Consider the following 72,089-nt stretch of genomic DNA (forward strand, 5'->3'; position numbering starts at 1 on the left):
ACTCTTTCCATCTTCCCATCACACTACTGGCACCTGTCAATAGACTTCCATCCCTATCCTTAATCACCCTAACCTGCTGCACGTCCTTCCCATCTCTGTCTCTCTGTCTTGCCAACCAGTCTCTCCCTCCTTACTGTCCAACCTAGCATACAAGTCATCATAAGCTTCTTGTTTGGCCTTTGCTACCTCTACCTTCACCTTACGCTGCATCTCCCTGTACTCCTGTCTACTTTCCTCAGTCCTCTCAGTGTCCCACTTCTTCTTAGCTAACCTCTTTCTCTGTATACACTCCTGTACCTCCTCATTCCACCACCAAGTGTCCTTATCTACTTTCCTTCCAGATGACACACAAAGTACTCTCCTACTGTCTCCCTGATTACATTAGCTGTAGCTACAATTAATACAGTGACATACAGTACTATGTGGCACTGATAATATATAAAGTTTTTTTGAAATTTCCCAAACAAAACTGGTATTTTAAGGATTTAAAAAAATAAAAGGAATTTATGTTTTATGGTTATGAAAAGAACTGATGTTACTTAAAAGCTTTACGCAGTAAAGGCAGCTAAAAGGTCAAAAGGAAAAAAAGAATTTAGTCTTTGTTAGTAGGCATTCACCGCCCCTCGTTTCAAACGTGAACCTTGTGTTATAAAGACTGGTGTGGACTGTAGATTATTTTGAAGGTGTGAACAGGAAGTGGAGTCAGTCGCGTTGATTGTTCCAGTGTGTGTGTGTGTGTGTGTGTGTGTGTGTGTGTGTGTGTGTGTGTGTGTGTGTGTGTGTGTGTGTGTGTGTGTGTGTGTGTGTGTGTGTGTGTGTGTGTGTGTGTGTGTGTGTGTGTAACATCGGAGCAGTGTTTATCTGGTGCTCCAGCCGGACAGATGCTCCCTCTGACCGGTTAGTCCACAATGAGCCTCACGGAGGAGCAGCCCGTCATCCGGCGGAGCCCCGGCAGCAGCCAGTGGGACCTGCCCGGGGATGCGTTCACCGGACAGGTGGAGGACAGAGCCCCGCTGGGTCTGGACCGGCACCTCCCGCTGGAGGACATGATGCTGGGCCTGGGTGGGGACGGATTCCCGGACTCATCCTACCTGTCCATCGAGTCCAGCTACGCTGAAAGTGACGGGGACGCCGCCTGCAGGAAGCGCGTTCGCTCCAACAGCTCCAGACACCGCGGGGAGGTGGTCACCGAGCTGGGACCGGAGGAGGTCCGCTGGTTCTACAGAGAGGACAAGCGGACGTGGAAGCCGTTTGTCGGACATGATTCTCTGAAGATCGAAATGCAGTACCGGAGGTTCTGCGAGCAGCATCCCGACAGCATCAACCAGCGTTCAGACCCCGCCTGGCCCGACGGGAGAGAAGCCAACACACCCGCTGACATCCGCCCCGAGAACGGGACGCTGGACGGGGGACATGTCGGGGCGGAGCCGGCGATGGAGCGGCGATCGGGGGCAGAGGAGGCGGACGACTCGGTCACCACGGAGACAGTGTGTGTCCGAGGGGGGCTGTACGAGGTGGACATCCGGGAGAAGGAGTGCTACCCGGTCTACTGGAACCGTGAGCTGCCGATGGTCACGATACCATCACGATAGTGTTAGACTACGATACCATCACGATAGTGTTAGACTACGATACCATCACGATAGTGTTAGACTACGATACCATCACGATAGTGTTAGACTACGATACCATCACGATAGTTTTACTCTACGATACCATCACGATAGCGTTAGACTACGATACCATCACGATAGTTTTACTCTACGATACCATCACGATAGTGTTAGACTACGATACCATCACGATAGTTTTACTCTACGATACCATCACGATAGTGTTAGACTACGATACCATCACGATAGTTTTACTCTACGATACCATCACGATAGTGTTAGACTACGATACCATCACGATAGTGTTAGACTACGATACCATCACGATAGTGTTAGACTACGATACCATCACAATAATTTTACTCTACGATACCATCACGATAGTGTTAGACTACGATACCATCACGATAGTGTTAGACTACGATACCATCACGATAGTTTTACTCTACGATACCATCACGATAGTGTTAGACTACGATACCATCACGATAGTGTTAGACTACGATACCATCACGATAGTGTTAGACTACGATACCATCACAATAGTTTTACTCTACGATACCATCACGGTAGCGTTAGACTACGATACCATCACGATAGTGTTAGACTACGATACCATCACGATAGTGTTAGACTACGATACCATCACGATAGTGTTAGACTACGATACCATCACGGTAGCGTTAGACTACGATACCATCACGATAGTGTTAGACTACTATACCATCACGATAGTGTTAGACTACGATACCATCACGATAGTTTTACTCTACGATACCATCACGATAGCGTTAGACTACGATACCATCACGATAGTTTTACTCTACGATACCATCACGATAGCGTTAGACGACGATACCATCACGATAGTGTTAGACTACGATACCATCACGATAGTGTTAGACTACGATACCATCACGATCGTGTTAGACTACGATACCATCACGATAGTGTTAGACTACGATACCATCACGATAGTTTTACTCTACGATACCATCACTATAGTGTTAGACTACGATACCATCACGATAGTGTTAGACTACGATACCATCACGATAGTGTTAGACTACGATACCATCACGATATTGTTAGACTACGATACCATCACGATAGTGTTAGACTACGATACCATCACGATAGTTTTACTCTACGATACCATCACGATAGCGTTAGACTACGATACCATCACGATAGCGTTAGACTACGATACCATCACGATAGCGTTAGACTACGATACCATCACGATAGCGTTAGACTACGATACCATCACGATAGTGTTATACTACGATACCATCACGATAGTGTTAGACTACGATACCATCACGATAGTGTTAGACTACGATACCATCACGATAGCGTTAGACTACGATACAATCACGATAGCGTTACACTACGATACCATCACGATAGCGTGAGACTACGATACCATCACGATAGCGTTAGACTACGATACCATCACAATAGTGTTAGACTACTATACCATCACGATAGTGTTAGACTACGATACCATCACGATAGTGTTAGACTACGATACCATCACAATAGTGTTAGACTACGATACCATCACAATAGTTTTACTCTATGATACCATCACGATAGTGTTAGACTACGATACCATCACGATAGTGTTAGACTACGATACCATCGAGATAGCGTTAGACTACGATACAATCACGATAGCGTTAGACTACGATACCATCACGATAGCGTTAGACTACGATACCATCACGATAGCGTTAGACTACGATACCATCACAATAGTGTTAGACTACGATACCATCACGATAGTGTTAGACTACGATGCCATCACGATAGTGTTAGACTACGATACCATCACAATAGTGTTAGACTACGATACCATCACAATAGTTTTACTCTATGATACCATCATGATAGTGTTAGACTACGATACCATCATGATAGTTTTACTCTACGATACCATCACGATAGTGTTAGACTACGATACCATCACGATAGTTTTAGACTACGATACCATCAGGATAGCGTTAGACTGCGATACCATCACGATAGTGTTAGACTACGATACCATCACGATAGTTTTACTCTATGATACCATCACGATCGTTTTACTCTACGATACCATCACGATAGTTTTAGACTACGATACCATCACGGTAGCGTTAGACTACGATACCATCACGATAGTGTTAGACTACGATACCATCACGATAGTTTTACTCTACGATACCATCACAATAGTGTTAGACTACGATACCATCACGATAGTTTTACTCTACGATACCATCACGATAGCGTTAGACTACGATACCATCACGATAGTGTTAGACTACGATACCATCACGATAGTGTTAGACTACGATACCATCACGATAGTTTACTCTACGATACCATCACGATAGCGTTAGACTACGATTCCATCCCGATAGTGTTAGACTACGATACCATCACGATAGTGTTAGACTACGATACCATCACGATAGTGTTAGACTACGATACCATCACGGTAGTGTTGGACTACGATACCATCACGATAGCGTTAGACTATGATACCATCACGATAGTGTTAGACTACGATACCATCACGATAGTGTTAGACTACGATACCATCACGGTAGCGTTGGACTACGATACCATCACGATAGCGTTAGACTATGATACCATCACGATAGCGTTAGACTACGATACCATCACGATAGTTTTACTCTACGATACCATCACGATAGCGTTAGACTACGATACCATCACGGTAGCGTTAGACTACGATACCATCACGATAGTGTTAGACTACGATACCATCACGATAGTGTTAGACTACGATACCATCACGATAGTGTTAGACTACGATACCATCACGATAGTTTTACTCTACGATACCTTCACGATAGTGTTAGACTACGATACCATCACGATAGTTTTACTCTACGATACCATCACGATAGCGTTAGACTACGATACCATCACGGTAGCGTTAGACTACGATACCATCACGATAGTGTTAGACTACGATACCATCACGATAGTGTTAGACTACGATACCATCACGATAGTGTTAGACTACGATACCATCACGATAGTGTTAGACTACGATACCATCACGATAGTTTTACTCTACGATACCATCACGATACCGTTAGACTACGATACCATCACGATAGTGTTAGACTACGATACCATCACGATAGTTTTACTCTACGATACCATCACGATAGTGTTAGACTACGATACCATCACGATAGTGTTAGACTACGATACCATCACGATAGTGTTAGACTACGATACCATCACAATAGTTTTACTCTACGATACCATCACGATAGTGTTAGACTACGATACCATCACGATAGTGTTAGACTACGATACCATCACGATAGTTTTACTCTACGATACCATCACGATAGTGTTAGACTACGATACCATCACGATAGTGTTAGACTACGATACCATCACGATAGTGTTAGACTACGATACCATCACAATAGTTTTACTCTACGATACCATCACGGTAGCGTTAGACTACGATACCATCACGATAGTGTTAGACTACGATACCATCACGATAGTGTTAGACTACGATACCATCACGATAGTGTTAGACTACGATACCATCACGGTAGCGTTAGACTACGATACCATCACGATAGTGTTAGACTACGATACCATCACGATAGTGTTAGACTACGATACCATCACGATAGTTTTACTCTACGATACCATCACGATAGCGTTAGACTACGATACCATCACGATAGTTTTACTCTACGATACCATCACGATAGCGTTAGACGACGATACCATCACGATAGTGTTAGACTACGATACCATCACGATAGTGTTAGACTACGATACCATCACGATAGCGTTAGACTACGATACCATCACGATAGTGTTAGACTACGATACCATCACGATAGTGTTAGACTACGATACCATCACGATAGTGTTAGACTACGATACCATCACGATAGTGTTAGACTACGATACCATCACGATAGTTTTACTCTACGATACCATCACTATAGTGTTAGGCTACGATACCATCACGATAGTGTTAGACTACGATACCATCACGATAGTGTTAGACTACGATACCATCACGATATTGTTAGACTACGATACCATCACGATAGTGTTAGACTACGATACCATCACGATAGTTTTACTCTACGATACCATCACGATAGCGTTAGACTACGATACCATCACGATAGCGTTAGACTACGATACCATCACGATAGCGTTAGACTACGATACCATCACGATAGTGTTAGACTACGATACCATCACGATAGTGTTATACTACGATACCATCACGATAGTGTTAGACTACGATACCATCACGATAGTGTTAGACTACGATACCATCACGATAGCGTTAGACTACGATACAATCACGATAGCGTTACACTACGATACCATCACGATAGCGTGAGACTACGATACCATCACGATAGCGTTAGACTACGATACCATCACAATAGTGTTAGACTACGATACCATCACGATAGTGTTAGACTACGATACCATCACGATAGTGTTAGACTACGATACCATCACAATAGTGTTAGACTACGATACCATCACAATAGTTTTACTCTATGATACCATCACGATAGTGTTAGACTACGATACCATCACGATAGAGTTAGACTACGATACCATCACGATAGCGTTAGACTACGATACCATCACGATAGTGTTAGACTACGATACCATCACGATAGTGTTAGACTACGATACCATCACGATAGTGTTAGACTACGATACCATCACGATAGTGTTAGACTACGATACCATCACGATAGTTTTACTCTACGATACCATCACTATAGTGTTAGACTACGATACCATCACGATAGTGTTAGACTACGATACCATCACGATAGTGTTAGACTACGATACCATCACGATATTGTTAGACTACGATACCATCACGATAGTGTTAGACTACGATACCATCACGATAGTTTTACTCTACGATACCATCACGATAGCGTTAGACTACGATACCATCACGATAGCGTTAGACTACGATACCATCACGATAGCGTTAGACTACGATACCATCACGATAGCGTTAGACTACGATACCATCACGATAGTGTTAGACTACGATACCATCACGATAGTGTTAGACTACGATACCATCACGATAGCGTTAGACTACGATACAATCACGATAGCGTTACACTACGATACCATCACGATAGCGTGAGACTACGATACCATCACGATAGCGTTAGACTACGATACCATCACAATAGTGTTAGACTACTATACCATCACGATAGTGTTAGACTACGATACCATCACGATAGTGTTAGACTACGATACCATCACAATAGTGTTAGACTACGATACCATCACAATAGTTTTACTCGATGATACCATCACGATAGTGTTAGACTACGATACCATCACGATAGTGTTAGACTACGATACCATCACGATAGCGTTAGACTACGATACAATCACGATAGCGTTAGACTACGATACCATCACGATAGCGTTAGACTACGATACCATCACGATAGCGTTAGACTACGATACCATCACAATAGTGTTAGACTACGATACCATCACGATAGTGTTAGACTACGATGCCATCACGATAGTGTTAGACTACGATACCATCACAATAGTGTTAGACTACGATACCATCACAATAGTTTTACTCTATGATACCATCACGATAGTGTTAGACTACGATACCATCACGATAGTGTTAGACTACGATACCATCACGATAGTTTTACTCTACGATACCATCACTATAGTGTTAGACTACGATACCATCACGATAGTGTTAGACTACGATACCATCACGATAGTGTTAGACTACGATACCATCACGATATTGTTAGACTACGATACCATCACGATAGTGTTAGACTACGATACCATCACGATAGTTTTACTCTACGATACCATCACGATAGCGTTAGACTACGATACCATCACGATAGCGTTAGACTACGATACCATCACGATAGCGTTAGACTACGATACCATCACGATAGTGTTAGACTACGATACCATCACGATAGTGTTATACTACGATACCATCACGATAGTGTTAGACTACGATACCATCACGATAGTGTTAGACTACGATACCATCACAATAGCGTTAGACTACGATACAATCATGATAGCGTTACACTACGATACCATCACGATAGCGTGAGACTACGATACCATCACGATAGCGTTAGACTACTATACCATCACAATAGTGTTAGACTACGATACCATCACGATAGTGTTAGACTACGATACCATCACGATAGTTTTACTCTACGATACCATCACGATAGCGTTAGACTACGATACCATCACGATAGCGTTAGACTACGATACCATCACGATAGCGTTAGACTACGATACCATCACGATAGTGTTAGACTACGATACCATCACGATAGTGTTATACTACGATACCATCACGATAGTGTTAGACTACGATACCATCACGATAGTGTTAGACTACGATACCATCACGATAGCGTTAGACTACGATACAATCATGATAGCGTTACACTACGATACCATCACGATAGCGTGAGACTACGATACCATCACGATAGCGTTAGACTACGATACCATCACAATAGTGTTAGACTACGATACCATCACGATAGTGTTAGACTACGATACCATCACGATAGTGTTAGACTACGATACCATCACAATAGTGTTAGACTACGATACCATCACAATAGTTTTACTCTATGATACCATCACGATAGTGTTAGACTACGATACCATCACGATAGTGTTAGACTACGATACCATCACGATAGCGTTAGACTACGATACCATCACGATAGTGTTAGACTACGATACCATCACGATAGTGTTAGACTACGATACCATCACGATAGTTTTACTCTACGATACCATCACGATAGCGTTAGACTACGATACCATCACGATAGCGTTAGACTACGATACCATCACGATAGCGTTAGACTACGATACCATCACGATAGTGTTAGACTACGATACCATCACGATAGTGTTATACTACGATACCATCACGATAGTGTTAGACTACGATACCATCACGATAGTGTTAGACTACGATACCATCACGATAGCGTTAGACTACGATACAATCATGATAGCGTTACACTACGATACCATCACGATAGCGTGAGACTACGATACCATCACGATAGCGTTAGACTACGATACCATCACAATAGTGTTAGACTACGATACCATCACGATAGTGTTAGACTACGATACCATCACGATAGTGTTAGACTACGATACCATCACAATAGTGTTAGACTACGATACCATCACAATAGTTTTACTCTATGATACCATCACGATAGTGTTAGACTACGATACCATCACGATAGTGTTAGACTACGATACCATCACGATAGCGTTAGACTACGATACCATCACGATAGTGTTAGACTACGATACCATCACGATAGTGTTAGACTACGATACCATCACGATCGTGTTAGACTACGATACCATCACGATAGTGTTAGACTACGATACCATCACGATAGTTTTACTCTACGATACCATCACTATAGTGTTAGACTACGATACCATCACGATAGTGTTAGACTACGATACCATCACGATAGTGTTAGACTACGATACCATCACGATATTGTTAGACTACGATACCATCACGATAGTGTTAGACTACGATACCATCACGATAGTTTTACTCTACGATACCATCACGATAGCGTTAGACTACGATACCATCACGATAGCGTTAGACTACGATACCATCACGATAGCGTTAGACTACGATACCATCACGATAGCGTTAGACTACGATACCATCACGATAGTGTTATACTACGATACCATCACGATAGTGTTAGACTACGATACCATCACGATAGTGTTAGACTACGATACCATCACGATAGCGTTAGACTACGATACAATCACGATAGCGTTACACTACGATACCATCACGATAGCGTGAGACTACGATACCATCACGATAGCGTTAGACTACGATACCATCACAATAGTGTTAGACTACTATACCATCACGATAGTGTTAGACTACGATACCATCACGATAGTGTTAGACTACGATACCATCACAATAGTGTTAGACTACGATACCATCACAATAGTTTTACTCTATGATACCATCACGATAGTGTTAGACTACGATACCATCACGATAGTGTTAGACTACGATACCATCACGATAGCGTTAGACTACGATACAATCACGATAGCGTTAGACTACGATACCATCACGATAGCGTTAGACTACGATACCATCACGATAGCGTTAGACTACGATACCATCACAATAGTGTTAGACTACGATACCATCACGATAGTGTTAGACTACGATGCCATCACGATAGTGTTAGACTACGATACCATCACGATAGTGTTAGACTACGATACCATCACGATAGCGTTAGACTACGATACAATCATGATAGCGTTACACTACGATACCATCACGATAGCGTGAGACTACGATACCATCACGATAGCGTTAGACTACGATACCATCACAATAGTGTTAGACTACGATACCATCACGATAGTGTTAGACTACGATACCATCACGATAGTGTTAGACTACGATACCATCACAATAGTGTTAGACTACGATACCATCACAATAGTTTTACTCTATGATACCATCACGATAGTGTTAGACTACGATACCATCACGATAGTGTTAGACTACGATACCATCACGATAGCGTTAGACTACGATACCATCACGATAGTGTTAGACTACGATACCATCACGATAGTGTTAGACTACGATACCATCACGATCGTGTTAGACTACGATACCATCACGATAGTGTTAGACTACGATACCATCACGATAGTTTTACTCTACGATACCATCACTATAGTGTTAGACTACGATACCATCACGATAGTGTTAGACTACGATACCATCACGATAGTGTTAGACTACGATACCATCACGATATTGTTAGACTACGATACCATCACGATAGTGTTAGACTACGATACCATCACGATAGTTTTACTCTACGATACCATCACGATAGCGTTAGACTACGATACCATCACGATAGCGTTAGACTACGATACCATCACGATAGCGTTAGACTACGATACCATCACGATAGCGTTAGACTACGATACCATCACGATAGTGTTATACTACGATACCATCACGATAGTGTTAGACTACGATACCATCACGATAGTGTTAGACTACGATACCATCACGATAGCGTTAGACTACGATACAATCACGATAGCGTTACACTACGATACCATCACGATAGCGTGAGACTACGATACCATCACGATAGCGTTAGACTACGATACCATCACAATAGTGTTAGACTACTATACCATCACGATAGTGTTAGACTACGATACCATCACGATAGTGTTAGACTACGATACCATCACAATAGTGTTAGACTACGATACCATCACAATAGTTTTACTCTATGATACCATCACGATAGTGTTAGACTACGATACCATCACGATAGTGTTAGACTACGATACCATCACGATAGCGTTAGACTACGATACAATCACGATAGCGTTAGACTACGATACCATCACGATAGCGTTAGACTACGATACCATCACGATAGCGTTAGACTACGATACCATCACAATAGTGTTAGACTACGATACCATCACGATAGTGTTAGACTACGATGCCATCACGATAGTGTTAGACTACGATACCATCACAATAGTGTTAGACTACGATACCATCACAATAGTTTTACTCTATGATACCATCATGATAGTGTTAGACTACGATACCATCATGATAGTTTTACTCTACGATACCATCACGATAGTGTTAGACTACGATACCATCACGATAGTTTTAGACTACGATACCATCAGGATAGCGTTAGACTGCGATACCATCACGATAGTGTTAGACTACGATACCATCACGATAGTTTTACTCTATGATACCATCACGATCGTTTTACTCTACGATACCATCACGATAGTTTTAGACTACGATACCATCACGGTAGCGTTAGACTACGATACCATCACGATAGTGTTAGACTACGATACCATCACGATAGTTTTACTCTACGATACCATCACAATAGTGTTAGACTACGATACCATCACGATAGTTTTACTCTACGATACCATCACGATAGCGTTAGACTACGATACCATCACGATAGTGTTAGACTACGATACCATCACGATAGTGTTAGACTACGATACCATCACGATAGTTTACTCTACGATACCATCACGATAGCGTTAGACTACGATTCCATCCCGATAGTGTTAGACTACGATACCATCACGATAGTGTTAGACTACGATACCATCACGATAGTGTTAGACTACGATACCATCACGGTAGTGTTGGACTACGATACCATCACGATAGCGTTAGACTATGATACCATCACGATAGCGTTAGACTACGATACCATCACGATAGTGTTAGACTACGATACCATCACGGTAGCGTTGGACTACGATACCATCACGATAGCGTTAGACTATGATACCATCACGATAGCGTTAGACTACGATACCATCACGATAGTTTTACTCTACGATACCATCACGATAGCGTTAGACTACGATACCATCACGGTAGCGTTAGACTACGATACCATCACGATAGTGTTAGACTACGATACCATCACGATAGTGTTAGACTACGATACCATCACGATAGTGTTAGACTACGATACCATCACGATAGTTTTACTCTACGATACCTTCACGATAGTGTTAGACTACGATACCATCACGATAGTTTTACTCTACGATACCATCACGATAGCGTTAGACTACGATACCATCACGGTAGCGTTAGACTACGATACCATCACGATAGTGTTAGACTACGATACCATCACGATAGTGTTAGACTACGATACCATCACGATAGTGTTAGACTACGATACCATCACGATAGTGTTAGACTACGATACCATCACGATAGTTTTACTCTACGATACCATCACGATACCGTTAGACTACGATACCATCACGATAGTGTTAGACTACGATACCATCACGATAGTTTTACTCTACGATACCATCACGATAGTGTTAGACTACGATACCATCACGATAGTGTTAGACTACGATACCATCACGATAGTGTTAGACTACGATACCATCACAATAGTTTTACTCTACGATACCATCACGATAGTGTTAGACTACGATACCATCACGATAGTGTTAGACTACGATACCATCACGATAGTTTTACTCTACGATACCATCACGATAGTGTTAGACTACGATACCATCACGATAGTGTTAGACTACGATACCATCACGATAGTGTTAGACTACGATACCATCACAATAGTTTTACTCTACGATACCATCACGGTAGCGTTAGACTACGATACCATCACGATAGTGTTAGACTACGATACCATCACGATAGTGTTAGACTACGATACCATCACGATAGTGTTAGACTACGATACCATCACGGTAGCGTTAGACTACGATACCATCACGATAGTGTTAGACTACGATACCATCACGATAGTGTTAGACTACGATACCATCACGATAGTTTTACTCTACGATACCATCACGATAGCGTTAGACTACGATACCATCACGATAGTTTTACTCTACGATACCATCACGATAGCGTTAGACGACGATACCATCACGATAGTGTTAGACTACGATACCATCACGATAGTGTTAGACTACGATACCATCACGATAGCGTTAGACTACGATACCATCACGATAGTGTTAGACTACGATACCATCACGATAGTGTTAGACTACGATACCATCACGATAGTGTTAGACTACGATACCATCACGATAGTGTTAGACTACGATACCATCACGATAGTTTTACTCTACGATACCATCACTATAGTGTTAGGCTACGATACCATCACGATAGTGTTAGACTACGATACCATCACGATAGTGTTAGACTACGATACCATCACGATATTGTTAGACTACGATACCATCACGATAGTGTTAGACTACGATACCATCACGATAGTTTTACTCTACGATACCATCACGATAGCGTTAGACTACGATACCATCACGATAGCGTTAGACTACGATACCATCACGATAGCGTTAGACTACGATACCATCACGATAGTGTTAGACTACGATACCATCACGATAGTGTTAGACTACGATACCATCACGATAGTGTTAGACTACGATACCATCACGATAGTTTTACTCTACGATACCATCACGATACCGTTAGACTACGATACCATCACGATAGTGTTAGACTACGATACCATCACGATAGTTTTACTCTACGATACCATCACGATAGTGTTAGACTACGATACCATCACGATAGTGTTAGACTACGATACCATCACGATAGTGTTAGACTACGATACCATCACAATAGTTTTACTCTACGATACCATCACGATAGTGTTAGACTACGATACCATCACGATAGTGTTAGACTACGATACCATCACGATAGTTTTACTCTACGATACCATCACGATAGTGTTAGACTACGATACCATCACGATAGTGTTAGACTACGATACCATCACGATAGTGTTAGACTACGATACCATCACAATAGTTTTACTCTACGATACCATCACGGTAGCGTTAGACTACGATACCATCACGATAGTGTTAGACTACGATACCATCACGATAGTGTTAGACTACGATACCATCACGATAGTGTTAGACTACGATACCATCACGGTAGCGTTAGACTACGATACCATCACGATAGTGTTAGACTACGATACCATCACGATAGTGTTAGACTACGATACCATCACGATAGTTTTACTCTACGATACCATCACGATAGCGTTAGACTACGATACCATCACGATAGTTTTACTCTACGATACCATCACGATAGCGTTAGACGACGATACCATCACGATAGTGTTAGACTACGATACCATCACGATAGTGTTAGACTACGATACCATCACGATAGCGTTAGACTACGATACCATCACGATAGTGTTAGACTACGATACCATCACGATAGTGTTAGACTACGATACCATCACGATAGTGTTAGACTACGATACCATCACGATAGTGTTAGACTACGATACCATCACGATAGTTTTACTCTACGATACCATCACTATAGTGTTAGGCTACGATACCATCACGATAGTGTTAGACTACGATACCATCACGATAGTGTTAGACTACGATACCATCACGATATTGTTAGACTACGATACCATCACGATAGTGTTAGACTACGATACCATCACGATAGTTTTACTCTACGATACCATCACGATAGCGTTAGACTACGATACCATCACGATAGCGTTAGACTACGATACCATCACGATAGCGTTAGACTACGATACCATCACGATAGTGTTAGACTACGATACCATCACGATAGTGTTATACTACGATACCATCACGATAGTGTTAGACTACGATACCATCACGATAGTGTTAGACTACGATACCATCACGATAGCGTTAGACTACGATACAATCACGATAGCGTTACACTACGATACCATCACGATAGCGTGAGACTACGATACCATCACGATAGCGTTAGACTACGATACCATCACAATAGTGTTAGACTACGATACCATCACGATAGTGTTAGACTACGATACCATCACGATAGTGTTAGACTACGATACCATCACAATAGTGTTAGACTACGATACCATCACAATAGTTTTACTCTATGATACCATCACGATAGTGTTAGACTACGATACCATCACGATAGTGTTAGACTACGATACCATCACGATAGCGTTAGACTACGATACCATCACGATAGTGTTAGACTACGATACCATCACGATAGTGTTAGACTACGATACCATCACGATAGTGTTAGACTACGATACCATCACGATAGTGTTAGACTACGATACCATCACGATAGTTTTACTCTACGATACCATCACTATAGTGTTAGACTACGATACCATCACGATAGTGTTAGACTACGATACCATCACGATAGTGTTAGACTACGATACCATCACGATATTGTTAGACTACGATACCATCACGATAGTGTTAGACTACGATACCATCACGATAGTTTTACTCTACGATACCATCACGATAGCGTTAGACTACGATACCATCACGATAGCGTTAGACTACGATACCATCACGATAGCGTTAGACTACGATACCATCACGATAGCGTTAGACTACGATACCATCACGATAGTGTTATACTACGATACCATCACGATAGTGTTAGACTACGATACCATCACGATAGTGTTAGACTACGATACCATCACGATAGCGTTAGACTACGATACAATCACGATAGCGTTACACTACGATACCATCACGATAGCGTGAGACTACGATACCATCACGATAGCGTTAGACTACGATACCATCACAATAGTGTTAGACTACTATACCATCACGATAGTGTTAGACTACGATACCATCACGATAGTGTTAGACTACGATACCATCACAATAGTGTTAGACTACGATACCATCACAATAGTTTTACTCGATGATACCATCACGATAGTGTTAGACTACGATACCATCACGATAGTGTTAGACTACGATACCATCACGATAGCGTTAGACTACGATACAATCACGATAGCGTTAGACTACGATACCATCACGATAGCGTTAGACTACGATACCATCACGATAGCGTTAGACTACGATACCATCACAATAGTGTTAGACTACGATACCATCACGATAGTGTTAGACTACGATGCCATCACGATAGTGTTAGACTACGATACCATCACAATAGTGTTAGACTACGATACCATCACAATAGTTTTACTCTATGATACCATCACGATAGTGTTAGACTACGATACCATCACGATAGTGTTAGACTACGATACCATCACGATAGTTTTACTCTACGATACCATCACTATAGTGTTAGACTACGATACCATCACGATAGTGTTAGACTACGATACCATCACGATAGTGTTAGACTACGATACCATCACGATATTGTTAGACTACGATACCATCACGATAGTGTTAGACTACGATACCATCACGATAGTTTTACTCTACGATACCATCACGATAGCGTTAGACTACGATACCATCACGATAGCGTTAGACTACGATACCATCACGATAGCGTTAGACTACGATACCATCACGATAGTGTTAGACTACGATACCATCACGATAGTGTTATACTACGATACCATCACGATAGTGTTAGACTACGATACCATCACGATAGTGTTAGACTACGATACCATCACAATAGCGTTAGACTACGATACAATCATGATAGCGTTACACTACGATACCATCACGATAGCGTGAGACTACGATACCATCACGATAGCGTTAGACTACTATACCATCACAATAGTGTTAGACTACGATACCATCACGATAGTGTTAGACTACGATACCATCACGATAGTTTTACTCTACGATACCATCACGATAGCGTTAGACTACGATACCATCACGATAGCGTTAGACTACGATACCATCACGATAGCGTTAGACTACGATACCATCACGATAGTGTTAGACTACGATACCATCACGATAGTGTTATACTACGATACCATCACGATAGTGTTAGACTACGATACCATCACGATAGTGTTAGACTACGATACCATCACGATAGCGTTAGACTACGATACAATCATGATAGCGTTACACTACGATACCATCACGATAGCGTGAGACTACGATACCATCACGATAGCGTTAGACTACGATACCATCACAATAGTGTTAGACTACGATACCATCACGATAGTGTTAGACTACGATACCATCACGATAGTGTTAGACTACGATACCATCACAATAGTGTTAGACTACGATACCATCACAATAGTTTTACTCTATGATACCATCACGATAGTGTTAGACTACGATACCATCACGATAGTGTTAGACTACGATACCATCACGATAGCGTTAGACTACGATACCATCACGATAGTGTTAGACTACGATACCATCACGATAGTGTTAGACTACGATACCATCACGATCGTGTTAGACTACGATACCATCACGATAGTGTTAGACTACGATACCATCACGATAGTTTTACTCTACGATACCATCACTATAGTGTTAGACTACGATACCATCACGATAGTGTTAGACTACGATACCATCACGATAGTGTTAGACTACGATACCATCACGATATTGTTAGACTACGATACCATCACGATAGTGTTAGACTACGATACCATCACGATAGTTTTACTCTACGATACCATCACGATAGCGTTAGACTACGATACCATCACGATAGCGTTAGACTACGATACCATCACGATAGCGTTAGACTACGATACCATCACGATAGCGTTAGACTACGATACCATCACGATAGTGTTATACTACGATACCATCACGATAGTGTTAGACTACGATACCATCACGATAGTGTTAGACTACGATACCATCACGATAGCGTTAGACTACGATACAATCACGATAGCGTTACACTACGATACCATCACGATAGCGTGAGACTACGATACCATCACGATAGCGTTAGACTACGATACCATCACAATAGTGTTAGACTACTATACCATCACGATAGTGTTAGACTACGATACCATCACGATAGTGTTAGACTACGATACCATCACAATAGTGTTAGACTACGATACCATCACAATAGTTTTACTCTATGATACCATCACGATAGTGTTAGACTACGATACCATCACGATAGTGTTAGACTACGATACCATCACGATAGCGTTAGACTACGATACAATCACGATAGCGTTAGACTACGATACCATCACGATAGCGTTAGACTACGATACCATCACGATAGCGTTAGACTACGATACCATCACAATAGTGTTAGACTACGATACCATCACGATAGTGTTAGACTACGATGCCATCACGATAGTGTTAGACTACGATACCATCACAATAGTGTTAGACTACGATACCATCACAATAGTTTTACTCTATGATACCATCATGATAGTGTTAGACTACGATACCATCATGATAGTTTTACTCTACGATACCATCACGATAGTGTTAGACTACGATACCATCACGATAGTTTTAGACTACGATACCATCAGGATAGCGTTAGACTGCGATACCATCACGATAGTGTTAGACTACGATACCATCACGATAGTTTTACTCTATGATACCATCACGATCGTTTTACTCTACGATACCATCACGATAGTTTTAGTCTACGATACCATCACGATAGCGTTAGACTACGATACCATCACGATAGTGTTAGACTACGATACCATCACGATAGTTTTACTCTACGATACCATCACAATAGTGTTAGACTACGATACCATCACGATAGTTTTACTCTACGATACCATCACGATAGCGTTAGACTACGATACCATCACGATAGTGTTAGACTACGATACCATCACGATAGTGTTAGACTACGATACCATCACGATAGTTTACTCTACGATACCATCACGATAGCGTTAGACTACGATTCCATCCCGATAGTGTTAGACTACGATACCATCACGATAGTGTTAGACTACGATACCATCACGATAGTGTTAGACTACGATACCATCACGGTAGTGTTGGACTACGATACCATCACGATAGCGTTAGACTATGATACCATCACGATAGCGTTAGACTACGATACCATCACGATAGTGTTAGACTACGATACCATCACGGTAGCGTTGGACTACGATACCATCACGATAGCGTTAGACTATGATACCATCACGATAGCGTTAGACTACGATACCATCACGATAGTTTTACTCTACGATACCATCACGATAGCGTTAGACTACGATACCATCACGGTAGCGTTAGACTACGATACCATCACGATAGTGTTAGACTACGATACCATCACGATAGTGTTAGACTACGATACCATCACGATAGTGTTAGACTACGATACCATCACGATAGTTTTACTCTACGATACCTTCACGATAGTGTTAGACTACGATACCATCACGATAGTTTTACTCTACGATACCATCACGATAGCGTTAGACTACGATACCATCACGGTAGCGTTAGACTACGATACCATCACGATAGTGTTAGACTACGATACCATCACGATAGTGTTAGACTACGATACCATCACGATAGTGTTAGACTACGATACCATCACGATAGTTTTACTCTACGATACCATCACGATAGCGTTAGACTACGATACCATCACGGTAGCGTTAGACTACGATACCATCACGATAGTGTTAGACTACGATACCATCACGATAGTGTTAGACTACGATACCATCACGATAGTGTTAGACTACGATACCATCACGATAGTGTTAGACTATGATACCATCACGATAGTTTTGCTCTACGATACCATCACGATAGCATTAGACTACGATACCATCACAATAGTGTTAGACTACGATACCATCACGATAGCGTTAGACTACGATACCATCACGATAGTGTTAGACTACGATACCATCACGATAGTGTTAGACTACGATACCATCACGATAGTGTTAGACTACGATACCATCACGATAGTGTTAGACTACGATACCATCACGATAGTTTTACTCTACGATACCATCACTATAGTGTTAGACTACGATACCATCACGATAGTGTTAGACTACGATACCATCACGATAGTGTTAGACTACGATACCATCACGATAGTGTTAGACTACGATACCATCACGATAGTGTTAGACTACGATACCATCACGATAGTTTTACTCTACGATACCATCACGATAACGTTAGACTACGATACCATCACGATAGCGTTAGACTACGATACCATCACGATAGCGTTAGACTACGATACCATCACGATAGCGTTAGGCTACGATACCATCACGATAGTGTTAGACTACGATACCATCACGATAGTGTTATACTACGATACCATCACGATAGTGTTAGACTACGATACCATCACGATAGTGTTAGACTACGATACCATCACGATAACGTTAGACTACGATACAATCACGATAGCGTTAGACTACGATACCATCACGATAGCGTTAGACTACGATACCATCACAATAGTGTTAGACTACGATACCATCACGATAGTGTTAGACTACGATACCATCACGATAGTGTTAGACTACGATACCATCACGATAGTGTTAGACTACGATGCCATCACGATAGTGTTAGACTACGATACCATCACGATAGTGTTAGACTACGATACCATCACAATAGTTTTACTCTATGATACCATCACGATAGTGTTAGACTACGATACCATCATGATAGTTTTACTCTACGATACCATCACGATAGTGTTAGACGACGATACCATCACGATAGTTTTAGACTACGATACCATCACGATAGCGTTAGACTGCGATACCATCACGATAGTGTTAGACTACGATACCATCACGATAGTTTTACTCTACGATACCATCACGATCGTTTTACTCTACGATACCATCACGATAGTGTTAGACTACGATACCATCACGATAGTGTTAGACTACGATACCATCACGATAGTGTTAGACTACGATACCATCACGATAGTTTTACTCTACGGTACCATCACAATAGTGTTAGACTACGATACCATCACGATAGTTTTACTCTACGATACCATCACGATAGCGTTAGACTACGATACCATCACGATAGTGTTAGACTACGATACCATCACGATAGTGTTAGACTACGATACCATCACGATAGTTTACTCTACGATACCATCACGATAGCGTTAGACTACGATACCATCCCGATAGTGTTAGACTACGATACCATCACAATAGTGTTAGACTACGATACCATCACGATAGTGTTAGACTACGATACCATCACGGTAGCGTTGGACCACGATACCATCACGATAGCGTTAGACTATGATACCATCACGATAGCGTTAGACTACGATACCATCACGATAGTGTTAGACTACGATACCATCACGGTAGCGTTGGACTACGATACCATCACGATAGCGTTAGACTATGATACCATCACGATAGCGTTAGACTACGATACCATCACGGTAGTTTTACTCTACGATACCATCATGATAGCGTTAGACTACGATACCATCATGATAGTGTTAGACTACGATACCATCACGATAGTGTTAGACTACGATACCATCACGATAGTGTTAGACTACGATACCATCACGATAGTTTTACTCTACGATACCATCACGATAGTGTTAGACTACGATACCATCACGATAGTTTTACTCTACGATACCATCACGATAGTGTTAGACTACGATACCATCACGATAGTGTTAGACTACGATACCATCACGATAGTGTTAGACTACGATACCATCACGATAGTGTTAGACTACGATACCATCACGATAGTTTTACTCTACGATACCATCACGATAGCGTTAGACTACGATACCATCACGATAGCGTTAGACTACGATACCATCATGATAGCGTTAGACTACGATACCATCACGATAGTGTTAGACTACGGTACCATCACGATAGTGTTAGACTACGATACCATCACGATAGTGTTAGACTTCGATACCATCACGATAGCGTTAGACTACGATACCATCACGATAGCGTTAGACTACGATACCATCACGATAGCGTTAGACTACGATACCATCACGATAGCGTTAGACTACGATACCATCATGATAGCGTTAGACTACGATACCATCACGATAGCGTTAGACTACGATACCATCACGATAGTGTTAGACTACGATACCATCACGATAGTTTTAGACTACGATACCATCACGGTAGCGTTGGACTATGATACCATCACGATAGCGTTAGACTACTATACCATCATGATAGCGTTAGACCACGATACCATCACGATAGTGTTAGACTACGATACCATCACGATAGCGTTAGACTACGATACCATCATGATAGCATTAGACTATGTCACCACCATCATGATACCGTTAGACTACGATACCATCACGATAGCGTTGGACTATGATACCATCACGATAGCGTTAGACTACGATACCATCACCATAGCATTAGACTATGACACCACCATCACGATAGTGTTAGACTATGATACCATCACGATAGTGTTAGACTATGATACCATCATGATAGTGTTAGACTACGATACCATCACGATAGCGTTAGACTACGATACCATCACGATAGCGTTAGACTACGATACCATCATGATAGCGTTAGACTACGATACCATCACGATAGCGTTAGACTACGATACCATCACGATAGTGTTAGACTACGATACCATCACGATAGTTTTAGACTACGATACCATCACGGTAGCGTTGGACTATGATACCATCACGATAGCGTTAGACTACTATACCATCATGATAGCGTTAGACCACGATACCATCACGATAGTGTTAGACTACGATACCATCACGATAGCGTTAGACTACGATACCATCATGATAGCATTAGACTATGTCACCACCATCATGATACCGTTAGACTACGATACCATCACGATAGCGTTGGACTATGATACCATCACGATAGCGTTAGACTACGATACCATCACCATAGCATTAGACTATGACACCACCATCACGATAGTGTTAGACTATGATACCATCACGATAGTGTTAGACTATGATACCATCATGATAGCGTTAGACTACGATACCATCACGATAGTTTTACTCTACGATACCATCACGATAGCGTTAGACTACGATACCATCACGATAGTTTTACTCTACGATACCAACAAAATAGAAGGAATTAGACTATGAGGTGATCACAATAGTATCCATTACTATCTTACTGCTATCAAAATACCACCTGCTGTCCTATGAGCACAATATTCCCTACTACTGAACTACTGTTAAAATAATGACTACTCTACTCCTATCATAATAAGGCTTTCTGTTTTATTAGTACAATTGGTGCACAACTAGCAAAATATATATCATTTAATAAATAATTACTCACACACACGCACGCACGCACGCACGCACACACACACACACACACACACACACACACACACACACACACACCTCCCTACTGCACAATGCTATGTGCAGATAGTTTCAATAAGATAAATATAATCTATGCTGTTATTGTTGCAGCAACTTTTCGTCCATCTCCTATTATTATACGTACTACTAGTTGCCAATGACATAGTAGATGTTGCCAAACTAAGTTATGCTATTTTTTTCACTTTCTATATTTAGAGAGTATAGAGTATAGAGTATAACTTTATTAATCCCTTGAAGGGGTTTTGTCAGGGAAATTAACAATTTCTGTCTATCTATTTATCTATCTATTTATTTATTTATTTAAAAATGAACGATTTATTTGTGTGCATACATATTCCTGAGACCAACTTAATCTTTTAAATTGTGTGAAAAGTTATGTGGTTTTCTACAGAGCAAGACCGTATTCCTGTGATGAGGGGTCAGTGGTTTATTGATGGAACGTGGTTTCCCCTGGAGGAGGATGAGAGTGACCTCATCGAGATGGAGCACCTTAATCGTTTCTGGGGGCACCAGATGAAGGACACCTATGACATAGAGGTGGTTCCTACCACGGTGGACTGCAAGGATGGTAAGGGATGGAAAGCAGAGTGTAGATAACAGGAAGAGTGTGTGTACAACAAATGTAATTTTTTCCCCAAGAATGTCCCAACAAGTGGGATGTATTTGTGAGTTAGCAGAACTAAGTTGTGATCAGATCTGCCTGGGGGAGGAAGGGCTGTGGTGCTGTTTGCATCCCTGGTGTTTGCATACAGCAGGTCCAAAGATTTTTCTGGTGGAACAGTCAACATACTGGTGGAAGGTGGGCAACAGGTGGTCCAGGGAAACATGATCAAAGTCACCAGTAACCACTGCAAAGGCATTTGGGTGCTGGGTCTGGACGCTGGCAAATACGGAGGGGATGACATCTCAGGCAGTCAGTGTGTCAGCTGACATGGGTATGTCGATCACCATCAGAACTCCTGAAGCAGGTAATATGGTGGTATTCCACAGTAAACAGTTCAGTGTCCGGGCTACAGTGATGTTCTCTCACATGCACGTGTCTGGGATCGACCACCTCCCACTGCCAAACAGTGTAATCCCTCCTCCCTTCCTCTTACCGCTGCGAACAACGTCTCTGTCCCACGAACAACATTGGAGCCTGTTACGCTTTTTTCCGGGACGTGGGACTGCAGCCATGTCTCAGTGAAATACATCACGCTACACTCACGATATTCCCTCTGGGTTTTAATCAGAGCGGCGAGCTGGTCTTCCTCACCAGGGACCTAACCTTCCCTTGATGGTAGCTGGTACCGCTGGGTGGAACCTCTTCTTCTTCCCCCTCAGCCCGGCCCCAGCTCTGCGCCCCCGGTGCCTCGTCCGCTTTGCTCTAGGCTGCAGCACAGATCTACACAGCGCCATCATCTGGCATCAACAATGCACTCACCGTGGTGCCTGTGCCCCTTGGTCACCATGGGTTCAAAAGTACAAAAAGTGTAGAAAAGACATGCAGAAAAATTTAAACAAGAGAAAAAGTTATCTTATGTGATTTGGCAACAACGGGTAGAAACACATAGATGACAGTACAGATATGAAAGAGAAAGGTTACAAAAACAAAGAAAACACAAAGCTACCGCAACAGACGCCACCTAGAACGGCGCCATTAGTAGAGGGCCTCAAGGGATTTCCTGCACCTCATCCACAACTTCCTGGTCATCGATATACAAGTAATGTCCTCCAACCCACTCCCCTGTGTATTGGAGACATGCTTTTCAGTCACCTAAGTCAAACCCATATCTGGCTAAGGGTAATACTTAAGCTAGCAATAGCATTATCACCTTTACTGAAGGTGATATGAAGTTTGGTATTTTGGCCGTTGGCATTTACCCTTGCTTGTTGGGTTGTTTCATCACTAAGCCTGCATACCCTGTCATCCTAATCCTGCCACCATCATATCTTACACATAGTTAACGTACGGCAGGTTTGACTGACATTAAATATCAAGCTGACATTTTATCCAAAGTGGTTCAGCAGTGCTTCAGAATGAGGTTACATTAAGTCAAATAAACAATTATTAACATAGTGTTACTAAGTAATACATTGAGAGTTATTTAATATCAAGTAATAGTTGTTATTTTACATTACATTGAGCTACATTTAGTTAAATTTATTAGTTACATCTGGCTCTTGGAGGACAACCATTATGATGATGTGGCCCTCAGTGAAAATTAGTTTGACAACCCCGATGTAGAGGGTTACATTTGTCTCATCTACAAGAAAATGGTTGGATGGATGGATGGATGAATGCCATCTTCCTCAGGGAGCATGTGAGGACAGTCTGCATCTCTCAAACCCTATTTTTTCATATTGATCAAATCAATACGTGTGATGTCACTGAAGTTCACTGTGATTACTGTGAATTTTTCTCCCAGCAATCCACAGCCTGAAGCTGAGCAGGAATCATGTGGACTGGCACAGTGTGGACGAGGTTTACCTGTATAGTGATGCCACCACCTCCAAGATTGCTCGCACAGTCACTCAGAAACTCGGCTTCTCCAAAGGTAATAAACCACCTTCATGATGTTGTGGTGAACCCACACGTTTTCTTAACGGCATGAAGATTTGGTCTTAAAATATTCTTAGTAATAGGTCTTACATTGAATCATATTTATTTATACAGCACTCCATAAAACATAGTCTTTTTTAATATTTTTTTGCCACCTTTGTAATGGAAGCTAAGGACAGTATTTGTAGGAAAGTACATACATGTACTTTAAAAAGCACAAAAACAATAGCAAGTTTTTTTTTTCTTTTCAAATACAAAGCATGACAAAACAAATACAAAATTAAAATATATTAAAATATCTGAAAAAAACAAAGACAAGAAAACGTCTTTAAAATCTGTTTGGAAAAAAGTGTTTTTAAAGAGGTTACTGTTTTTTGTCCAAAGAAGAACAATTTCTGAAAGCAATGCTGTTGAGCAATACTTGTTTAATGAATGGTGTGAAATCTGTAGCGCTGCGTCCAACAGACAACTTGAACTCCTAGCTTTAAGTATACATAAGCACACAACAAGCCTTATTTTTATTAATTATCAAATGGTGACATATTTAAAGTGCAGAAATCTTCTTCATGTTGATGCTGCTGTACCTTCAGCCCCACCAGGACCTCAGCACCCACCATACAGGTTGTGGGTTTTTTTCCATCAGGTCTCAATAATACAATAAAAAAAAATCTTCAAGGAGTGTCTGATAACATTTCTAATGGTTCATTAAGCAAACAAACAACTTGTGTCAGCAGCTGTAACAACCCATAATGGTGCTCTTGACTCCACTCAAAATCACCTTCGCTGTCATTGATCTGACAGGAATTTTAGAACCTCAATTTCCCAACCAGTCAGTCAGAACCTAGAAAGGCTCTTGGTGAAGAACTGTCCATCCCCAACCAGGAGTTAAACTGTTCCACTATTCAGGGATTGAAAGTCATGTTTGCCACAAAAGGTTTAAAAGGGTCAGCAGCAGCTCAGTCCACTAAGTCTGGGGCAGTGCTGTAGCCATGTTCATCTGCTGTCCTCAGCCTCCAGCAGTGGGACACGCCTCCATCGGGGGTATGTAGAAGAAGCTGCGCCTGAGGATAGCCCTCCTGAAACCACCCATATCGTGTTTGTGGTGCATGGAATTGGCCAGAAGATGGATCAGGGTCGCATCATCAGGAACACCAGCATGTGAGAGGGTTTCTCAGTGTGTTACACCATCCTAGAGAATGAATGACATTACTGTACTGAGAGGTCTTGTGTTGGCAGGATGAGAGATGCTGCCAGGAAGATGGAGGAGAAGCACTTCTCTGATCGCTCCACAGAGCATGTGGAGTTCCTGCCTGTGGAATGGAGGTCAAAGCTGGCTTTGGATGGAGGTACGCTGCACCTCAAGGCACAGAGAAATGATGCTGTTATTATACCAGCCAATTCTATTTTCATGTTCAGAACTGTGTGTGTAACTCACTTGTAGTTCCATCCCGCTTCAAAGCGGTGATGTATTATAATTGTCAGTGTTCGTGTGTTCGTCCTTCCACTAAATATCTCCATAACCGTTGCAGATAGAAATATGAAATGAAAAGCACATTACTCGGGCAGCAAAGGGGATGAAAATGAGATGAAGACCTTGACCTTGAGAAAACTAGGTTAAGGTAAAACTTAAACTTTTGTACATTTTTTTGAACATATTTCAGGAAGCGGATAAGATAGAAAGACAAAACAAAAGCCGTTATATTCAGGGAGGCAAGGGAATGAAAATTAGATCACAACCTTGAAAAGAAGGTCAAATTTTCACTTTTATACCTTTTTAGGTACACATCTCTGAAACCTGGTAAGATATGATCACAAAACAAAAACAACATTTTCAGGAAGCTAGAGGCACAAAAATGTGTAGGTCAGGGTAAAATGTTGAATTCAGGAGTGTCACGGGATGTTGTAATCTCTGACTACCATGTTACTGTTTTCAACTGAACAAACATGTTACATTTAAAATTGTAGAGAAATCGTAACAATGTTTTAATGTTTTTTTCCTGAAATAGCAAAACAGCATTGAATATCAACATGAGCAACCATATATATACTATAATATATGGTATATAATAACAATATAATATGAATTTCAATTTTACCATCGTATATTTTATATATAAAATGTTTTATTGGCATAATACAGTGTAATTGCAAGAAGCAATGAAAGTAAATTCTTCTGACACACAAAGGCAGCTCCAGTACTTTGACAGAAGGATTGTTGAAGGAAGGCTGAAGGCCTGCTGGATGAAGACCGACTACATCCCTGTCAGACCTCCATTCATCTTGATGTCTGTAATATAACATGTAATATAACATTTAATATAACAATATAACATGTAATATAACAATATAATATGTAATATAACATGAGCCTGGTGGTTTAGGTAATGTGATGGGCTTCCCTACAGAGGACATGTTGGTTGCTGGAAGGTTCTCCTTTGTTTAGTGGTTTTCTGTATAATCAAGTGAATCCTTCAAGGCTTATGAGACACAGTACAGACAGTGATCACACAGTGATAAAGTTAATGGTTAATGAATATGTAATCCTTTACTCTGGTGGTCTCTGAACCAGGCTAACTGCAGAGCGCTGGGGGTCAGTGTCTTTACAAATGGAATGTGCAAATATATATCGGGTTCTTAAATGAAATAATACAGCCTGCTGTCACTCTCCGTTGGAATAAGTGATGTGTTTTGACCTGTGTGTATGGAGCAGAGTATAAAAGGAATGTCCTGCCTGGAGATTAAAACAGTGTAATAAGTAAATAAATATTACTGTTCTGGACTCTGTGGTGAGACCAGCGATGTTGTTTGGTCTAGAGCAGTGGTTCTTAACCTTTTTGGACCTACCGGACCCCACCAGTTTCATATGCGCATTCACCGAACCCTATTTTACTGTAAAATAAAATATCATTCTTTTCAAAGTCAAGACATAGTTTTCTACTGGTACACAAAATGAACTCACAACAAATTACATACCTGCAATCAGTGTGACTTCTGCTGTTGCCTTTGAGACACCAGTTCAGATATGCATGGCTTCACCTTGGCAAGGGCTACTCTGATGTCATGTTCACAGCAAAGTCTGTTTCTTTTCTTTTTTTTTATATCCAACATCCTCGAAAAGGATTGCTCTCAAAGATATGTCAAATGGTATAAAAAACCAGTGTGTTACTCTCTGTGTGTTACTGTCAAATGGTATAAAAAAACTCCAGGGCTTTCTTGGCGATAACTGGATACTTTTCCATGTGTTGACACCAAAACGTTGAGAGCGTTGATGTTCTGAAGAGTTGCTGTTGAACCTGGCTCTGCTGAATTTCAATGATTTCGTCGAGGTATTCATCATTGACTTCTGCTGTCTCAACATCAAATGTGAACAGCTGTCTCACCCATGCCGGATATGAGTCTCGTGCAGAGAAGTATCCGTCGAGAGACTTTGCAGGCTCATCTAAGTGTGTGGCAATTGCGTGGCAATTGCAGTTCCATGGGTACAGAAATGTCACCAATTCCAGACACATCTTCAATCTTACCTACACAGTTGTCAAGAAAGGGAAAGTTTGCAAAGTTATTGTTCTCTGTTCGTTGTTTCCATAATAGTAGCTTTTTCTGAAAAGCCTTCAGGTGTTCTTCTTCCTCCATGATGTTGACTCCACCCCCCTGCATCTGCTGATTAAGGTGATTGAGAGCTGCAAATATATCAGCCATGTAGCTAAAATGAGAATGAACTCAAATTTTTTGAAGCAATCTACATGACAATGTTGGTGCTCTTCCAAAAACAAGGCTAATTCCACAAGCAAGGCAAAAACACGAGTCAGCACCTGTCCCCGGGATAACCACCGAACATTAGAATGGTACAGAAGTACCTCGAATTCAGCGCCCATTTCTTTACACAGCTCACTGAAGATACGATGCCTCACAGCACTATTTCGCACATAGTTCACACATTCCACTACAGTTTTTAATACTTCTACCATTTTTGGAGGCAAGGTTTTTGTTGCCAACGCATACCTGTGCAGAATGCAATGCGTAACAATGATTTGTGGTGCATTGGCTTAGATTAGCGACGTCTGTGGTCTCATCAAGTTGAAGGCTGAATTTTGCTGGGCTTGAAATCAGATCTGCGACTACTGTACTTGAGCCAAGATGTCTTTACTCATGTCCTCTACTCTGTCACTGATGGTGTCATTTGAAAGAGGAACTTTGGATAATTTACCTTCGGCCGCTGTTCCGAGTATCAGATTTGCCATCTTTAACGCAGCTGGTTTTACAAGTGTTTCACCAAGAGTGTGTGGCTTGTCCCGCTTTGCGATCATGTACGCAACTTCGTATGATGCTGTGAAGATTGGTTTGTTAATGGGTACAAATCTAAGAGCAGACAGAGTGGCCTTATCATCGAATCTAGCTCTCTTCACTTGAATTCAGCAGGAGTTGTGTTCTTATATTTCTCATTTCCATGCAACTTCTCGAAGTGTTCCTTTAGCTTTGCCGGTGCGAGGCTCGAGTTACTCAATTTAGCATTGCATATCATACAGATAGGACGCTGACTGCCATCACGTTCCGTGATACATGATAATCCATATTATACATATTCGTCAGACCGCTTTATTTTTTTGCTTGACATATTTAGTATGGATTAAATTTTAATCACTGACATGTGAAGAAAGTAATTACACGTAATAATCACTCCTGAGTGCACTAAATTCCTCGCAGCACTGATTGGCCAAGCAATGTCACGTGATCACCTGCAGCTAATAATGGCCAAGTGGGGCATGTCAGACATGTATAGACATGATGAGTCGGTGTGTCTTTACCTCCGTGGCAGAGGCTCCACCGAACCCCTGAGACCAACCCACCGAACCCAGGTTAAGAACTACTGGTCTAGAGACAGTGTCACTGAGGAAAAGACAGGAGACAGAGCTGGAGGTAGCAGAGATGAAGATGCTGAGGTTCTCTCTGGGAGTGACCAGGATGGATAGGATCAGGAATGAGTACATCAGAGGGACAGCACATGTTAGAGGTTCTGGAGATAAAGTCAGAGAGGCCAGACTGAGATGGTTTGGACATGTCCAGAGGAGAGATAGTGAATATATTGGTAGAAGGATGCTGAGTTTTGAACTGCCAGGCAGGAGACCTAGAGGAAGACCAAAGAGGAGGTTTATGGATGTAGTGAAAGAGGACATAAAGGTAGTTGGTGTGAGAGAAGAGGATGAGAAGACAGGGTTAGATGGAGGACACTGATTGGCTGTGGAGACCCCTGAAGGGAGAAGCCTGAAGGAGGAGAAGAGTTCTGAACTCACCATAAGATCAGACAGCTGAGACAACGGGTCAGTGCTGCTGTGGCTCCATCCACCGCAGAGGAGGACCTACCTACCTACCTACCTACCTACCTACCTACCTACCTACCTACCTACCTACCTACCTACCTACCTACCTACCTGTTACAATAATGAAGGCTGTGTGTCTTTTATTTTATTTTATCTATCATATTTTTGTCTGGTCCTGCAGACACAGTGGACTCCATCACCCCTGATAAGGTGCGTGGTCTCAGAGACCTTCTGAACAGCAGTGCCATGGACATCATGTATTACACCAGCCCTCTGTACAGAGACGAGGTGGGACTGGAACCAATACCCTACATGAATCCCATTTAGCATGTTCAGCCTAATTGTGTCTCCTCAGAGCTTTATTGTGAAGGCAATGTGGGGGGTGGGGGGGTTCATTCATTCATTTAAACACCCCCCCAACAGACACAACCACCTGTGTTTCATCCACTGTCCCTTCATGACGCTGTGTTACTGTTTGTGTGTTACTGTCTGTGTGTTACCGTCTGTGTGTTACTGTGTCTGTGTTACTGTGTCTGTGTTACTGTCTGTGTGTTACCGTCTGCTGTGTTACTGTCTGTGTGTTACTGTGCTGTGTTACTGTCTGTGTGTTACTGTCTGTGTGTTACTGTCTGTGTGTTACTGTCTGCTGTGTTACTTCCTGTGTGTTACTGTCTGTGTGTTACTGTCTGCTGTGTTACTTCCTGTGTGTTACTGCCTGTGTGTTACTGTCTTTGTGTTACTGCCTGTGTGTTACTGTCTGTGTGTTACTGTCTGCTGTGTTACTGTCTGCTGTGTTACTTCCTGTGTGTTACTGCCTGTGTGTTACTGTCTGTGTGTTACTGTCTGCTGTGTTACTGCCTGTGTGTTACTGTCTGTGTGTTACTGTCTGTGTGTTACTGTCTGCTGTGTTACTTCCTGTGTGTTACTGCCTGTGTGTTACTGTCTGTGTGTTACTGTCTGCTGTGTTACTGCCTGTGTGTTACTGTCTGCTGTGTTACTGCCTGTGTGTTACTGCCTGTGTGTTACTGTCTGCTGTGTTACTTCCTGTGTGTTACTGCCTGTGTGTTACTGTCTGCTGTGTTACCGTTTGCTGTGTTACTGTCTCTGTGTTACCGTCTGCTGTGTTACTGTCTGTGTGTTACTGTCTGTGTGTTACTGTCTGTGTGTTACTGTCTGTGTGTTACTGTCTGCTGTGTTACTGCCTGTGTGTTACTGCCTGTGTGTTACTGTCTGCTGTGTTACTTCCTGTGTGTTACTGCCTGTGTGTTACTGTCTGCTGTGTTACCGTTTGCTGTGTTACTGTCTCTGTGTTACCGTCTGCTGTGTTACTGTCTGTGTGTTACTGTCTGTGTGTTACTGTCTGTGTGTTACTGTCTGTGTGTTACTGTCTGCTGTGTTACTGCCTGTGTGTTACTGCCTGTGTGTTACTGTCTGCTGTGTTACTTCCTGTGTGTTACTGCCTGTGTGTTACTGTCTGCTGTGTTACCGTTTGCTGTGTTACTGTCTCTGTGTTACCGTCTGCTGTGTTACTGTCTGTGTGTTACTGTCTGTGTGTTACTGTCTGTGTGTTACTGTCTGTGTGTTACTGTCTGCTGTGTTACCGTTTGCTGTGTTACTGTCTCTGTGTTACCGTATGCTGTGTTACTGTCTGTGTGTTACTGTCTGTGTGTTACTGTCTGTGTGTTACTGTCTGCTGTGTTACTGTCTGTGTGTTACTGTCTCTGTGTTACCGTCTGCTGTGTTACTGTCTGCTGTGTTACTGCCTGTGTGTTAATTTTTAATTTTTTTAAATTTTATATACTGGTTTGATCCCCGAAGGGAAATTAAGACAGCACACTCTAGCTACTGATTACAAACGCATGCATACATGTGAGTACAGGCCCCTGTATCACACACACACACACACACACAAGGGGGCCTGTAGGCATGCAGGGGAGGTAGAGTGGCAGGCAGTTCCTTCTTGGTGCGCCTCAAATGAGCAATTTTTTTTGTAAAGGGGACGGCACCTTGCTCAAGGGTGCCTCGGCAGTGCACACTGCCTGTGTGTTACTGCCTGTGTGTTACTGTCTGTGTGTTACTGCCTGTGTGTTACTACCTGTGTGTTACTGCCTGTGTGTTACTGTCTGTGTGTTACTGCCTGTGTGTTACTACCTGTGTGTTACTGCCTGTGTGTTACTGCCTGTGTGTTACTGCCTGTGTGTTACTGTCTCTGTGTTACTGTCTGTGTGTTACTGTCTGCTGTGTTACTGCCTGTGTGTTACTGCCTGTGTGTTACTGTATGCTGTGTTACTACCTGTGGGTTACTGTCTGCTCTGTTACTGCCTGTTGGGTTACCGTCCGTGTCTCCACAGATCACCAGGGGTCTGACACTGGAGCTCAACCGTCTGTACTCACTGTTCTGCTCACGGAACCCAGACTTTGAGAAGAACGGGAAGGTTTCCATTGTCTCCCACTCGCTGGGCTGCGTCATCACCTTCGACATCATGACAGGCTGGGATCCTGTTCGCTTCCATCACCAAGAAGCACCAGACCCAGAGGAGTCCAGGATGCTCTGGCCAAATGAAGAGGAGCGCCACCTACAGGAGCAGCTGAGACTCACCTGCCTCAGGTGCTGAGTTCTTCTGTTGTGTTGTACAAGTAGTCACCTCATAGTAGCAGTGCTTTATTAAACTTTCTACCATGTACTTTGGTCTAGTGTTTAGTTCGTAACGAGAAAGAAGGGAGTCATTTGAGTGAAGGTGTACACTAGGTGGTAGCACTAGTCAAGAAGCCAGTTTTCATTGTTTAGGGGACATCATCATCATCATCATCCTCATCATCATCATCATCATCATCATCATCATCATTTTCATCATCATCATCATCATCATCATCATCATCACCCCTGTTAAAATAATATGAGACTCAGTAATAACTGACAGACTGCAGTAACGTCTCTGCTTTAGCTGTCATTCTCACAAATGGGTCATAGATAGAAAGATACATGTATATATACTTTACCTATCCCCAGAGAACCTTCTGCTCTTAAACAAACAGTACATACATACATTCCACATGTCATCACAACAACGAAGAAACATAGAAATATACTACAAGGAACATATTTAAAAGAAAATGTAAAAAGTCCTGATTCACGAGACAATAAATCAGACAATGAAACATATGGATTCATGTGACATTAAACATGCTGTGGTATAACTATTTTAAGATTGGTAAGACTTCATGTTGTTGAACGTAATCATTCCTAGTGATGCGTATATATAATTGGGACTCAGTTTTTTGGGTTGGGGAACATCCTCAGTCTGCTGGAACTGACTGGAAGAAGCTGCTGTAATGGTTCTGTTGATCATAGGTTGAGGGACCTGGAGGATCAGTTCCAGGGTTTGCAGACATCGTCCTGTGTCGCAGTGCCAGCCTTAAGATTCAAGGTACAGTTGGTAGATATTTCACTGTTCTATTAGCAAGCAGCTTGCGTGTGTGTGTGTGTGTGTGTGTGTGTGTGTGTGTGTGTGTGTGTGTGTGTGTGTGTGTGTGTGTGTGTGTGTGTGTGAGTGTGTGTGTGTGTGTGTGTGTGTGTGTGTGTGTGTGTGTGGTTTTCTTGTGGTAATAGCTGTACAATTACACGGCCAAAACCGAGTAGCTAAGTCCAACTAATAGACTAGAATGACATTAATTATCTGTTCTGTGCTGCAAGATAATGTTTTGTCAACAAATCTTAAAATGTGGTGCTAGCCTGGAAGTGAGTGAGCTAAAATAACAATAATGTAGTAATAATGTAAGATATTAAGCTTGTTTCCAGATGTGAGACTGGTGCATCTGGTGTCGTCAGTTCATCACAAGTTTACACACAGTTTCACATCCACATGTAGTCATGTTAGAGCCACTAATGCACTTCCTACGCATGCTTTGGGTGTGAGGAACATTATTATCACACGTTTAATGTTCTACGGGTGTGGGGGGTGTAACTTTACAGCTTCATGTCTCCTTGTCCCTTCTGCCTGCCAGCAGTGAAAGCCTTGTGGGTTTTCCATGTGGAAATGGCTCTATTGGATCAGGGAACATTCACTCTCTCATGTCGTAGGTAGAGAACTTCTTCTGCATGGGTTCTCCTCTGGCTGTTTTTCTGGCATTACGGGGTATCCGACCCGGAAACAACGGTGTCCAGGACCACATCCTCCCCACCTCTATCTGCAAACGTCTCTTCAATATCTTCCATCCTACAGACCCTGTGGTGAGCTGTGGTTCCAGCAGACGAGTGTCTTCAGTTTAAACTGTAATCAGGGTGCAGTGTTCAGATCAGCCTGTTGTGTTTATACACTAATCCCTCGATCCTCACGGTTCATGTGTTCAGGGACCAACCGCAAAAATGAAATTCAGCGATATAGTGATGATCTATTTATCTTAATATTTACGGTAATTTAAATGTTTCTGAACCCCCCCATACTGATATTAAACCACCTTCTATCTGTATTACCTTTAAAACACTCTGATAGACTGTTGAAAGCACTTTTGTGTCTCATGGAATTCCGAGACTCAGAACGTAGTGCACTTCAGGGTGCCGTCAGCCAGTAGAATGAGAGTACAATATCATGTGACCACCAACTAAAAATCCATGATGTAGTGAAGCCGCGTGTCTTGAAGCGTGAATAAGCGAGGGATTACTGTACCATGTATAACGATCAACCAGATTTTTCAAAGATTTGCCTGTGCTGTAATATGTGGACGATAAGCTGCTACTTTTTTCACACGCTTTGAAACCTGCGGCTTTAACGACGATGCATAGAGGCCTCCAGGCGCTCTAGCAAGAGTGCAAGAGCAAGATTACTGCAAGGCCTTTCTTGTTGGGATCCACAGCAAAAACATCCAGAAGCTTCAACACAGTCAAAATGGTGCTGCGCGATTCCTAAAGAAAGTGTAAAAAATTTGACCACATCTCATCCGTTCCAAAATCACTCCACTGGCTTCCTGTCTCTGTCAGGATGGAGTATAAAATCTCTCTTCTGACACATCTGTAACTGCTCAAGTTAACTGAAGGAGCTCATCGCCCCTCAGCCCCTCACAAGCCCCCTCTGCTCAGGTCAAGCAGAGACGGAGCATTCTGCCACACCCTGCTCACCTCAGAGCGCCACAGACACTGGATGTTTTTAAAAAGGACTTAAAACATTTTCTTTCTTGTCTTAACTATGTTTGTTTAACATTCTTAATCATATATCTTATTTTATCTTATTTTTATTGCGTAGCACTTTGATATTATTTCCACAATACAAAGTGCAAACATTATTATTATTATTATTATTAAGACAGACAGGTGGAAGAAATAATGCAGACACTACCCTCTAGAGAAGTATGTTAGAGCGGTGCAGGACATGTATGAGGACTGTAAGACAGTGGTGAGGTGTGTGTAGGTGTGACAGAGGAGTTCAAGGTGGAGGTGGGACTGCATCAGGGATCAGCTCTGAGCACCTTCTTGTTGCTATGGTGATGGACAGGCTGACAGACGAGGTTAGACAGGAATCTCCATGGACTATGATGTTTGCAAATGACATTGTGATCTGTAGTGAGAGCAGGGAACAGGTGGAGGAGAAGCTAGTTAGGTGGAGGTTTGTCCTGGAAAGGAGAGGAATGAAGGTTAGCCGCAGTAAGACAGAGTACATGTGTGTGAATGAGAGGGACCCAAGTGGAAGAGTGAGGTTAGAGGGAGAAGAGATCAAGAAGGTGGAGGATTTGAAGTACTTAGGGTCAACAGTCCAGAGCAATGGAGAGTGTGGAAAAGAGGTGAAGAAGCGTGTCCAGGCAGGATGGAACGGGTGGAGGAAAGTGTCAGGTGTGATGTGTGATAGAAGAGTTTCAGCTAAAATGAAAGGAAAGGTGTACAAAACTGTGGTGAGACCAGCGATGTTGTTTGGTCTAGAGACAGTGTCCCTGAGGAAAAGACAGGAGACAGAGCTGGAGGTAGCAGAGATGAAGATGCTGAGGTTCTCTCTGGGAGTGACCAGGATGGATAGGATCAGGAATGAGTCCATCAGAGGGACAGCACATGTTAGAGGTTCTGGAGATAAAGTCAGAGAGGCCAGACTGAGATGGTTTGAACATGTCCAGAGGAGAGATAGTGAATATATTGGTAGAAGGATGCTGAGTTCTGAACTGCCAGGCAGGAGGCCTAGAGGAAGACCAAAGAGGAGGTTTATGGATGTAGTGAAAGAGGACATGAAGGTAGTTGGTGTGAGAGAAGAGGATGCAGAAGACAGGGTTAGATGGAGGACACTGATTGGCTGTGGCGACCCCTGAAGGGAAAAACCCCAAGGAGAAGAAGAAGACCCTAGTTAGATTTGGTTTTGAACAGACATTTTTCACATCATTCACACCGATTATCTTGGAAAACACACAAAGACAATGAATCTTGCTGTTGAAGTAGGAACCAGGGCTGCTGCCCTAAGCTTGGTATCAATGATGGATGGTGAGAGGTCGGAGACGGCTACGTTTTTCTTACTGCTGTGTTATGGACACTGCCTGGAAAAAAGCAGTAATTAATAATTTTAAAAATCTTTTTAGTGAATATCTCATTTCAAAACATGTCGACACCTGTGACTTACAGGCAGGTGCTGCCTATATATGTACAACGTTTTTTCTTTCAAATTTTAGATGGTGCAGCTGATGTTCAGGTGTGCTCAATAGTTTGGATTTTACGGTTCTGTCTCCATTAAATAATGAAAGTGAATCAACTGATAATAACAAAACATTCCAAGCATTCATTTAATTTTGAAATGGTTCTTTGTGCTTCATTGTTTCAGGCTTACAGACTGGAGCCTCTCATTTTAAAGCATTACAATAACATCACACCTGTTCAGATTCACTGGTAAGACAAACATGCTTTCATTTGATCAGTAACATGTTCCTATAATGAATGTGTGATGAATTCTCATGTGGAAATACTGAAACGAGTGATGCTGTGATTTGTAACTAAAGGAAAATGTGGTGATTCTCTGGCCTGCTCTGAAATGCTGAATGCTAGTTTAGACTTTGTATACAGTATATTAAAATTACATAATTGCTTTTCACAAACAATATACAGGTATATGTTTTCAATACTCCACATTTAGGCACCACTTTAATTTAGTTTATGTTGAGCTATAGAAGGATCACACTCCTCAGCCTCCCGGGGAAAGTCTGTTCCAGGGTACTGGAGAGGATGATTAGACCGATAGTCCAACCGGATTCAGGAGGTACAATGTGGTTTTCGTCCGGGTCGTGGAACACTGGACCAGCTCTACACTCTGCATCGAGTGCTCGAGGGTTCATGGGAGTTTGCCCAACCAGTCCACATGTATTTTGTGGAGAAGGCCTCTAATTGCTTCCCTCATGGTGGGGCGATTGCTCCAAGTGTACATAGTTGATGGTCAGTTACTATGAGCAATTGGTTAACTGTACGTTTAGAAAATTTTCCAGCAGTGAATCAGAGTATATTCCTGTTAGGACAGGGCTCTGCCAGGCCTGTCCTTTTCCGCTGATCCTGTTCGTGATGTTTATGGACAGGATTGTGCAGCAGAGTCACAAGGTACTGGATTTCTGCTCGGTGGTCTCAATATCCCATCTCTGGTCTTCTCAGATGTTGTTGACCTGGTCGTTTCATCAAAGTGACCTCCAGTTCACACTGGATTGGTTTGCAGCATTGTGAAGCAGCTGTGATGATGATCAGACTTGGAGTAGAGCCAGTGCTCCTCTGCATCAAGAGGGTTAGGGTTAAAATTGTCACTGTTCGGCGTGGCAGTGCTGTTGTGTGGCAGGGAGAGGCCAAGCCTGTGGGTGGAGCCACGGCTCCACACCTGTTGGTCTTCTCCATACCTGAGACTCATCCACACACCCGTTACTGATCGTCACACCTGAACTTGTTGGAGCTAATGACCACACGGCTTTTTAAGCCTTGCTCAATGAGAGCTCAGTGCTGGTTTGTTTCTTTTAGTTAGTTTTCCTGGAGTCTGTGTGTGGAGTAGTTTTTTCTGATTTCTAACCTGTTGGTTCTGTTCTGTTCTGGCCTTGTTCTGCCTGAGTTTTTGTTCTGATTAAACTATGGATAACAGACATGCCTTTGGTGTCGTGCATTTGGGTCCATACCCCGACCGGTGTGATAAAAATGCTAATAGATATCACATGACATCTTATGTGTTCTGTGAGGTCATTCTGTGGCCAATGAGATGAACTACAGCTGAATGTAGACGAGGTACGGCACGACGCAGTGACCTGCGGTTGATGTGGATGTGATGTGCAGGTATAACACCAGCAGCCCAACACCTTACGATCAGATCCCGCCCACGCTGCTCAACTTGCCAAAGGAAGCCACGTCTGTCTCCGACTCCGAGAGCCTCCCCAGCCCTTGCACGTCACCACCCCAGGTCCGACGGCACTACGGAGAGTCCATCACCAGCCTGGGCAAGGCTAGCATCATGGGTGAGAAAGTAGTTCATGGCTGTGTAGATAGAAGCTGCAGTAAAACGGGTGGACTCCACACAGTCTGACCTGAGAGCAAGAGCTGTTCACACAGCCCTCAGTGGCTGGTTAGCATCATCTAGACAAATCAGTGGAGCGCTACATGTCATGACCCTACTTTTTCATTAATGCAGTAGACCTTGACTGGACCCTAAATTGATGGTAAATGTTTTTTCAACCATAGACTTAACAATTCATTTAACCTGCACAAAAACTAAAAAATCCTTAATGGTGTTCAACACGGTATCTTCACAGGGCAAAAAAACTCAGTAAACAACTTAACATTTGGATAAATTAAAGACGGCTATGACTGTCTCGCCTTGTGCTAAAGCCACAACGAGCAGCATGTTAGCCTTCAGTGGAATAAATAACAAAAAAAGAGTCGGCAAATGCGACTGCTATGTGCATACCTGCCCTCAATTTTCTAACACTGAACTCAACATGTACTGGTAGTCCTCAACGTATGAACACAGTTGGTTCTGAGGGATTGTTCATAAACTGTATTGTTCATAAGTATCAAATTTCAATCTATAATCACCATTTCAGGTCATGTAAGTTACTGCCATTACTACCCTAACTACGAAGGAACTACTAGAAGACTTACCAGAAACATAACAGGACATAAAACCAATACATAATGAAATAAAATACAGGTAAAGGTTGTTTGGAGTGAGTTGTTCTTGATTATACGTCAGTTTAAAAAAAAAATCCATTTAAAAATAAGTTTATATCATTGTCCGCCAAAATATTGGTCTCTTAAAATCACTGGAAATTCATTAAAAGCATATAATATGTTTACAATAAATAAAAATAAAGACATATTTAATTAAAATATGTATGGAAAGTTTCAATATCTGCTGTTAAGAGTCACTAGTGATTAACGTGATCGTTTTGATTTCAGATTAGTTTACGGTAAACTGTTGCTCCTTATAATTTAATCCTTGAGGAGAACAAAAAGAGGGAGAGATTTGATTTTTAACATCATTTATTCATAAAAGTCAAATTACAAACTAATCACGTTGACACAAAAACCAAAGAGATTCATGTAAAGAGGATTTTCAATAGTACTTTTCTGAACAAAGAAACATCTAACCTTTCAACATTTATCAAATAAAAAAAACTGACAAAATTAAGAAAAAAACAATTATCCGTTTTCCTCTATCATCTCTTCTACAATCATGTCTTTTACTTTTTACCTTAGTTCTTTCAGAGAGAGAGAGGTTTGGAATTTGGGCTTCAGGAAGAATGATGCCAGAGAGATCGCATCACTTTAGATAAATTTTGTCTGTATTATCGCTGATACTGTTGGACTTCTACTTAACCCATGTATGCTATGAATTGACAAATAAATATTTATACTAATGTCCTTTGTCCTATCTTAAGAAAACCTCTCTCCACCACCACATCTCTGGTGATGCCAGAACTAACTATTCTTCAAGTGGGTGAGAGTCGAGAAAGAGTAAAATGCTGCTCAAAGGTAGCACCCAGCAGGCTTCAGTACTTTTATGATGGAATAGCCCGATACGCCCCACAGGATATAAAATGTATGAATGTTTTGATCAATGACATTAATGATTTTTTTCCCTGTCCTTCAGGGGCTGCAAGTCTTGGAAAGGGAATCGGGGGCATACTGTTTTCACGGTTTGCCCGTTCTAGTAGCCAGGTGGGTGGCGTGGAGGAGCCACTGGATTCTGAGGGCGGGGCCTCGGAAGTGGAAAATGTGTCATTGGGTCAGGAAGAAGCAGGAGTCACAGATAGTGAGGAGAAGAGCAAACAAACAGATGGGGAAGACAAGCAGGAAGTAGAGTCTGCCATATCCCAGTGCGCCCCAGCTGTCATGGACATTACCTCACGTAAGTACAACACCCACATTTTGAGTATTTACTTGTACCTGGATAGCAGAAAGGTAAAATCTCCAAGACCTATAAATTCACGTTTCCTGTCGGAGGTTTTTGATGACATTCCCTTGACATTCCATAAAGTACTCATCAGTCTTAGAGAATGCCTCTTACTAGAGCTGGAAAGATCACCATGGTAACTGATGCTTTCCACCCAGCATACAGAGAAGGCCGTGTTCAAGTTTTAAATCCAGACAGTGAGGAAGAGTGTCGTCCATTCAAGCTGCTAATGAAGAGTCTCTGCTAATGGGACACAGAAACAAACCAGCTCAGCTGTACACTCACAGAAGACCAAAGGCAGGTGTGAAACGTTGGTCCTACAGGCAGAACGTTTCCACAGCAGCTGGTGAAACTGTTTTCTGTGCCATGATACAAACATGTAATCTATAAACTAGGAAATAATGAAGGCATGTATAGCCCACATTATTGTGTTGTTCCTTTGCTGTCAATGTCTGTTCTACACTACTGACACACTGGAGCTTCTACGTTTATTATTATCAACGAGAGTATTTTAAAAAGTAAGATTAATTTCACATTTAATTTACTTGAAAACTAAAATCTATGTATTTCTATGTACGCTTCATTAAGGGAAATACAAAATAGTTTTTGAATACACTACGCCCTCGCGCATTTGCGCATCAACATTCGCAACTTCATCTCATCGTGGATTTTTGATAGGCAGTCACATGATACCGTATGCGCATTCTATTGGCTGACAGCATCCAGAAGTGCGCTACATTCCGTGTTTCTCGGACATTCGTGAGACACAAAAGTGCTTTAAACAGTCTTATCAGTGTGGGGAAAAGGTATCAGAAGGTGGTTTAATATCAGTATGGGGAGGGGTCAGGAATGCTTAAATTACCGTAAATAATAAGATGAATAGTTTGTCATTCTATCGTGGAATTCATTAATCGCATGTGGTTCCTGGAACGCATTAACCACGTGGAACGAGGGCGCACTGTATAATGTTTCAATGTTTAAACCCCTGGTCTAAAACCATTTAGACGAGGTTGATCAGACTGTGGTGTGTGTTCAGATGGCATTTTCTTGTCCCCTTCTCTCCAGAGCCGTCTTGAGGCTGTCTCACCTGCTTCGGTGATGTTCTTGATGGCTCTGCTCCTTGCTGTTCCTATGATCCCAGTAAACTGAGAGCTTTGTGGAGTCAGTGGTCCACAAATCCCCTGTAGTCTACTTCAGTGGGCTGCGCCTCGCCTTCCAGCCCTGCTGCCGACAATTGATGACCAGCTGTTCATATTTGGTCTTCTTCCTTTCCTTGGCCTCACCCAAGTGGTTCTCCCATGGTACCGTCAGTTCCATGATAAATGTTCTTGGTGTGTCCTGAGACAAGAAGTATATCTGGCCTCAGGGTGGTGCTGACAATGTACTGCGAGAATCTCAACTGCTTCTCCTGGTCCACTTTGTGCTGCCAATCCGCTGCTGTTGCCAAGATGTGTACCAGTATGTGTACCAATGTTCCCCTTGCTGAGCACAATGGGCAATTCGGGGTCTCAACTTTCCCCCCAGGTATACAGGTTCGCCGGGCTAGGCAGGACATCGTACACTGACAGGATCAGGGAGTTGATACGGTGTGGTTCAGCCCGCCAGAGGTCTGTCCACCTCTGGCTCCACCGCCTGCTCCCACCTAGTCCAGGCCCCTTGTTGCCTTAACCAGGGCGCTCTGCTAGATCTTCCTTCTTCTACTGCAGCCCTCACTTCCTCCTGAATCCGCCTGATTCTCCTTCTGCCGAGATTTAGGGAACAGACCCAAAGAAACCTGTAAATAAACCTGTGTTCAGTTCTTCGTCTTTGCATCTGTGTCCTGGCATTCTGTTAACAGGTTTTCCATGACACTGTTGACACGCATGTAACAGAACTATTAAGCTGATTTTGAACTTTGAGAAGTTGCTCCAGCTGTGACTCCACAGGGGCTCAGAACTCTTACTGGATCCCCTGACATTCCAGCAGAGACTGATGTTGTGTTATTTTCTCTGTTCCAGTGGAGCTGGAGAGACGTATCGACTTTGAGCTGAGGGAAGGCCTGGTGGAGAGCCGCTACTGGTCAGCAGTCACCTCCCATACAGCCTACTGGTGCTCATATGACGTGGCTCTCTTCCTCCTCACCTTCATGTACAGACCTCAAGATGCTCCTGAACCTGCCGAAGACAAATCAGACCTTGCGACATGAGTACTAATTGACACATGAAGACTGAAGACAGTCTTGTGGTTGGGAATTCAGTTAGGTGCACTGCCAGATTCTTAGAACTTTCATTAAAAGTGACATACAGTCAATAAAAAACGTGACTTTTTTCAGTTCTAATGAACATTCCTGCAATCAGCACAATTAAAACGTGTCAATGTGAAACGATAAACTGCTTTCAGTACACACCTCATCAATAATCTTATTTGTCAGGGATATCAATATGCATGATGGCCTGTCTCCTTCAAGGACAAAGGCTCACATGGATTTGAAAAAAACTTGAGAAATCGACCTTGTGTATTCCAAGATTGACACCTTTATCTTAAACTTTAAAAATTGAGCAATAAGAGAAGTTATTTTTCTTGACCTTCCATTCCATCTTATTTTCACATATGTGGATGTGACCTTTGGCCCAGATCCATGTTGTTCTTACACCTCAGAGAGGAGGACCTCTGAATCTGATGACCGGCCAGCTGTCGCTGGGGGTTAGAACACTTTACAGCTATTTATAAGTTGGAATGGTCGTCCACTAAAAAACTTCTGGTTTGAATGTCAGCGTGTCCAAGTGTCATTTAGTCGGATACAGAACCCTAATGTGAATTAGCAGATGGCTACGCCATGAATGTGTGTGAGTGAGGAACCCTTGGTGTGTATAGCACTTTGAGTGTTCAAATTATTGATCTATTCACCATTCGACTCGTTACTCTAATTCATTGGAAAACAAGGCTGCTCTCCATGTGCTGCTGAAAATGTAGCCATGCCCCCTTTACTGTTTGATTCAGTTCCCGTCTTTGTGATGATAAATTTGTTCAATGAAGTCTTTTTCAGATCTAAGACATCAAATTAATCCTTGAGATTAATGCTTGTATTTTCAGAGATACTGTAAAAGTAGGCTAAAGTTATTTTTGAAGTAGATGGATGGACAGAAATACCACTACAAACAGAAGTAGATGACCACAATAAACACTTGACTTATAACTTAGCATTGATACCATTTCTGATGTACAGTGTGCCTTCACGTTTTCGCGCATCAACGCTCGCGACTTCACCTTTTTCGTAGGCAGTCACATGATACCGTACGCGCATTCTATTGGCTGACAGCATCTGGATGTGTGCTATGTTCCTTCAGTCTCGGACTTACGTGAGACACAAAAGTGCTTTAAACAGTGTATGAGAGTGTGGGAAAAGGTAATACAGATGGTTCAGCATGGTGGTTTAATATGAGTATGGGAGGGGGTTCATAAACGTTTAAGTTACCGTAAATAATGAGATAAATAGTTTGTTGCTCTTCTCCTCCTCTGGGCTTTTCCCTTCAGGGGTCTCCACAGCCAATCAGTGTCCTCCATCTAACCCTGTCTTCTCATCCTCTTCTCTCACACCAACTACCTTCATGTCCTCTTTCACTACATCCATAAACCTCCTCTTTGGTCTTCCTCTAGGCCTCCTGCCTGGCAGTTCAGAACTCAGCATCCTTCTACCAATATATTCACTATCTCTCCTCTGGACATGTCCAAACCATCTCAGTCTGGCCTCTCTGACTTTATCTCCAGAACCTCTAACATGTGCTGTCCCTCTGATGTACTCATTCCTGATCCTATCCATCCTGGTCACTCCCAGAGAGAACCTCAGCATCTTCATCTCTGCTACCTCCAGCTCTGTCTCCTGTCTTTTCCTCAGTGACACTGTCTCTAGACCAAACAACATCGCTGGTCTCACCACAGTTTTGTACACCTTTCCTTTCATTTTAGCTGAAACTCTTCTATCACACATCACACCTGACACTTTCCTCCACCCGTTCCATCCTGCCTGGACACGCTTCTTCACCTCTTTTCCACACTCTCCATTGCTCTGGACTGTTGACTTTAAGTATTTCTTCTTTTTTCATTTAATGACGGTTCGCAAGCAATGTTCAGGTGCATACCGCCACCTACTGTACAAGAGTGTGTAGCGTCATATCCCCACCTCTAGATTCTACCCATCAACTGGGTCTCTTTCAGAAAGCTGAATAATGTTTTCCTCACAACTTGGATCTTTTCTCTTTCTAGAATTTTAGCCAAACTCCAGTCCTGCATTGCTCTGACTTTCCTCTGTAGCCTCTCTCTGAAGAATACTTTAGACATTGCATTAAAATATGTTCCACATTTTCCTTAGCACCACATCTCTCACACTTGTCAGTATTCTTTTTCCCAATTAAATGTATTGTGTCATTCAGACCAGTATGCTCAACTCGAAGCCTTATCATGATGATTTCTTCTCTTCTGTTCCATTCTTTGAGATTTTTGTTATCACCAATTTTTGTATGTTGTGATATTTTCTCCCTTTCTGATCATCTTCCCATCTTTTCTGACAAATGTCCTTGCCCATTGCCCTTATCATTGTTTTGCCCTCTCCTTTTCCATAAGGTATTGTGATTGTTATGTTCTTTTCCAGAGCCCTTTTAGCTAGGTTATCAGCTACCTCATTTCCCTTCACCCCTGTATGAGCTGGCACCCAGCAGAACTGTACCTCAATTCCACCCCTGTGAAGTCTGAACAAACTGCTGTACTTCCATGAACAAATCTTCCCTGATTATGCTTTTTGACTGTAGGCTTTCCAAAATATCAACTGAATCTGTACATATCACCACCCTATCTGGTCTGACCTCCTCCACCCACTGTAGACTGATAATTGCAGCCACCATTTCTGCTGTGAAAACTGACCAGTGGTCCGACAGGCGTTTTGAAATGCTCACTCCCAATAATGGTATGTGCACCCCTACTCCCACACACTCCTTTGTGTTCTTAGATCCATCTGTAAATATTCTGAGGTAGTTGTAATACCTAGTTCTTAGGTATTCACTTGTTATTTCATCCACTTCACTCAGTCGCCATTATTTCTTCATATTACAAACATTCATGTCCACCTTTGCTTCAGGGTAGTTCCATGGAGACACCATACTGACTGGACTGGGCTGTGTGAATTCTACATTATCCCATATTTTTCGGCCCATTCATTTCCTGTCCTCCCAAACCCTTTCCTCTGAAATCTGGAATATTCCCAGCAGCTTTGTAAAACTTGTGCAGCTGGATTCTTTGCCCCACTTCCTTTAAGCTTGATCCAATAAGCTCATGCTACCCTTTCTCTCCGTAACTCCAGAGGCATCTCTCCTGCTTCAATTAACAGAGTGTTAATGGGGGTTGTCTTCATGGCTCCCGTAAATACACGTAATGCTCTGTACCGTAATCTGTCCAATCTATGTAGTGATGTTTGAGCTGCTGAACCATACACTATGCATCCATAGTCAAGTATCGACCTCATGAGTGCCCTATACATGTCAAGAAGAGCCTGTTTATCTGCCCCCCAGTCACATCCAGCCACAGCTTTCAACAAATTAATGACTCTTTTATATTTTGTTTCCATGAACTCAAAATGTTTTTTCCAAGAATATTTACTGTCAAGCCATAGGCCCATCTCTAGTGGCTGACCACACATTGTTATATTCTCCACCTTAATCTTTCTCTTGCTTGTGAACATCATATAGCAGGACTTATTTACTGACATCCTAAAGCCCCATTGATACGACCATCTCTCTACTTCCTCAACTGCTCTCTTTATTTTTTCCATCACATGAGAAACATTTCTCCCCCTCATCCAAACTGCCCCATCATCTGCATACAACGCTGATCTAATGCCTCCTTCTATGTTTGCAAAAATATCATTTATCATTATGTTGAACAACACTGTGCTAATAGCACCCCCTTGTGGGGTACCGTTTTCCATTTTAAAGTCTTTTGAAAGTTCTGCCCCAACTTTTATTCTCCTGTCTGAAAGAAAGCTCATTATCCAATTATACATTCTTCCATTAATGCCCATTTGATTTAACTTAATAAGTAAGCCTTCCCTCCACATTGAATCATATGCTTTTTCTATGTTGAAAAATACAATTACCATTGTTTCTTTCATCTTTAATGCCTTTTCGATATCATTACCCTAACTAGTGCTTCTGTAGTGGATTGACCCTTTCTAAACCCTTCTGAACCTCTGACTTGCAATTACACTTGGGGCCCTTTACATATTCAGAGTTTAAACCCATCTGCCCCCCACCTACAATATCCTGCTGCCTCCAGTTTGGCACTTTCACTTAACCTGACACATCCTGCAGCCTCCTTGCCCCGTGCCCCTTGGGCCTGTCCTGTGTGCCCTGGCGGTGGCGGCCATTGCCTCCTTTGGGTCCCTGGGTCTACGTGGTTCTCAGTGAAGGCTTCTTGGGGTGATGGCTTCTGGATGCTCCTGGCTGCCGGGGTTGGGAGTGCCTGGCTAGCGTGGCCCTGTTGGGTTCTGGTAGCCTCTCTGGGTGTTGGTTTCATCACACATGCATGTTGGGTCAGGGCTAACCAGCTCCTGTCGAGTCCAATTATTGAGAACCACTGGGTCCTGTCAGAACGTGATGAGTCTCTCTTCAGACATCACAATCTTATACAATCTATCTTCCTCCTACACTGGTTTCTTCTAGTGACCTATTCTATACTATCAGGACCTCCACTAATCTGATGGTTTGTAACATTGGTATTAAGGTATCAGTTCTATCTTCCTCCTACACTGGTTTCCTCTGGTGGTCTATTCTATACTATCGGTCCTCCACTAATCTGATGTTTTGTAACATTGGTGTTGAGATATCAGTTCTTAGATAGGATAAAACAGCTCCAACAGCACTGCCTGTCTATCCACTACCTTTGTGTTTTCTCTCCCTGTCTCCTTTTGTTTTCCCCCGTAACTCACAGAGGTGCAGCACTTCCCTCTCCGGCTCACAATAGGAAATTCTAATAAAGACTGACAATTTAGTTCCCAGAGAGGACAGGTGACGGTCACATGCACATTAAAATATAAAAGATTTTGCTACAAGACTAAGCATTAAAAAAAGGTTGACCCCCTTTTATGGGGTTAAACTATGAGAATACATGCAGACAAGAAAAAAAGAAAGAAGGAGAATCGGTTTATCAGCTGCTGGGGGAGCAATTGCACGCAAAAGGGAAGCACGTAGAAGAGGAACCACACAGCCCAAACAGCCTAAGATAAGAAGTAAAATGATGCCAATAGGGATCAAAAATTTTAGATACAATGACCATAAGGGACCAGTGGAAAGCCAATCAAACGGAGAAAAGGAGTCAGGAGTCAGGTTTATCCTTCGCCAACGCTGCCTGCAAGTTACGCAGTACAGCCAACTGTGGTTCAATGGACTGGTGAATTTCATCTGGAATAGAAGTACAACATGTTTTCTTAAGAAGTACACATACACCCCCTGATGAAGCAGTCAAGAGATCAATCACCAGTAGATGTTTTAAAAGCATGGTTCTCATAGCATCAATTTCATTGTTATAACCATGATAAATATTAAGGGACATATTCATGAAACATTTAAAGTGATAATCAAGAGTTTCAATTTGTAAAGCTAATTTGAAAGGACGTGGTGAATATCAAACATTAAACAATACTCATAGAGGTAAGAAATAGCCGGCAGTGAATAAAATTCACTTAAAAAATTTTTTTTTTACGGACTGTACGCAAAGGACTAAGTGAATGTCAAATGTTAAAAGTAAAACTGATGAGTCGTGGGAGGCTTCACGTTCTTGTGGTGGGGTAGTTCCCTGAAGGTGAGCATTTGTCAGCAGAGGGTGGTCTTGCACCTTTTCATCTGGGATGAGTTGTCAGGACCTTTTCCTCTGAGATGAGTTGAGAAGAGTCGAGTGGAGTCGAGCTGGGTGATGTCCGCTTCTTCAGGACCTTAGGGTGGACTACCTGTTCCCAGGTTGATTCAGGGGATTATTCTGCCCAAAAAAGTGAATTAACCTCTGTCGATTGATGTCATCTGCAAGCGATTGCCTGCGTTGGTTCCTTAAGTGTGGAACTTTCTTTGGCTGAGTAGTTCTCAGCGATCTCGTCCTGACCGATGTCCGGAGCTCATCCTTCACCAGCCGGTGGAGGAATGGCCAGACCCGTTGGAGATCTGGCAGGTCGGGTCGAAGAGATGTGGAACCATGTGTCCCCCTTTCCCAGCAAACGGACTGCAGTTCCCGTTCGCTCAGTCACTTGGAAGGGACCTGTCCACCTAGGTTCAGACCATTTTCGTTTTGTTACTTTCAACCACACACTTTGACACACATTCATTTCTCTGGGGACATCCGCCTGTTTCTCTGTGAGGTGGGAAAAAGTAATGGTTAGTTTTTGCAAGCCTGGGGGTGTCTGTAGAAGCCAATGGAGCTGTAGGGGCTGGAAAAGGTCTATTAGTGTGACATTCGAATGGAGTCCAGCCTGTGGAAGAGTTCAGTGACATTCGTACATTCACCAAATCCATTTAGGGTAACCCTAACTTAGGGTAACTCTAACCTTAACCCTAACCCTAACCCAGATCCAAAGGAAGGGCCTGCAACCAATTCAAAGATGAGGCAGCCAGACATTTAGCAATTTTGTCTTTGATTGTTCTGTTGATCCGTTCAACTCTACCCTGTGACTGGGGATGATACACAGAGCCAAAATGATGCTTCAAACCCAACATTTCTTCCACATGCTGGAGATGTTTATTTTTGAAATGGGACCCCTTACCTGATCAAATCTTCCTAGGAAACCCATGAATTGGAATATAGTGGTTCACCAAATGTTTGACCACTACACTAGCTGTCTCTGTCTTACAAGGGTAGGCTTCAGGCCAGCCCGAGAAAGAATCTACAATGACTAGTAAAAATACCTGTACTGTATCCTGACACCGATTTAATCATGTCAGTAAAATCCATTGAAATCACCTGACCAGGGGCGTTCACGTCCAGATCATGAACTCCCTGCGGTGTTTTTGTCGTAGGCATACTGTTATACCTACAGCAAATACTGCAGTCCTGCAGTTCACTTTTCATAATCTGTCTCATGAAAACATGCCACCAGGATTGGAGTCGTCTCAGTGTTTCATCCAATCCTACATGGCATGTTCCATGGGCCTCAAGGATAAATTGTTTCAAATTGTTTTGTGGAGGGATTGGTTTACCTTCTTATCTCCACACCCCCTCTTCATCTCTAACACCCCTTTTTGATTTCCAGATACTCCTTTTTTATGGACTTGCCCGTCTCTGCCATTCTCGTACTGCATTGGCTGTCACCTGTTGTTCATTACCTTCAAGCTCGCTCACCGAAAGTTGGAATGCCGGCTGATAGCCCGTGACACATTTTGCTGCATGATCGGCAGCTTCGTTTCCTGCTGAGATAAAATCAATCGTGAATGTTCTTTACATTTGATGATCGCTACTGCTTTTGGTAACATCAAAGCTTTTCTTAGATTCATGATGTCTTTATGATGTTTGATTAGACATCCGTCCGCTGTCTAGAAGTCGTTCCGCTGCCACTCACTCAATGCCACATGTACAGTTACATGTGCGTAGGCCGAATCAGTGTAAATGTTCACCGTTTTATCTTCCGCAAATTTAAGTGCTGCGGTAACTGCCTTTATTTCTGCTCGTTGTGCTGACGCAAAAGAAGCACAAAGTGGGTGTCATTTTTCATAGTTCTCAAGTGGAATTGACGCATACAAGCAAATTTGTCTTTTGCCTCCTTCCCCCTTCTGATAAAGTACAGCAGAAACACTGCTGGACTTTACAGACACTTCAAGATAGAACATGGAGGTATAGTCAGGAACAGCAAGAGAAGCTGCTGCAGAGAGTTGTTGTTTCAAGGAGATAAAGACGTCTTCAGCCTCAATAGTCCAAAGTAGGGTATTGGACAGGTTCCTCATGCCTTGGTCATTCACCATGTCACGCAAGGGACGGGTGAATTCAGCAAAGTCGTGGTGTCGAGAGTAGTTGCAAAGTCCAAGAAATGCAAGCATTTGCTTTACATTGGTAGGTCTGGGATGGGGAAGGATGTCATCTTTGTGAGAGGGGGACATTCACTCTTCCTCCCCTGGACTAACTGCATGATTACAGGTCCCTAATGTGCTGTGTTTCAGGGGCCTTGTTCACAACACTGTGTGTGATGTGCTGAAAACTAACAGAAATGCATGTACTGAGAGTGTAAAGAGAATTTCCCCTCTGGGGATCAGTAAAGTTTGAATTATTATTAATTATTAATTATTATTATTATTATTATTATTATTATTATTATTATTATTATTATTATTATTATTATTATTATTATTATTATTATTATTATTATTATTCCTGTGCCATGTCGAGAGATCAGGCGGCCAAGGAAAGAGACTTGGGTTCTGGCAATTTGAAGTTTGGACTTAGAGCATTTCAATCCAACCTTGGCCAAATGGAGCAGGAGAGCATGTGTAGACAGGCATTGGCCAGATCAATGCAGGTAAAGTAGAGGTGAGAGGAGGTTATGTTGTACAGTGCAAAATGTGGATTTGGTACCGAAGAGTTGATGTTCGGGCAGCCGCATTAATCGCTCGCAAATCATGGACCATCCTAAATTTGCCTGTACCCTTCTTTTCGACCGGAAGGATAGGAGTATTAAACTCCGATCTGGGAATTTCAGTTAGGACTACAGTACTGCTTTCAGGAGGCCATCAATTGTTTCAGAGACACCAAGTGCCCCAACCTCTTTAACAGGGTACCAGGGAACATAGATTGCACCAGGTTTCATTTGAAACGTAACCGGTGGGACATCACATCATCCAACATCCGTAGGATCAAAGGTCCACAAGGACGCGGGAAGGGAATCAATCAGTTTGGAAGCATGTTCACTGTTGGTGGTCTCACGTCCATGATGTCTGTCAAGTAACTAGTGTTCAAGGGTGGACAATAGAACAAATGGTTCAGATTGAATCCAATAGGCCTCCAAAGAGGCGAGAAAAGTAATTTAGGGTGAAATGTAGTTTGCCAATCAGTAGTGTTGATACCAGTCTTTACAAAAGGACCGAGATCCTTCTCCGTGTGCTGAGGGGAGACCATCAGTGAGACATGAGGATGACACGGAGGCATGGTGGGATCAGGGTGATCCTTCATGTACCATTTGGATTGGTCCGAATGCAGTTCCACAGGGAATGCAACACCAGGTTTACCTGCAAAGAGGTCACCTAAGCACAATTCCCACATATCGCCTTCAATATTCTGAAATTCATTTTGATAGACTTCATCACCATGTCTGTCATAATAGAGAGGGCAATGCAATGAGTCAGATACCATATCATAAGGCCTGAGATTAAGCACCCATGATGACCATGCTGCCCAAAGGTTTTCAGCTAGATGCCAGCCCTCAGAGTCAGTGTTCACTTTCGCCCAGTAGATGTCAGCAGTGGCACACGCCACAGGAGGATCTTGCATGAGAGCCATCTGCACAGGAGAATCAGTCACAGAGCAGAGATATGAGCTTCCATCCGGGAAACTCAACGTTAGTCCATCAGGGCCACACTTGATGAGAGGACATGTGACAATCAAAAGGTCTCTTCCTAACAAGTTGAAGGACACAAGGACAAAGCAGTGATCAAAAACTTGACAAAAACATTGTACAGTCAGTGGAGAAGTCAATTGCAGGGATATGTCGTCACCCTTAAATCCAATGAGCGGGATGTTGCGTCCGGTGAGGTGGGCACCAGGCTGCAGGGTCCGCACGGTGGAGTGACGAGTGCTGGTGTCAACCATAAAAGGTATAGAAACGCCTCCTACCGTTAAGTTCATCATAGGCTCCTGGCGGTTTGGCTGAAAACCGCGTCCCTGAGACCTGTTGAAAGTGCCTCTGACCATTCCCCGACAGAAGGTTGCGTGTTCAAATCTCGTCGGGGTCACCAATTGAAGGAGGAAAGCACGACTTCTTCCTCCGCGTGTTCGTTTGATTTCGGGTAGTGAGAATGTTGGAGGTCAGAATAAAGGCTGGAAACGATGAACAGTTCTTCAAAGGTTTATTACAGAATATTCTGGACACAGGGAACTTACAGAAAGAGCCTCAGCGGTGCACATGTGCAAAGATAAGGGAAGAACACACATCATTTATACCCTAAAAGGCAGGATTGTGGGTGTTGAATCTATGGTTTAACCTAGAAGTATCTGCTCTAAACCGGTTTCAGTTGGTACATCATGATCTCTAGGTGTTAACACAAAATGTCAAGTCGACAGTTTCACAAAATTATCTGAGAATACAGCTTTATTAATCATGCGGTCCCTCTCTGAACAAAGGTGCTGTCCCACAGGACATGAGGGAATCCACCATCATCAACCTGTACAAGAACAAGGGAGACAGGAATGATTGTAACAACTATCACGGTATCTCTCTTCTCAGCACTACTGGCAAACTCTTTGCCAGAGTTGTGCTGAGCAGACTCCAGATTTTTGCGGAGAAGATCTATCCAGAATCTCAGGCAGGGTTCAGAGCCGGAAGGTCTACCACCGACATGATCTTCTCTCTGAGACAGCTACAGGAGAAGTGCAGAGAGCAAAGAAAACGACTCTACATGGCATTCATCGACCTAACAAAAGCTTTTGACCTTGTGAGTAGGAGTGGCCTCTTCCAGCTGGTCGAACGGATAGGTTGCCCCCCCAAAGTCATCTGCATCCTCAAGTCCTTTCACACTGACATGCAAGGCACCATCCAGTTTGATGGGTCCACCTCAGACCCCTTCAGAATCTGCCACGGTGTCAAGCAGGGATGCGTGTTGGCGCCTACCCTGTTCAGTATATTCTTCTCCCTCATCCTGCACCAAGCTTTCAGTACAGCGACTGAGGGAGTCTACCTTCACACAAGGACAGACGGCAACCTGTCCAACCTTGCCCGTCTGAAAGCCAAAACAAAGGTCAGGCCGCTTATCATACAGGATATGTTGTTTGCTGACGGTGCAGCAGTGGTAGCACAATCCCAGGGAGACCTGCAAACCCTCATGGACAAGTTCACCCAAGCCTGTCAGGACTTCAGCCTGACCATCAGTCTAAACAAAACCAAGACGATGGGTCAAAGCACTGGAGATCCGCCCACTATCACCATCAACAACTACACACTGGAAGCCGTAAACACCTTCACCTACCTCGGATCCACCTTTACTGACAACCTGTCCCTTGATGCTGAACTCAGTGGCCGCATCGGTAAAACTGCCTCTACCTTCGGGAAGCTCACTGAGAGAGTATGGAACAATGGAAAGCTTACTCTCCACACAAAGGTACAGGTGTTCAGAGCGTGTGTCATCAGTATACTACTGTATGGCAGTGAATCCTGGACCCTGTACTCCCACTAAGAGCGGTGGTTAAACAGCTTCTACCTAGGCTGCCTTAGACGCATACTGGGCATCACCTGGCGGGATATGATCCCCAACACAGCAGTCCTGGAGAGAGCGCAGCTTCCCAGCATGTACTCTCTTCTGAGGCAGCGTCGTCTCCGCTGGCTGGGCCATGTTCGACGGATGGACGATGGTCGTATCCCAAAGGACATCCTCTATGCAGAACTGTCATCTGGCAAGAGATCAATTGGTCGCCCTCAGCTACGCTACAAGGACGTCTGCAAGCACGACCTTAAGTCATACAACATCAGTCCTGCCACATGGGAGAATGTAACACAGGACTGCCTTCAGTGGCAGCAGGCACTCCGTAATGGGCTGCTCTCATATGAATCCACCCTGGCACAACAGCACGAAGCAAAGAGGACAAGGAGGATACAAAAACAACCTCAAAACGCCATACCATCAACAACTTCGGGACCGGCCTACAAGTGTGTTACCAGCGGACTCTCTTCGACTCTGGAGTTGCCCATGGTGAGAGACGCCGAGCAGGTGTGGATATACTTATAACCCCCAGGCTTGGCGCCTGTACATTGGGGTTCACACCGGTGGACGAGAGGGTAGCCTCCCTCCACCTTCGGGTGGGGGGATGAGTCCTGACTGTTGTTTGTGCGTATGCATCAAACAGCAGTTCAGAGTACCCACCCTGTTTGGAGTCCTTGGAGGTGGTGCTGGAGAGCACTCCCACTGGGGACTCCATCATTCTGCTGGGGGACTTCAATGCTCACGTGGGCAATGACAGTGAGACCTGGAAGGGTGTGATTGGGAGGAACGGCCCCCCCGATCAGAACCCGAGTGGTGTTCAGTTATTGAGGAGTGTGATCCCCCTGTAGTTGGAGCACACCATGGTCCTCAGTCACTCGTTCACGAGTGAGGGTACGATGGAACGGGAGATCGACAGGCGGCTCAGTGCAGCGTCTGCAGTGATGCGGACTCTGTATCGGTCCGTCGTGGTGAAGAAGGAGCTGAGCCGAAAGGCAAAGCTCTTGATTTACCGGTCGATCTACGTTCCTGCCCTCACCTATGATCACGAGCTGTGGGTCGTGACTGAAAGAACGAGAGCCCGGATACAAGCAGCCGAAATGAGTTACCTCCGCAGGGTGTCCAGGCTCTCCCTTAGAGATAGGGTGAGAAGTTCGGTCATCCGGGAGGGACTCAGAGTCGAGCCGCTGCTCCTCCGCATCGAGAGGAACCAGATGAGGTGGCTCGGGCATCTGGTCAGGATGCCTCCTGGACGCCTCCCTGGTGAGGTGTTCCGGGCACGTACTACCGGGAGGAGGCCCCGGGGACGACCCAGGACACGCTGGAGAGACTATGTCTCCCGGCTGGCCTGGGAACGCCTTGGGATTCTCCTGGAGGAGCTGGACGAAGTGGCTAGGGAGAGGGAAGTCTGGGCTTCCTGCTTAAGCTGCTGTCCCGCGACCCGACCCCGGATACGCGGCAGAAGATGGATGGATGGATGGATGGATGGATGGATGGATGGAGATTTGTGTTATACGTTTCATGTATGCTTATCCTTAGTTTCTATTCTGTTTTGATAAAAACCAGCCTTCATTCTGTCAACCCCATTGACTCATCTGCTGTCCCAGCCATAATAAATTACAACAAAAAGAATCTTGAGTGTTTCCATGTGCCTGACCGCACAGCCATAGTGTTCGTCAAAGTCCCTACAATCAGGCCACCTGCATCAACTCCGTACCTGACAAGTATTTTATAGTACTTCATATCCTCCACCTTCTTGATCTCTTCTCCCTGTAACCTCACTCTTCCACTTGGGTCCCTCTCATTCACACACATGTACTCTGTCTTACTGTGGCTAACCTTCATTCCTCTCCTTTCCAGGACAAACCTCCACCTCTCTAGCTTCTCCTCCACCTGTTCCCTGCTCTCACTGCAGATCACAATGTCATCTGCAAACATCATAGTCCCTGGAGATTCCTGTCTAACCTCGTCTGTCAGCCTGTCCATCACCATAGCGAACAAGAAGGGGCTCAGAGCTGATCCCTGATGCAGTCCCACCTCCACCTTGAACTCCCCTGTCACACCTACAGCACACCTCACCACTGTCTTACAGTCCTCATACATGTTCTGCACCATTCTAACATACTTCTCTGTCACTCCAGACTTCCTCATACAATACCACAGTTCTTCTCTGGGCACCCTGTCATCAGCTTTCTCCAGATCTACAAAAACACAATGCAGCTCCCTCTGGCCTTCTCTGTACTTCTCTATCAACATCATCAAAGCAAATACTGCATCTGTAGTACTCTTTTTTGGCATGAAACCATACTGCTGCTCACAAATGTTCACTTCTGCCCTTAGTCTAGCTTCCACTACTCTCTCCTATAACTTCATTGTATGGCTCATCAGCTTTATTCCTCTGTAGTTGCCACAACTCTGCACATCTCCCTTGTTCTTAAAAATGGGCACCAGCACACTTCTCCTCCATTCCTCAGGCATCTTCTCACCATCTAAGATCCTGTTGAACAACCCAGTCAGAAACTCTACTGCCACCTCTCCTAGACACTTCCAAACCTCTACAGGTATATCATCAGGACCAACTGCCTTTCCACTCTTCATCCTCTTCAATGCCCTCCTCACTTCATCCTGACTAATCTTTGCTACTTCCTGGTCCACCACAGTCACCTCTTCTAGTCTTTGTTCTCTCTCATTTTCCACGTTCATCAACTCTTTCTTTCTGTACCTCCTCCACCGCACACTCTCGTACCTGGACGCCGGGGGCTGTGCCGTCAGAGTGCTCTTCTTCGACTTTTCGAGTGCCTTCAACACCATCCAGCCCCAGCTCCTGCAGGATAAACTGACCTCCATGGCTGTGGACCCCTACCTCGTGAGCTGGATTACAGACTACCTAACGGACAGACCCCAGTACGTCCGTATGGGGGACTGTTTGTCTTCTATGGTGACCAGCAGCACGGGGGCGCCACAGGGGACCGTTCTATCCCCCATTCTCTTCACCCTCTACACATCAGACTTCAAGCACAACTCGGATACATGCCACATACAGAAGTACTCCGATGACACCGCGATAGTGGCATGTATCCGGGAGGGTGATGAGGGGGGGTACAGGGCATTGGTGGCTGACTTCGTGGAGTGGTGCCAACAGAACCAGCTCCAGCTCAACGTCTCCAAGACAAAGGAGATGGTTCTGGATTTCCGGCGGGCACCTCCCTCTCCACAGCCGGTGATCATCAAAGGCAGTGAGGTGGAGGTGGTAGAAAACTATAAGTACCTGGGACTGCAGCTAGACAGCAGACTGGACTGGTCACTCAACTCCAACTGTGTGTACAAGAAGGGGCAGAGCAGGATGTACTTCCTGAGGAGGCTGACCTCCTTCAACATCTGTCCTAAGCTCCTTTTCATGTTCTATCAGTCCGTAGTCTCCAGTGTGCTGTCATACGCCATTGTGTGTTGGGGTGGGGGGGCCAGGAAAAGAGATATGGACCGTCTGAACAGACTCATCCGCAGAGCGGGCTCAGTGGTCGGGCTGAGCCTGGACTCTGTGGATATGCTTCTGGAGAGCAGGACCATGTCTAAAATTAAGGCCATCATGAACAACACCAGGCACCCCCTACACACCACCTTCTCCCAGCAGAGAAGCACCTTCAGCGGCAGACTGCTGTCACACAGCGCCTCCACAGAGAGGCTGAGGTCCTCCTTCGTGCCCCGTGCCATCAGGGGGTACAATGACTCTCTCAGGAGGAGCGGGGGGGAGGTGGCGAGGTCAGCACGGGGTTGAAAATGGATTTAATTTAATTTAATTTAAATTTAATTTTATACTGTTTATATATATATATATATATATATATATATATATATATATATATAATTTATTTATTTATTTTTTATACTGTTTTATATTTTAATTCAATTTTATACTGTTTAGATTTTATTTTATACTGTTTATATTTTAATACTGTAATATTTTTAAATTTTATACTGTTTATATTTTAGTTATAGTTTAGTATATAAGTCCTGTTAGTGCTGCATGTGTCTGTCTGTTAGTGTAATGTATGTCTTGTGGTATGTCCTGTGATGTCAGTGTTTCCTTTTCTCCTGGTGTTTATCCAGTATTATTTGTTATGTAATGCCTGAGCAGTGGATATATGCAATTTCCTCCGGGATTAATAAAGTATCTATCTATCTATCTATCTATCTATCTATCTATCTATCTATCTATCTATCTATCTATCTATCTATCTATCTATCTATCTATCTATCTATCTATCTATCTATCTATCTATCTATCTATCTATCTATCTATCTATCTATCTATCTATCTATCTATCTATCTATCTATCTATCTATCTATCTTCCCATCACACTACTGGCACCTGTCAATAGACTTCCATCCCTATCCTTAATCACCCTAACCTGCTGCACGTCCTTCCCATCTCTATCTCTCTGTCTTGCCAACCGGTATAGATCAGTCTCTCCCTCCTTACTGTCCAACCTAGCATACAAGTCATCATAAGCCCCTTGTTTGGCCTTTGCTACCTCTACCTTCACCTTACGCTGCATCTCCCTGTACTCCTGTCTACTCTCCTCAGTCTTGTCAGTGTCCCCCTTCTTCTTAGCTAACCTCTTTCTCTGTATACACTCCTGTACCTCCTCATTCCACCACCAAGTCTCCTTATCTACTTACCTTCCAGATGACACACCAAGTACTCTCCTAGCTGTCTCTCTGATCACATTAGCTGTAGTTGTCCAGTCATCTGGAAGCACCTCCTGACCACCCAGAGCCTGTCTTAACTCCTTCCTAAAAGTCCTGCAACACTCTTCCTTTTTCAGCTTCCACCATTTTGTCTTCTGCTCTGCCTTTGCCCTCTTCATCTTCCTCACCACCAGAGTCATCCTACACACCACCATCCTATGCTATTTGGCTACACTCTCACCTACCACTACTTTGCATTCACTGATCTCCTTCAGATTACACCGTCTACACCAGATGTAGTCTACCTGTGTGCTCCTACCTCCACTCTTATAGGTCACTCTATGTTCCTGCCTCTTCTGGAAGAAAGTACTCACTACAGCCATTTCCATCCTTTTTGCAAAGTCATCTACCATCTGTCCTTCTGCGTTCCTCTCCTGGATACCAAACCTGCCCATCACCTCCTCATCACCTCTGTTTCCTGCACCGACATGTCCACTGAAGTCTGCACCAATGACAACTCTCTCACTTCTAGGCATGCTCTGCATCACTTCATGTAAGTCCAACCAGAATGTGAGCACACCACAGGTAGGTGTGCTCATATCCTACCTGTGCAGCACACCCACTAACAACATTGAACATCACACCTTCTATTTCTAGCTTCAGACTCATCACTCTATCTGACACTCTTTTTACCTCCAGGACATTCCTAACAAACTCCTACTCCAAGATAACTCCTACTCCATTTCTCTTCCCATCTATACCATGAGAGAACAACTTGAACCCTGCTCCTAAACTTCTAGCCTTGCTACCTTTCCACCTGGTTTCCTGGACACACAGTATGTCTACCTTCCTCCTCTGCATCATATCAACCAACTCTCTACGTTTTCCTGTCATAGTTCCAACATTTAACGTCCCTACTCTCAGTCCTATACTCTTGGCGCTCCTCTTCTCTCTCTTCCTACAAACACACTTTCCTCCTCTCCTTCTTCGACCAACAATAGTCCAATTTCCACTGGCACCTTGTAGGTGAACAGCACCAATGCCGGTCATTGTTAACCCGGGCCTCGGCCGATCAGGTATGGAAGTCATAAGTTTGATTTGCATGTTTGGTTTGGCAAAAGTTTTACGCCGGATGCCCTTCCTGACACAACCCTCTGTATTTATCCGGGCTGAGGACCGGCACAATAAGACACTATCCAGGATCAGTTTTAATATTAAATCTGGTTTAAATCTGGTTCCTGTTCTCCTTCATGTTCGCTTCTGAAATATTCAGCTTTGAGCTTTATTCACACTGTCAGCTGAGAGCATAAACACAACTGTTAGCGACTTCAAAAACCAAAGAGTCTCTGAGAGGCTGACGCCGGGGCCTTCCTTTGTCAGATGCGCTTCAAGGAAAAATCACTGCCATACTAAAGAATACGTTTAACTTTTTATTAAAGGAAAAAGAATAATGAACTCATGAAACTGTGCACAAACTCATAATCAAAGTGATCACAGAAAATAGTGCAGTGATTAGAGTCCCAAAAAGCGTTGTGTTGCACTGCGCACCCTCTCTCCACAGTGAGCAGGTGCTCCTACTTCACCTGTATTAACATTCAGGCCCACATCCATGTGACCCACTTATTCCCTCATTAATGAGATCACACAAACATCACAAACAACTACAAACACAGTGTTTAAACCATCATAAGACCTACAAAATACCCATAAATCCATTCAGGGCTCCTACAAACAACAGTTCATGTTGGACGTGAACAACTTCTACTGCGCATGTGCGCTGTGTCGGTGGATTCAAGGAAATCACAGACTAATGATGATGCAGCCAGGAGCCGTGAGACCACGATGATTGGCTGATGGATGGGTATGGATTTGATTGGTTCATGCAAATTTGGCGTCTCCAACACAGAAGTGACGTCAGTTGGCGCGCAGAGTTCAGTTCACCGCCTTCAGGTCAGCGTTAACGCAGTCAGCTAGTAGGTGTGCGTAAAGCTGGCGTTAGCCAGCAGGTGTGAGTAAAGCTCGCTGATGGAGCTGCAGGACGTCCCCCCCACAGTCCCGGTGCGGGGGGCCAGAGGAAGACTCCGGAGCGCCTTCCTCTCCGAGGAGCCTCCAGCAGCAGGTGAGTCCCTCCTGATAGAGCTGTAGTGATGGGGGTGTTGGCTCATGGGGGGGCTGGTCGAAACCGGAACCAGTTGCCACCAGCCGTGTGTTGGTGCTCACGTTAACCTACCGGGCCCTCAGGTCCGGTACCGAGCTGGACCTGGGGTGACGTAGGCCTGCAGACACCGGTTGTTGGTCGGACTGAAACGTGAGCGCGCTCCGGTGTGAAATTATTTGTTTGAAACTTAAAATCAGACCAGCTTTGATTTCAATGACGTCACTTTAATGGAGACAAATTCAAACTCCAGCAAAGATAAAATAAAATACAATCAGACAACAAATACACACACACACACACACACACACACACACACACACACACACACACACACACACACACACACACACACACACAGACTCTCTCTCTCTCTCTCTCTCTCACACACACATAACTATCTAAACAAACAAAAACCTAAAAGAGCAAAAATCTAGACAGCTGGAGTCACAGCCATGAGACATGTCATCATCCAGAGACACCTGGTTCCATCAGCGAAGCTCCGCCCACCGTATGAGGCCTTCATCCTGATGATGATGATGGTTATTGATGATGATGATGCTTGTTATTGATGATGATGAGGATGATTTTCGGGGCTTGCACCAGGAGCTAGTATGACCAAGCCACTGTGGCTCAGTGTAAAAGAATTGAGTGAACCACAAAATGCCACGTTCCGTGTCCAAGACAGTGGCGCAGCACGCGGACGACCAATGCTCGTTGTGGGGGGGCGTGGGGGGGACACCTGGGAAATTTTTTAGAAAATGGGGTTGTTTTCCTGCATTCTGAGGACAAAATCTTGTGTTCAGTTTCCCTCCAAAAACCCACTAAAGCCAGCAGCTGAAGCTGAACTCTCTTTATTTCTGTCCTACTTTGTGCAGGAATGAATGTGAGATTCAACCATTGAAAACTTCATTCACTCTGAAGATACAGTCAGACTAAATATTACTCAGTGTTTACTGGTAGTTTACTGAGACTAGAAGACATTTGAACTTTGACTTAGACAACACCATTGGTATGTCATAGTTTTTTTGTTTTTTTTAAATCCAATAACATGATTTTTCATTTCAATTTAAAAAGGCATATAAAACATCAAGCGAGGTGAAAACACATTTACATCATCGCTGGTTATTCCTGCTGGTCAGAGGGAACAAAAGTCTAAGACTACAAACAAGTATTGATAATATCTTTCATTGACCTTCTGATCGGTCTGTCTCCCCCCCCCCCAGCATTCACCATTTGTTTATTAATGAGGACTTTAACACAAACTCTGCTAGAAACACTGGATTCTTTTGATCGATGGTCCTCCCCTTGTCTTACACCAATTCACTGGTTCAGCTTGTAAAAAAATAATCTTTTTGTTTTTCATTGGACGAGAGGAGGTCATGACCCGAGTGCATATTTAATGATCGGGAGTGTTCGGGTCACTTCGGCTATTTCCATCGGCATGCGGAAATAGTGGCGCTATTTTCGCTAGCGAGCGAAAAAGTTGTAAGTTTTAGCCTTTTTTCCGTAAAAATAAGAACGCCACTGTGGCTACACAGTCTAACAACGTTGTAGCCAATCTGGAATTTACTTCACCTATGGCGAAGTGGCTAATGACTAGCACAAGCCCAGGTTATTGATGCTGCTCCTGCTGTTGGTTATTGATGATGATGATGCTGGTTATTGATTATGATGATGCTGCTGGTTATTGATGATGATGATGGTTATTGATGATGATGATGATGATGATGCTGGTTATTGATGATGATGATGATGATGATGATGCTGGTTATTGATGATGATGATGATGATGATGATGCTGGTTATTGATGATGATGATGATGATGCTGCTGGTTATTGATGATGATGCTGCTGGTTATTGATGATGATGATGATGCTGCTGGTTATTGATGATGATGATGATGATGCTGCTGGTTATTGATGATGATGATGATGATGCTGCTGGTTATTGATGATGATGATGATGATGGTTATTGATGATGATGATGATGATGGTTATTGATGATGATGATGATGATGCTGCTGGTTATTGATGATGATGATGATGATGCTGCTGGTTACTGATGATGATGATGATGATGCTGCTGGTTGATCTTTGTGTGAATTGTCTGATAACACTAAGCTGTGTTAAATGTGACGTCACCTGATGTGACTGTATTGATGAGGTGATCTGACTGTTAAACTTTTCTGGTGTTTTCTTGACAAACACTTAACAGTTTATCTAAAAAGATTCAAGATGTAATGTGTTTGCTGTGTACAGAAATCAGTTTCCCTGTGTCCGCAGTGAATGTGTGGTGGAGAGAGGTTTTCTTAAGACAGGACAAAGTATATAATCACAAGATATTTATTTGTCAGTTCAAACCATGCATAGGTTGAGGAGAAGTTCAACAGTGTCATCGATGAAGCAGACATAGATACTTATCTAACGAGATCCTGGTAACGACATCCCAGGAGTTGAGCTAGCCCTCAACTCAACTGAAGTCTTAGTCGAGGTCTTATAGCCAAGCTCTGCCGTGTGTGTGTACGTGTGGGGCAGTTACTAGACTCACTGGCAACTGACCACATGTCAAACCAACCCCTGGTCGAACTGATATCAATACATCATCTTTGCAAAACACATGATGCAAGTATGGTGATAATGTGGTGGAAAGTTTTTAATACAATAAAATAACACAATAATAAAATAATATAATTTCATTGAACCAAAGATCTGGATTGTTGTGTGTGTCATATTGTTCAGCTCTTGTGAAGGTGGCCCCAGGATGTCTCGAGGTCATGAAGACGCTGCATGAAAATAATTCCTGTTCGACCATATTTGGAAATGCTTGCATGACTGTGGGTATCCTTGAAGAAGTTAGACACTGACAGAAGCAGCTAGCCAGATCATTTCAGACACTGTACCTGAAATTAGAACGTATGTTTCTGCACAGGATCATCCAGAGAATGTCTGCAGCAGATCCTCACAGGGGTCACGTGACTGATTATGTTATGTCATCAAATAGTTTTGTGAAACTGTCGACTTGATATTTCTGGTAACGTCTGGAGGTCATGACGTACCAACTGAGAGCCGTAAAGAACTGGTTGAAAGCAGATGGGCCGAGGTTAATACCTCCCCCTAGTCACACCTTTAGGGTATAAAAAGAGATGTGATCCATTTACTAGTTTGTACTTGAAGTTTTTTCCTGTACCCAGAATATTCTGTAACAACACACTGGAGGACTTTTTCATCGTCCCCAGAGCTCTCATCATGCTTAGATAAGTATTTGTTGAACCTGTCTGTTTGTTGAACCTGTCTGTCAATATCATCAATGATGTTATTGGACTCATACTCAACCTGTGGATATTATTGTACTGCTACTCAACCTATACATGATTTGAATTGACAAAATAAATATCTTGTGTTTAATACACTGTCTCCTGTCCTTAAAAACGAAACCCCGCCACAATAAGTCTACTGCCAATACTCATCTGAAAAGCAAACACTCTGCCTAACCAGATAGTACCTACAACTCTGTCAACTTCTCTAACACATTTGCATTTAATGTAGGTTCTATTTTATTATTTTATTTTAAACATTCCACCAAATATGTATAAAGAATGTATTCCTTGTCAACCTTTACATTTCTCTTAAATGTTATTTGTCATTTCGTAGTTAATTATTTACATAAATGTGTAACATATGGCTAATTGTGCGAATCGTGCAATTCCAATTTTTTATAAATTGGTGTGAACATTTGGTTTTCTTCAAGGTTTTCCTTCAGGTTTTCATGAAACATTTGTCTTTTCAGTCATTTGATCTTTGCTGAGTGGAGCTCAGGTTTGGCTCAATGGCCCTTTGTCTCCCTCGAGTGGTTAAAATGGGTACTACCGTTAATGAGCTGTTAGTTTTGCCTGATTTAGTGTTTTATTGGTCTAAGGTTGGGTATCTTAGTTTTGAATATTATTGTTAGGGGCTGTTTGTTCTTTCTTTCTTTCTTTCTTTCTTTTTGTCTGTCTGTCAGTCAGTTACCGTAACCACCCTAAAGAAAGAAAGGTTAGGGGGTTGGGTTAGTGTAGGAGCCATACATGAGGGTGGACTGATATATATGTGTCTGATGGTCCGTGTGTGGGTATTGGCTAGTGGTGGGAGGAGTGGCACTGGGTGTGTCACTTTGAAGTTAATAATCAATGCCAATCACCTGTTATCACGGTTTTGGTTTGTTGGTTACGACGTGGGGTGAACACCGGAGTGAAACTTTCTATTGACTGCTTATGGTTTTACGATACGCTTACGATTACGTTTAAGCTTATGCTTGTATTTGGATTTGATTATCTGTATTATTGTCTTTGTTTTATGGGCACTCAGAATGTAAGTATCAATTGTGGTGAATTATATTAATGAATAATGATTATTGGTGAGATACAGAGGTCAATTTCAATTAATTGGATACATGTCATCAGGTAACTCCCGTGTTTAGCCTACGGTGGCTGTTTCGTTTGTCAGCCGCAACATAAGTTGATAGAAAAATATATTTGAGTGTACATCCTCGGAAAGTTTCGTTGTTGGATTCCTGGGATTGTTTAAGGACACTTCAAACAAGGGAATGGAGCGCGCGGATGATGCTGTTGGAGCGCATCAGTTCATCCATTGCCAGCTGTGCTACGGTACATTCGATCCTGCCCAGCGCGTGCGTGGGTCATTCATAAGAGTGGCTGGATGAGAGGTATGGCAACACACACACACACACACAACAGGTCATTCCTTTGAGTTCAACTATTCCCCAGTTAGGCTTCAGCAACACAGCCACATAAGGTGGTTGCGTTGATTTTTTGTTTTCAACCTTTTATTATTTTCGTGTCGTCAAGCGGGTTGAGCCGTTGTCTCGGGAGTACCGCCGTAGTGTTGTTTTAAGACAGTCTGATTCAATACTATCGGTATTTAAGTACATAATTACCCCTGGCTAGCATGCACAGATGACTAGGTTAAGTGGATAGTTTTCAATAGTTTAGGGGAAATTCTATTTTATATGCACCTGTTCGATCATCTCAATTGAAAATAAAGTATTTTGCTCATTAAATGACCCATGAATCTGAAATTGCCAATGTTTGTTGATGGATATTTGAGTTTCAATTATTATTAAAATGAGTATGGATTTAAATGAATCAAAGTCACTACCTGACATTAGTATAAGAGATGACGACAAAAGAGAAAGGAAAGTCACTGCTAAAGCCATGGCAAATAAGATTGAAAAGCTCCAGACCAACAAGCTAAAGTTCACCAAAGTGTCATGAGATCCATTAAAGGGCTCATGCAAACAGACGATCGATCCATTCTCATCTTGAAAGGTTGTCTATGTTGTGGGAAAATGCAAATCATCTGCATGAGACTGATTCCACTACTTCCTCAGGAAGAACAAGACAGACAAAATGCTTGTTTTTTCAGCATAAGTGTACATAATACCAGGTTTGTTAAAGATGTTAAGAAATGGCTTTCTGATGCTAATGCAAAAGGTGACCGAGGCGCGGTTGTGACAAATTTGGAAGGTAACGCCATCTTACCCCAGTCACACGTACTGAATCACTTGCATATTACAATGAAAACAAGTCCGGTGTATCTGAACATCCCGAACGCAGTGATAGAAACGTTGCTATGGCAGACGATGTCAAGCCTAGTGATAGCATCTCCAACGTTGCAAGTAGAACATCAAAGGGAAGAAGCTCTGTTGGAAATAAGTCCACTGTGTCCTCTACCTCTTCAGTAAGAGTTAAGGCCGAGGCAGATATGGCTGCTCTTCTCGCTCATCAAAGGCTGCGAAAAGATAAGCATGCTCTAGATGAGGAAGAGGAGCAGCTCAAGAGGAACTAGAGGCCTGTCTTTCTGCTGTGAATAGTTGGATGTCCAGTAATTTCTTGCTCCTAAACCCAGACAAAACAGAGATGTTAATCATTGGCCCTGCGCGACATAGAAACCAATTTCAACAACTAACAATATCTGTAGATAAATGTTTTATAACCCAAAGTTCAACTGTCAAGAATCTTGGAGTAACGTTATATTCAACTCTTGCCTTTGACCAGGATATTAAAGAGGTGACAAAGATCGCCTTCTTTCATCTACGTAATATTTCCAAAATTAGGTCCTCTCTAACCATGGCTGATACAGAAATTTCAATTCATGCCTTTGTGTCCTCTAGACTGATTATTGTAATGCTCTGTTATCAGGGTTGCCTCGGTCTAGTACTAGGGGCCTTCAGATGGTTCAGAAAACAGCAGCAAGAATCTTAACTAAAACTAGGAAATTTGACCATATCACCCCAGTATTAGCTGCATTACACTGGCTCCCGATTCATGTTAGATCCGATTTTAAGGTACTCTTATTAACATACAAAAGCATTAATGGGCTTGCTCCAACCTACTTGTCTGATCTTGTTAAACCTTACCCCAACCCTAGCCCAGTACCCCTGGGCTAGGGTTGGGGTTAGGGTTAGGGTCAGGGTTAGGGTCAGGGTCAGGGGTTAGGTTAGGTTAGGGTTAGGGGTTAGGGGGTTAGGGTTTAGGGTTAGGGGTTAGGGTTAGGGGGTTAGGGTTAGGGGTTAGGGTTAGGTTCCTTTAAGGTACGTAGTTCCTTGAGAGGAACTACGAAGTGCACTGGCACATGGGGCCCGGGAGTGGGGTCACCTTAAAATGCCATAAATTTAGGAGTTTAAAAATGAATAAAATCAACTAGAATCAATTAGAATTAGGGGAAGGGGAAGGAAAAGTTAGGGGAATGAGGAAAAACTGGGGGATGTGAGGTAAAATGGATGTTAAAATTTAAAAAGCACTTCCATAAGAAGAAAGCAGAGCAGGAAAGAGCTGAAAAAAATATTGGAATAGAATAATAGTTAATACGGTCCACAATAAAAACACTCCACAGATGTTTGGGGAGGATGGGGAACGTAGACTGCTCCCCTGACTGCGAAGCCCGTGTTTAAAGCATTTAGCTATTGCTTCTTGGTGATGACTGCGGGGAGATGCAGTTATAAGGAAAACCTCGGATTAAAGGGATGTCTAAAAGACATGTGGTCCGGCTGGGGTTTGAACCCTTGAGCTCAGGCTGAAAGCAACCGATATTACCTCTGCACCATCCTGGGGGTACACTGACACAGGGAAAATCTCTAAACCCATTCAGAGGGACTGGGGTGAAGGGAAAGACAAGGAAAAGTTTTGGAATTAGGGAAGGGGGGGGGGGTTTAGGGTTAGAGAAATCAGGAGTTAGGGTTTAGGGAAAGAGGGGGGATGGGTGTTTGAGGCTAGGGAAAGAAACAGCTGGAAAAAATAAAATAACTTAAAGTATTTATATGTTTATATACATACAAATAAACATTTAAATAAATAAATAACTAAAATAACAATAATAAACAACAAATTAGTGCTATGATAAATTTAGGGATAGGGGTTAGGGTTAGAGTTAGAGTTAGAGGGTTAGGGTTTAGGGTTAGGGGTTAGGGTTAGGGGTAGGGTTAGGGGTAGGGTTAGGGGTAGGGTAAGGGTTAGGGTTAGGGGTTAGGATTAGGGTTTAGGGTTGGGGTTAGGGGGTTAGGGGTTAGGGTTAGGTACAGTAAGGTACGTAGTTCCTTGAGAGGAACTACGAAGTGCACTGGCGCATGGGGCCCGGGAGTGGGGTTAGGGTTAGGGTTAGAGGGTTAGGGTTAGAGGGTTAGGGTTAGGGTTGGGTTAGGGTTAGGGGTTAGGGTTAGGGTTAGAGGGTTAGGGTTAGGGTTAGGGTGGGTAGGGTTTTGGACCTGTCGGGGTCCAGAAAGAAATTGCTGGCCCCTCCGGGATACAGGGGGTGCACGGTCCTCTCGATCGCTGTACCCGTACAGTCTCCCAGTGTCGGTGGGGCGTGGGTTACGGCAACGTTTGCCGTACCTCACAACAGTCCAATTTTCATGGAGCATTTTGGTTTTATTTAGATAATTTATATACAGTGGAACGTTAAACTAAAGAGTAGCTAAAAGAAGGACTAGATGAATCTAAGATAAAGAAATTCCAAAAAATTTTGGATCGGGGGATTCAAATAAAGTAACAAAATGTGCTGTAGATCTAGATAAGGTGCCCTGTCGCGACGTTTCGAACTTAATCGTTCTTCATCAGGCTTAGGGCACTAGGTAGTATTTTTGAGTTTTCGTACTCACCAGCTTGGCAGAGAGTCTCAGTGCGCGTTGGAATCCTCACAAGGAGAAGGTTAGAGTTAGGGTTAGGGTTAGGGGGGTTAGGGTTAGGGTTAGGGTTAGGGTTGGGTTAGGGTTAGGGTTAGGGGTTAGGGGGTTAAGGTTAGGGTTAGGGGGTTAGGGTTAGGGTTGGGGTTGGGGTTGGGGTTGGGGTTAGAGGTTAGGGTTAGGGTTAGGGTTAGGTTGATTGTGAATAGGGCTCAGTGGGTTCCTGTTTCCCCGAAGGTAGACAGTACCCCTGGCATGCTCTGGCCCTCGCTTGTCGTCACCTGTATCCCTCCCGGCTCCTAGTTCCCTTAGCTTTAAGATATTATTATTCTTATTGTTATAATTATTATTATTATAATAATTTTTTTGATATCTTATTGAGTTTATGTTGGGGATATGTTGTAGGTGGAGTATATATGAGTGTGTGTGTGTATGTGTGTGTGTCTGTAGGTGTAAGTAGGTGGAGGAACGCTGAAGATGCTGTTCCTGGATGATGTGTGTGTGTGTGTGTGTGTGTGTGTGTGTGTCTGTAGGTGTAAGGAGGTGGGGGACACTGAAGATGCTGTTCCTGGATTATCTGTGTAGGTGTGTGAGTAGGTGGAGGAATGCTGAAGATGCTGTTCCTGGATTTAGTGTGTGTGTGTGTCTGCAGGTGTAAGGAGGTGGGGGAATGCTGAAGATGCTGTTCCTGGATTATGTGTGTGTGGGTGTGTGTCTGTAGGTGTAAGTAGGTGGACGAACGCTGTAGATGCTGCTCCTGGTGTGGTGGAAAGTTTTTAATACAATAAAATAATATAGTAAAACAATATCATCTAAGTGAACCAAAGATCTGGATTGTTGTGTGTGTCATATTGTTCAGCTCTTGTGAAGGTGGCCCCAGGATGTCTCCAGGTCATGAAGACGCTGCATGAAAATAATTCCTGTTCGACCATATTTGGAAATGCTTGCATGACTGTGGGTCTCCTTGAAGAAGTTAGACACTGACAGAAGCAGCTAGCCAGATCATTTCAGACACTGTACCTGAAATTAGAATGTATGTTTCTGCACAGGGTCATCCAGAGGATGTCTGCAGCAGATCCTCACAGGGGTCACGTGACTGATTATGTTATGTCATCAAATAGTTTTGTGAAACTGTCGACTTGATATTTTTGGTAACGTCTGGAGGTCATGACGTACCAACTGAGAGCCCAAAAAGAACTGGTTGAAAGCAGATGGGCCGAGGTTAATACCTCCCCCTAGTCACACCTTTAGGGTATAAAAAGAGATGTGATTCATTATTTTAGTTGGTATTTGAAGTTTTCATCTACCCAGAGTACTCTGCAACAACACACCGGAGGACTTTTTCATCGTCTCCAGAGCTCTCATCATGCTTAGATAAGTATTTGTTGAATCTGTCTGTCAATATCATCGATGATGTTATTGGACTCATACTCAACCTATTGATGATATTATTGTACTGCTACTCAACCTAAACATGACTTGAATTGACAAATAAATATCTTGTATTTTACACTGTCTCTTGTCCTTAAGAAAAACGAAATCCCCACCACAAAGTGGCGTCACGAACAGCGAGGGTTTCAAGACTCTATCCGCCGCCCATCTGCCCCTCCTCTAGGCAGACAGACTGCACTGTGCGCACATATGAAGGAAGCTTTTTGGCTTAAAAATTGCATTACTGTCTGTCTGGAAGAGATGCTATGGATTCTGGTGAGATCTGTTTTCTAAACATAATTTTAAAATAAATTTGTTTAGTTAGTCTTCCCAAAACTACCTGTGTGCGTCATCGTGGGTTGAGTATTTTTCTGAATATATGTTGTTTGTCTGCTTAATATCTGTTTGCTTTGCATGAAAATATTTGTCTGCTCTTTTCTC

At 43.0% G+C, this 72,089-nt stretch overlaps 1 protein-coding gene across 1 annotated transcript; it reads left to right on the plus strand.

The window, feature by feature from the left end:
• The first annotated feature begins 902 nt into the window (after window positions 1-902).
• ddhd1b (DDHD domain containing 1b) lies at window positions 903-44,189 on the plus strand. Its single transcript, XM_068342921.1, has 13 exons — window positions 903-1,557; window positions 23,939-24,115; window positions 25,956-26,084; window positions 27,100-27,247; window positions 27,326-27,435; window positions 31,586-31,692; window positions 33,756-34,012; window positions 34,757-34,832; window positions 35,486-35,635; window positions 38,196-38,260; window positions 39,671-39,849; window positions 41,484-41,741; window positions 43,784-44,189. Exons 1-13 carry the CDS (start codon window positions 909-911, stop codon window positions 43,969-43,971), a joined length of 2,493 nt encoding a protein of 830 aa, XP_068199022.1. The 5' UTR covers window positions 903-908; the 3' UTR covers window positions 43,972-44,189.
• Window positions 44,190-72,089: the final 27,900 nt, after the last annotated feature.

This window comes from Antennarius striatus, chromosome 19 (genome assembly GCF_040054535.1).
Source record: "Antennarius striatus isolate MH-2024 chromosome 19, ASM4005453v1, whole genome shotgun sequence".
Classification (NCBI taxonomy): domain Eukaryota; kingdom Metazoa; phylum Chordata; class Actinopteri; order Lophiiformes; family Antennariidae; genus Antennarius; species Antennarius striatus.

Excerpts from the sequence above, each read along its gene's own strand:
- ddhd1b (XM_068342921.1), top strand. The coding sequence starts at position 909 with ATGAGCCTCACGGAGGAGCAGCCCGTCATCCGGCGGAGCCCCGGCAGC. Across the intron at positions 24,116-25,955 it reads CACGGTGGACTGCAAGGATG|CAATCCACAGCCTGAAGCTG; the intron begins GTAAGGGATGGA and ends TTTTTCTCCCAG. Across the intron at positions 34,833-35,485 it reads TGCCAGCCTTAAGATTCAAG|GTAGAGAACTTCTTCTGCAT; the intron begins GTACAGTTGGTA and ends CTCATGTCGTAG.